Consider the following 72089-nt stretch of genomic DNA (forward strand, 5'->3'; position numbering starts at 1 on the left):
ATATAGAGTCTGTAATTCTCTGTTTTGTAAATGTTAAATTCTGTGTTGTTTTCCGTTTTCTAAAAATAACCATAAAAATTTACCCACCCTAGGGAAATCCGATTTTTTTTTCATATTAAAAATATATGTTTCTCTCTAGAAGAAAAACTGAATCATAAAGCGGTTAAATCATAGACTGTAAATACAGTCTATGGTTAAATGGTACATAAATGATAGGCAATGGAGGCAAATTTGTTTGATATTTTGATCAACTATGTCAGTCGGGTTGGCCGGTGTAGAACAGTGTCGGTGGGTTTTTTTTTGTCACTTTGGACATAAAGTTAAATTATCTTTGATTTTTGAAATATAGATGTTATATTCTCTTGCAAAAAAATTTGAAAATAATCATAGCAACATTATTAATTCAGCATTTTGAAATTATTATGTTGAAACACTATATTTTTTTTTATAAATGTCACAAAATGGTGGCTGTGTCATCATAGCATTTGGCTATTCTAGTTGAAATCCCTACACCCCCTGGAAGACATGATCATAATCTCACACAGAGAGTGAATTTCAAATACAGTTACCTGATGGGTAACTACATTTGAAATCTATCTACACCCCCTGTGTGAGATTAAGCTTGCAATATCTTCCATAGGGTGTATGACTTTCAACTGGAATAGCCCATTTAACTCATGTTGTCATAGAGATGCTTGATACACTCTTCTGTGCTTAAGCCACGCGCATGATGACACTATACGCCAACAGTGACGCACCTATATGTGACTGTGAGATAATCGCAATGCAGTGAATTATAATGTTAAAATTACATAATAGCTAATATGCTACCACTTTGCATTAACAGGTGCTTAAGCCTTTGGTAAGTGGGAAGCAGTGAGAGAGTTGCGGGTAACTAGCGAAGGCCAAAATATGAACTGCAACTTTGCTTTCTCACCTTCTCTCACTAATCAAAGACAGACACACCGCTTGATTCAATTTGGCAGCTTATTGACTGATGTAGTTTCAATGTGTTACAATATGCTCCAGATATTCTGAAGATGCTTTATAAGGTTCAATATCCTCATGAATACAATCATGGTAAAGGTAAGGCCTACAGGTTGTAATTTTGTAAATGTCAGAAATATACAAAATTAAAAAAAAACAATCTTGATCATAGGCTTGACTAAAGTATCATGATTTTGAAAAAAAAATAAATTGACATGATTTGATAAACTCACCTTTGAACTCTCAATTCCAATTTTTTTATAATGAGTATTTCATTGGAATGAAAACAGCAGTCACATATACGAGTATGTGATAGTATTTCAAAAGACAATGTATAATTGAGGAGGGAGGGGACGAGAACCAAAATATTAATTTTACACGGCCTAAGCTAAATCTTCCACAGGGGCAGTGTGTATTTTAAATGGAATAGCCAATTAGTTGGATTCACAAACCCCAGGGTGTATACGAGCAGATATCAGACAGTGTATGCAGGTGTTCGCCATGCTGTGTTCATTCACATGAAATTCTTACTACAGTTACCAAGGTATAGCCTAAGTACATAATCCCTCTATATTGACAAGAATACACATACATAGATGATGCCTAAGAGGTAAAAGTTTTGAGACACTTTCCTACAATGCATTAAAACTGACTCCCTGTCCCCTTCATACAATGTTGATTGATCATTATAGCCGTGTTGTTGGGCGTGTCAACATTGGTTGGAGGGGGTGGGGAGGAATATGGCTTCAACAAGGGTTCAAGCTACATGCACAACATTGTTTGAAAAACACCAAGTAAAAAATACATGATTAGTGATGAAAGCAATGATCATGATGCACAAGTGTCCCAACACATTGTTTCCATGATTGGCAAAAGTAGAGTGAAAATGTTATTCTATTAAACCATTGATACTGAATCGCTGTTTATACTTATATAATATAATAGCAGATCTAATATTGCTGATAAAGAGCATTTAAGAGCTGCAAGTAAAATACTATTTCTTTTCTTTGGTATATATCAAGGGATTATCAAAGTTGGAATATATTATAAACATTAAAAAAAAAATATGTGCCCATCCACCACAAACTAGTTGTAAAGTCGGCATATTCCATTTTGAGACACAATCAAAAACAGTAAATGGATTTCTATGTAAAATATATGAGGAATTTGACCTTTGATGAACCATAACTTCACTTCCAGGTGTCCGATAAAGCTGGTTGATGTGTCATTTTAAAGCTGAAAGTGCATGCTTTCAATATATGCAATAAACAGAAAATGATCTAGAGCCGACTTTACTACCACTTCGTGGTGGATGGTCACATATTGGTAACAATATGTTTTAAAAGCATGTGTTGGAAGAATTGTGTAATTAAAACTTAAATCAGGTGCAATGTTTTGGTCCTCATGTGACAATCCAATATGGAGGGTTACCCATCGTGTTACAAAATATAGTTTCAAGTCGTTTCAAGTTTAGAGTAACACCATGGATTTTGCAGTGGCAGGTTTGAATCGTGTCCGCTAACCTAAACCTGTGAGATGTATACACATGAGTAGAAGGGCAATTTGTCCGTACCTTAGCAACTCAGCCTTGTAAACGCTCTGATTCAAATCTGCCACAGCGAAATCCAACATGGCGTTACATTCAATTTCTCTAGTCATTAATCATGAAGAATTCAGATTCAAAATGCTATCTACATCATTGCTGCCCTGTGCTACTATTATTTTTTATTGTTACTAATAGTGTGATTTTATATTTTGGTGTACATGATTATTTTTTAAAATTGACACACACATTTAGGCTATTCCAGTTGAAATCCATACACCCCCTATGGAAGACATGACCTTAATCTCCCACACAGGGGGTGTAGATTTCAAATGGATTCACCAAGGTCATGGTTTCCATATGGGGTGTATGGATTTCAACTGGAATAGCCCAATACTGTATTCTTCTTGATTATAAGCCTCCCTAAATTGTGATTACAAAGGCATCTCATTACATAAAATAATAAATCAATATTAATACAAAATATACACAGGGCAGCATTTATAGTGGAAATTTCAATGAACATATATAGCCTGACATAGCGTGACGATTTTTTGTGTACACTCCGTGATGTACGCCAGCGTGTGACTGTGCGTACATAACGCGTAGGTGAATCCAACCATGCCAACGCACTTGTAATTGGTATTGTATCCTAAGTCGTCTGTTCGCATTGTAGTTTGATCGTGGTTGGATCGATTACAGCTGTTTAAAGCTGTGTTCATTCAATTGAAATTCCCAGTATAAATATAAGCCATTTTGCATCTGATTTCTTCATTATCCCTGAAAGGAATTCAAACAACTACATCATGGTCTTACGCCCTTCTCTACTTTATGTATAAAATTTCTTATATCCGTTGCCATTAGTGCTGGTTCTTCAAATACAGCAAAGTGTCCACAGCTTTGCATTGTGGTATACTGTACCAGATCTTGGTAGTGACTCTTAGCCCATGGTTCAGGTGTCCTGGCTAATTCACCTGGGCAATCAGTTATTCCAGAAGGTACTTTGATTGGAGGTCGGTTAGTTTCAGAGCTGGAAGAGAGATAAGAATTTTAAGGGTGTTGTAGTTATCAATCATACAGTTAGCATTATATCAACCATGCATAAATTTTAGACATTACCATTTATCAACTTTGCCATCAGCCTCTGCGTGTGACAGTTTTTACCATCACAGTGCTGGGCCGTAGTGCGCCTGCGCCAAGCCGTGCGCTGACTCTTAGACTCACCGATTTAGTTATGGGGTGGACCCCAAAATGTGAAGTAGGCCTATATCAGGGCAAAACATGGTGTTATGTCGATGAAAAAATGTATTTCCTACATTAAATAGTATTTTAGTAATAGAATTTATGTACGAGTGATATAAAACAAATATTAACTGTCTTAAATTCATGTAATGGTCGAAATATAATCACTCGGTGAAAGATGTATTGTTCCATTCCACTCGCCGTTCCGGCTTGTGGAATGGAACAATCCATCTTTCACCTTGTGATTATATTTCGACCATCACACTCATAGACAGTTAATATTTGTATACTATGGACTATTCTGTCAATTTTTGGAAATAAGGGCCAAACATGCTTTTTAGGGTGTTTTTTCGTATGCTGTGATGTGACGATCAAGCCCAAAGACTTGTACTAAGACTAATTTCAGTTTATGCATTTTTGGAAAAGACATTGTTTCATTCTTATAAATATAACAACCATTTAATTAAACTCAAAAAAGTGAAAATTAGAGCAAAACTTCAGCATATACTCAAGATTTTGAATGCTTACACTTATTCCAAGTATGTGATTTTTGTGACTCGATTGTCAGAAACATGCCAAAAGTACATGTTTTTGGCTCTTTTCTCAAGAAATTAGTAAAATAGGTAACTTTTTCTTTATCTCCAGTTAGGACTAAATGAATGATTAGGATTTGATAATATTTTTTTAACCCCCCAAAATAAGTGCTGTATTTTTCTGGAATGGGGAATAGTGAGCTAACTGGACAAACAAAATACAAAATGATACTTACAACATCGCTATATTTTCCTTGTAGAACCTCATAGATGATGTAATCGCCCCATTCATCCAATACAACATGACATTAGTCAACAATTCATCCGTCTTCCAGTTATCCAGACCACCATTATCCAGATCTATCCAGGCTGCGTTTGTCCATGTGGAGAACTTTTCCAAGATGTAGGCTGCTAAGCCAACAGGAGAATCATTCAGCCCATGACCTGCAGGAAAATGGAAACACCATGAGAACTACCTGCCTATTGGTCAAAAAGAAGTTTTCATTATCCATTGGACCAATCAGCAACGTTGTTAGAATAATTTCACCATGCAAAAAAAATGGGGTGAATTATTTGTAAAGCTCCATTCTGATTGGTGATTAAAATGAAGATATCATTTAATTGACCAATCAGAGGCAATGTTAGATCGGCAGGTAGCAAAATGTTGCTTTTGTTGCAATCGAAAGCCTGGTCATCCAGAATAAGTGATTTTTGCATATCATCTTACATTGGTTTGAGTAGCTTTAGTACAAGGTTTGAAACTGCATCTTTTTCTTTGAAAGGGTCACCCTAGCAACACATTATTTGGACATTGCCTTAAAATATTGTAGCAGAAAATACCTGTGAAAAAAACAAAACCATTGGTCATATTATATTCATCATCCTTCTTTTTTGTAAACAGTCAATAGCACCAAGCCTTATTGTGTTATTGACTAGTTAAAACAGGTGCAAGATTAACCCTAACGCTATGAAATCTTACAACATCTTACAAGGAAACCACCCTGTGTGCATGCATACATGCCAATGCCATGCGATATGCCATTGCACAATCACCCTATTCAGGAGTCAAAAATACCCACCAAATCACTGACCAGGCCAGCGAAACCCCTGTGGCATGAGGTCCGTGATGTGTGCATGGCACTCAAGGGGTCCACTCCAAAGGTCAATTCCCGGGGGTACCAAGTGATATCTTTGTTCATCTGCTCTCCTCTTTTGTTCCTTCTCTGCATTCCGATAGCAAAAAACTATGGTCCATATTAGGGTTATGTTGATGTAAGAATATACAGGTCTTTCTGCTTCAATTTGTTCAGGTACTGTCCACGTAATGAATATTTGCATGAGGTATCAAAATGTGCAAAAAACTGACTGGGCTTCTTTTTGCTATTTGGTTCAGATTTTGACATGTCTTCCAAAAAGGGGTAGTTACTTTTTTGATGTGTTTATATGTGTGCCGTAGTGATTTAAAATTGTATTATTAAGGCGAGTGGAATGGCAGGAGTCATTACGTTTCCACTTTCAGCCATTTTTAAACTGCAGTGCACTTTTTATTAATATTAAAGGTAGGTGGTCAGATTTTTTCATATTGTGTTTTGTACCTCACATTGCGGCCTGTGCCAAAATAATCTAACTGTCGAATTTTGAGGTAAATTGCACTATAGTAAGAATTCCAATTGAATGAACGCAGCTTTTAACAGCTGCGCTCGATCCAACCGCGATCATATATTGCGTATTTCAAACTACAACGCGAACGCACGACCTTGGATACAATGCTATCCAATCACGAGTGCGTTAGCATGGTTGGATTCACTTCGCGTTACTCACGCACAGTCGCTGCACGCTGGCGTACATCGCGCAGTGTACGCAAAAATTCGTCACGCTATTGAAAGCTGCGTTCATTCAATTGGAATTCCCACTATAGCCGTGTTGATATTGGAAGTAAAAATGTGTTTCACAGTGGCCCATAGAACGGAATGTGTGGTATCAAAATGAAAGTTTGTGGCATTTTCCCCCTCCCAAGAAAAATCATGCACATGAGGAAATGACACCCCTTTAATCAAGCCTTGGGATTTCCTTTATAGGACCCACACCATTCCTCTTGTGTGTCAGCTTTATTAGTCTCAATATGCTCCCCTCCAGCCCGCCTTAATAATAAGAAATACCGATTGTATCTGGCTTTGTTCCCTGCAGGTGAAAATATCCCATCTCTTCCAAAACATAGTAAAACCACGGCATGAAAGGCCATACTTTACTATGGTCACTCTCAGGTAGTATTAGCGACGGGAAGTAACTCCCGATAAAGATGCGTAATATGATCGGCGGTCCGAGTTGTCTCTGAGCAAAATTGACGTGAACGGCGAGCACATGTCTGAAGACAAATCAAACATGGTCAAATAAACGTAGCATATACTTTGATTCATCCACAGTAGTTTGGAAGTGACGTTTGTGAATCTTGGTGTTAACTTAATCCCACATAGCAAATAAATGTGCTATTCCAGTTAAAATCCATACACCCCCATGGAATATGTGACCTTAATCTTCAACACAGGGAGTGTGGATTTCAAATGGGGTAACCTGAATGGGTGACTCAGGCCCGTAGCCAGGGGGTGCAGGGGTGCGACGTCCCCCAATTTGAAAAAGTATACAAAATGTTCAAAAAATTTAAGAATTTGTGAGCATAGCAAGCCAAAAAATTTGATTTTTTAAAGCTTTTTTGGTCAAAAAAGATCTAAATTTGGGGAAGAAAGTCCACTTTTCACAGAATTGCCCATCCCCTAGGAAAAAAGTCCACTTTTACAAAATCAGCACCCCCCACAAAAAATCCTGCCTACGGGCCTGGGGTGACTCCATTTGACACAACACCATAAAAACGCTGACGTCACTACCACTACTCGAGATGAGCCTAGTATAGCTCCTAAATGTACACAAACATAATTATACTGGTTAAAACAATACTTGGACAATATTCACCAGACTGCATGAAAAGTACATTGTATCTTGAAAATTTAGCACACCCCAGGTAGACCTCAGTAAAGTTTTCTTGTTTGGGATCTGGTAAAACCAAAATTACCTTGATTATTGGCTAACAATTAGAGTAAAAACTAAAATTAGCTTAATTATTGGCTAAAAATTAGTGTATAAAAAACCCTACCTTGTTTGTTTATTGGCTTAATTATTGCTTAAAAATTAGTGTGAAAATAGTGAATTTCTATTTCCTCTACTACAAGGTGTCCCAAAATTGTATGCAAATAATTGCTTGTTTTAAATTGGAATAACAAACCTTTGAATATTGAATATTTAGAATATAATGAACCTTTTCATAACCGGGGAGGGGGAGGGTGTGGGGTGGGCATTCTTGGCAAACTTGTCCAATAATTGCTTGTTTCAAATTGGAATAACAAACCTTTGTTTAGATAAATGAACCTTTCATAAAAATGTTTGGAATGTTGACACTTGAACCTTCATCCAATGGAAGGGGTGGTCTTGATTTCGGTTTGGCAAACTTGCCCAGGAATTGTTTTGACCCTTTATTACCACAAAGAAATGCTTGCTTGTTTCCTTCCTCTATACCGTATGTACAAAGAAGACAGTGTTGGTTGGACGGATTAAAATGAAAATATCTAAACATCACAGCCAAAACATGATAGGCCTAATACGGTATGCATAATAAGAGACAGTATAATAGATGTGAATTGAGATATTTCTCTATCACACTTTATTGCTGCTTTAAAGGGGCATTTCGTGATACACAGCCTCATCCCCCACTTTTCCCAAAAAAAGTTGAGATTTTTACACTACTGGATACCTCTGGCTACATAATGTTTATGTACCAAATATTTCTTGCAGATTAAGTCGTTTACAAAAAATATAGCCAAATTTGAATTTCGTTCTGGTACACCAGAACGAAATTACAACACATTGTCTATGGAGCAGTGTAATACACATAATCATGCATAACTCGCAAACGCAAAATCGGAATCAACTGAAATTTTGGAAATAAGCTTTTTCGTGGATATCTACTGAAAATGTCATAAAAAGAGGATGCTAGGATCACGAAATCCTCCTTTAAGAAGAAAAAATAATTTGGGATGTCAAAATTCTGAAAGAATAAAAAACCTTCTAATAGTTGTGTGTTACTGTTTATGAGCTTTCTGTGTCACTTTTTAATATTTGAGTGACTATATGTGAGTTTTTGCCATTTTTGCCGGTTTAAACCAGGCAAAAACTGCCAAAAACAGTTTTTGCCAGGTTTTTGCCACTTTGCCAGGTTTAAACAGGTTTTTGCCGGCAAAACCCAAACCCCGGTGTTGTTAAGGGATTTCCCTAACGCAAAAGGGATTTGTTTGGACCCTTCACCTTTACTTTCCCTCGTTAATCCTACCTACCAAATTTTTAAAAATTTATCGTTGAATACATATAGGCATATTCTTGGTGTCCACATACAAACATGGCAATGGAGGATCAAGGCATGTTATACATGCTTAACATAATGATAGCCAGGGCCCAAAAATAATCTTTGCAGTTGTCCCAAGCAATTTGTCTGGCATAGGCATTATCCCCTTCAACCCTTGACTCTTCTTACCTTATCTCTGATTGGCTCAATCAATACATGGTACCCTCTTTGTAACCAATCAAAATTGTTCTACATTGTTTTTGGAGCTGCTGAAAAAAGGCATTGCAGCCTATATGGTGATGCTAATGTTTGAAGAATAAACAGTAACACACAACTTTTAACGAATCATTCAACATATTTTTTGTCTCATCAAGTCCTTAAAATGAAAAAGTTTTGAATTTGATACATGCCACATTTCTATTAAATGCACTCAAGCAATGAAAATGCATGCCTTTAATTTCTTAATATATTGCTTATAATTACAAAATTTGGCCTTGTTACACTCTGGAACTTATTTTTGTAACTTAATAATTTGTTTTGAGATGAAAAAACTGAACTATAAATCACTATTTCAATTTTTGCCATTTTGCTTGGCAAAACTGTTTTTGCCAAGTGGTTAAAACCGCGGTTAAAACCACGGTTTTTTCCACCTGCGGCAAAAACCTGTGAACCCTGCTTAACAAATCCTGAAAGAGAAATCTGTGATATTTTTAGAGGAATCCTGTGTTTGTTGATATGGGTATGGGTGGTGTCTGTAAGGCTTTGAATCCCTTAGCTTGTACGACATAGCCACTTTATGGTCAGATACACCATTTAGAGCTTTTGCTATCAAGTGGTTCAGCTCCCGGATGGGCCTATCTATGTATGCAATCGATAATGGGTTATTTTCACTGCATGTTATTGTATATGAAATTTTGCAGGTTTTTATTCTCATAATAGAAATCTACATTTTGAACTTTCATATTGAAGATATGGATTTTTTTCCCAAAAAGACCTAATTTTTTTTGGTATTATTAAAAAAAAAATCCATATCTTCAATACGAAAGGTCAAAATTTTCAATTGATCGTCGGCTTTTCAACCCACCTACATACACTTTAAGTATAAATCATCAGATTTATAAAGTTTACTTCAAGTACTGTTAAATATCAAAAATATCAATTTTAATGATTTGCCATAAAATGTGTATTAAATTGCGAATTTCAAAATTCAAAATTATTTGATATCAGAAGGCCATTCTTCGTATTCAGAATGCAATTCGATATGTCTGATGTGCTCTAATGTCCCAAAATAAATACTGTCCAAACGTTCATACCCCAGCCCTTAAGTTGAGTAAGGTTTTAAACTTTAATAACATAGATAACAAAAGCAAAATGTTACTAAAATTTAAGTGTTTCTAGATTTTATTCGACCTAAAATGAGAAAAACCTAAAATACTTGGTCAAACACTCAGGAATTTTAAAGTTTTTAAAGAACAGGTTGATTGAACAAACCGTTTATGAACAGATTCAAACAAAAGTAATAAATCAATAATTATTTGGTAAGCAGCACTCCCTTAGGATTTAAATCATGATCATACAACATTATTTAGCATTAACATATAAATATGAGTTATTATAGACCTAGCAATTCAGTTTTTTATTAGTGAATAATCATGATGACACTTTGCATCTTACCGTTCTTTTCGACGCCTAATTGTACTAGCTGAGGACAGGCAAGTGTCAAAATGATATTCAAGCTTACACATAAGAAATTGTATGGAACTGAAAGTGAATTTATGTTTACATTGCTTTGAGGAATCACTCCAATAAGATCCATGTTTTTTTCACACTGCTTTTGGAAATGTTGATAACGATCAGAGCCTTCTCAAATTGTCACAACGTATACCATGCCCTTATTTGCTTTGCTTTGAACGATTGTAATATACAATATAATTGTAATACAAAAAGTATTACCTCATTATACCTCATTCATTCTAGTGAACATTATAAACAAATAATAATTCAAGCAACCCCTATCATTTGTCCTCCCTCAGAACTTCTTTAAAATTTTCATTAAATTAATTCACAAGCATATAGAATATGCATCCAAATTTTGTTTTGTTTTCATCTTCCTCCAAATGAACCAACCTTAGGCTGTAGGCCTAGACTGTGGGAAACAAATCAGATTATCTTTGGACAGTGTTGCTTGGTTTAATTAGAAAATTCAGTGTTTCTATATGGTATTTTAGCAAGATCACGAAACTGAAAATCTCCGTTAAAGAAGCACATGTCTTTTAAGGCATTTCTTCATTATAAAGTTGACTAAAGTTACCTAGCTGATAATAAATGGAAAAATACTAAACCTTTAAAATGGAGATATTTCTATATCTTATTCCCTCCAAAGTGAGTAAAACAAAATTATCGTATTTTAATCAAATACTGAAGACTATTAAAGAACATTTGATTAAACCATCAAAAAGCTGAAATATATCGTGTGTAACAGTGCAGAATGTTGGTGCGGGGGTCTTGCTTTTTTGTAAGACATTCTTGTTGAAATTCACGAATTCGGATTCCGATTCCTTTCATAAACGGCTATTGCCGAATCATTCCGAGTCTTTCATTAGGAACAATAGAAATGCAATCTTGACCAATCACAGTTCAGGATTTGTGTGGGCGAACTTCCGATAAAATCTGTAGCGCGTGCTCACGGAGGCTCACTCTATCTCAGACCACAGACACATCAACATGGGGTTGTAATCACAGAGCTTTTGCTCTGGTTGTTTTATCATTTATGTTCTCCGGAGTTTAAATTACAAATTATCTTTATGTTATCAGCACCAGTGATATGAAATAAAAATCATCACCAAACCAATTCCTGTTGTTACCAGAACTTTTATTTAAACCAGTGGCCTACCGCATCTTTATTTATATATACACACCAAACAACTACGCTTACAATGGTAGCAGCGGTGTAGAACTTGACAGCGCCAGAGAATTATCAATGGTTTGATACCCTGTGCTTTACAATTCATCGCAGTTTCCACAGGGACAACGAGGCATGGTATATTCACTCTGTATTCGACAATTTATACCAAACTAGGCGAATTTGCAGCTTCATACAGAGGCGGCGGCTACGGGATGTCAGATGTGATGTGATGTTTTCAGATGGCTTTGTAACTGTGATGTCAGATGAACGGAAATTTTGTGTTTTATATTCACTCGCTGAGCTGAACTGAGCAGAATTGACGGACAACTGAAGAAAGAAGATTGGTGTGAAAGCTGAACCGAAGAAAAGTTTACGGAAAGCAGAAAAGGTTTTTATAATATGTAAACAAAAAATTATTTCTTCATTCAAAAATTCACTGAAGCTTCGGATATCGCAGAAATATCTTGTGAATTTTAATAATTCATATAGCGTGAAATAGAACATTTGCGAGGAAAATCACGCCATCAACATTTTGATATTCACAGCGTACGACTATCATTTACAGAACATTTGCGGAAAAATAAAAATCACGCATTCGCAGTTCGGTCGTCGCGGATTTTCAAACAAAATGTTAATAAAATGTGCCAAAAATCTTATGAAATGTAACCCATATTCTGATATGCATTGAAGTTTATGAAAATAACTCCGATATTTGTAATATTTATGATAATTGTGAATTATTATGCAATGTTTTTATACAGGTGCAAGATGTTTACGATACATGCATTGATATTTAAAAGAGTATTATTGTCATTTATTATGTGCATTGAAGTTTAAAGTACATGTTTGAATATTTGTACATGACATTTTTGTGATGTGAATATGATACGCATTTGATACATTTTTGTGATATTTTATGTGACATCAAAATAATTACTGTCATGAGTACAGACATATAAAATATTTTGTATAACAGGTAGAGTTCAATGTGATACGTCATTGATGTCGAGACATTTTTACGAATTCTATCAGATTTAATGTGATATATCGTTGGTATAGCATATTTTTGAAAATGTTATTTTTTGAGATTTAATGTGATACATTGTTGATGTGGCACGTTTAAAAAAAAATTGTCATATTCCAGGTGATACATGGTTGGTGTGACACATTTGTGAGAGATTTGTTGTATTTGTGTTTAATATGATGCATCGTTGATGTGAAATGTTTAATAATTGTTTGCATGTGAATTTATGTGATACATCTCTGATGTAGCACATTTTGATATTGTTAAATAATAGTTGAGTGCAGTTGCAATGTTTATTGCAAAGTTGGTTTAAAAACTGACACGGTTATTGACAAAATGAATAAATTGTGTTGAATCAGTGTTGATATTGCATTGTATACATGTAATAATTTGATTAATTTGATGAAGTGTATTGAAGTCTATGAAAAATTACTCCGATATTTGTGATATGCCATGATATTTTTGTGAAATAGATTCATTGTTTTAAAGTTCATTGTTAATGATACAAGTACATTGATATTTATTTAAAATACATGCATTGATAAGACGAGTATATTTTGTCATTAGATATTTGTTGTGAGTGAAGTTGGAAGTTTTGCTCATTTTTGAAGTACATTGAGGTTTTGAAAAATTGCTCTGATATTTGTGACGTGTTATGATATTTTGTTAAATGGATGCAGTGTTTTTAAGGTACACAAGTTTTGTTACATGTACATTGTTATTTATTTGAAATACATACATCGATAAGAAGAGTATTATTTTGTCATTTATCCAAAAATGTTATTTATTTTGATGAGTGGTTTTGAGATAGTATTTTACTAATTTTGGTGAGTGTTGTGTATGCAAGGTGTAGAGATGAAGTTCTATGGCATTATTTTCGTGGTTCACTGAATAATGTTTTTACTGATATAGGTTCTATATTATGAATAGACTTTGTATTTGTATACCTTGATACAATAAAATTATGTTTAGGCTTTCAAATAAATCATGTTGTAGAAGTTAAGTTGTATCCATGAGAATCAAATGTTTTAAAAATAAGTTTATGTATAAGAATAACTCAAGTTTATGTTTAAGAATAACTCAAGCTTATAAACAAGCATAACTCAAGCATATAGGGAAAACAAGGCAAATATATAGACGTTTTATTGTTCAATATTAATTATTCATGTCTTTGACATTAAATGTATGCAGTAAATATAAAGAAAAATTATTTCATGTCTTTAACATCAAATGTTTTGTGTAATAAAAATTATTCATGTCTTATTGACATAAAATGTTGTGTGCAATAAAAAAATAAATATTAATGAATTTAATTATTGCAATTAATGAATTTAATTATTGCAATTTTCAAATGCAATTCAATATTAATAATGAACAATAAATTGTAAAACTAGTAATGTATGTATGTGTTATAAAGTGCAATATAATTTATATGTAAATGTAACTGTGATATTGACTAACAAAAATATATGTAAAACAAAGGTTTAAAAGGAATTTAAAATGAACATTAATATTTAAATGAAGTTGCATTAATATTTCGATATGATAAAATGTCAATATTTTGTATATTTATTGAATTATCAAATTTTTTAAATTTATTATTTAATCAATTTTCGATATTAAATTTGTCAATTTTGCCTAGAAAAGTTGTACTTTTCTGATATTTCACATTTGTTTATAAAAACAAAATCACATCCAAATTCTTGTGGTTATTTTATGGACCGGTATAATTAGTAAACATAATTAATGTGATTTTAAATTAAAGATTTCAAAAAGTTTTTGACTTTTATTCTCGTATTTTATTGTCAATGTATTCAATTTATCAATATTGACAATATTGAAATCAATTTTTTTAAATATTGCAATAGTTTGAAATTATTATGTAATTGGACGAATTATTGGTATAGTACAACTCATTGTACATTGGTACAAATCATTGTAATAAAGAAACAAGTTATGAAAACTGTTTTAGATAAAGATTGTTAAAATTGAAAATGCTTTGTATAAGATTTAGACCTTATTATAAAAATAAATGTATTATTGTAACTAACTTTATTTTAATTGTATTTTAAATGTATTAAGTAGAAAAGCAAAATTTTTCACTTAATGAAATTAAAATCATTTAACAAAAATATAATTTTTAAAATATTTTACAGCATACTGCTTGTTACATACGACCCACTGGTATACGATGGATGAGGGCATCATCTTGAAGGAAGGGGAGTTATGTAACAGTGCAGAATGTTGGTGCGGGGGTCTTGCTTTTTTGTAAGACATTCTTGTTGAAATTCACGAATTTGGATTCCGATTCCTTTCATAAACGGCTATTGCCGAATCATTCCGAGTCTTTCATTAGGAACAATAGAAATGCAATCTTGACCAATCACAGTTCAGGATTTGTGTGGGCGAACTTCCGATAAAATCTGTAGCGCGTGCTCACGGAGGCTCACTCTATCTCAGACCACAGACACATCAACATGGGGTTGTAATCACAGAGCTTTTGCTCTGGTTGTTTTATCATTTATGTTCTCCGGAGTTTAAATTACAAATTATCTTTATGTTATCAGCACCAGTGATATGAAATAAAAATCATCACCAAACCAATTCCTGTTGTTACCAGAACTTTTATTTAAACCATGTGACCTACCGTAATCAGCCATGTTTACACGTGTGTCTTTCATGCATAATGCCATGTTGCACGTATACTAAAATCAAATGAGCATGTATGCCAGAATCTTATGTATGCAAGAATAGTATCATAAGAATAAATATTCTTATGTAGATTTTGAGGTTCATTTGCTTCAGCAACAAGTGTCAACATTATTTTCGAGTTGACTTGACATCTGAAGATCTTGTTTGGAGCTGAAAGTGTAAAGTTACATTCCTCTAAGCCATCTACAAATTGTCACAAAGTAGATTGGCTGTGCACTTATTTGCTTTGTTTTAAAATATCACAATCAGCCTATAGATAATATAGCAGGATAAAGCAGGATACTCGCAATATTTGGGTATCTCAAATGGAAATCTGTCACTTTTTCAAAAATCCGGACGTGAAACATGTTTTTTATTTTACTTGGCCTTACCTATGTAATGAACCCGACTATGTAAAGTACAGACAATAGTATGATAAGCAGAAATGCAGAGAATAACGGGCTTACAAACAAGAGATGTACCGTGTGTCTTCCCGGGTCCGCATTCATTGGTATCAATTAAAAATAACAACAATTGAATAAAAATCCTGGTTTGATTTAGTGAATACTTCAGTATTTATAAGGCAGTTGCAGTTCAAGCATGCAGTATAGCATGAAATTGAAGAACATAATTAAAGACCATATCTGCCCCAGCTATTAGCTAGGCCTACTGGCGCCACATCTTATGGCTAAGATTCTTGGGCACTTGCAGCATAGTGTTTCTAGAATAATTTATTTGTGAATGTAAACTGTGATCCAATTTATTTGTACTGATTAAGTTACTCCTTTATAAAACTCTTGTGATTTATGTTAGTAATTAGCTAGTAGCCAACTAATATCCTAGTTTATTACCAGTGGCGTGCGCAAGGGGGGGGGGGGGCTACGGCCCCCCACTTTTGTTGGTCATTCAGGGGAAATCAGTCATTGGGCTCGATTACACTACTAATCAGACTCCATTCGGGGAACTGAACAACCTTCCCCTCCATTTTCAAGGTGCAATTTCTTACTCATAACATTGAGGGCTTTTAGGCATAATTATTAAGAATATATAAAAACAATATATATGATATAATTTAAAAATGCAGACACAATAGGCCTACATAATGGACTTACATTTATATTGATATTTTGTTCATCATGGTTTATCACACTTTTACAAGGTAATCTTGTATTCAGTATTTCTGTTTTGCGTTTTACTCGGATAGCTAAATACAAATTATTTTGTGTTTAGAAACACTTCTGCAGACTTGACATGATTCTGTATAGAAAATTCTAAAACAATGTCACCATATGAAAACATTTTAGGCATTTTAAGACTAAAAATAGAATCGTCACATTCCTCCAATTTTTATACTCACAATATCATTTTCAAGAAATTTATTAGGCGAAACTACTGTCTAGAAACACCAATTTTATGCAAATTTATTACACCGCCCAAATCTACCATTTATTGTTTGGAGTAGACCAATATAGCCTCAAAATGTTGACATTAAAAAAAATCAATATTTAAGATGTATATTTTTATAAAAGGGCTTTAAAATTGCCCTTTTTTACATTTTAAAAATGCTAAAGAGGGTAACATTGATGACCCCTCCTGAAAACCCAAGACCCCAATCATTGCAATTTCAAGTTCTATATTACAAATAAACTATGCTCTTGACAAATATTTCAAAATAAAATCCAATCGAGAAGTTGCTGATAGAAAAATAACTTCATAAACTTTGCCATTTTTCAACTGTTTTCACAGCAATTTTCCTGTGTCAAAAGCCCCAAATTAGGGGGTACCCATATCTCCCTACCCAGGGGGGTCAGGTAGGTCTAGTCTGGCATGTGAAAATATGTCATCCAGTACATCAATCTTACAAAGTATGAACCGATTTGGCCAACCTTCATGTTCCCAGATTTTGTCATATTGCCTGCATCTCTCTGGCATGGACAATTAAGTCATACAGCAAAAACTTCTTCTCAAATCCCTTGCATTTTTTTTCATGTCTGTTTAAGGCCTAAGGGATATTCGACAAAGGGGTTTCCCTTACGCAAAAGGGATTTGTTTGGACGCTTCACCTAACCGCCTATCATTATTTGAAGTGTGGAAAAATGCAAGATTGACCATCAAAAATCAAACTCCAAAAGGTGGGTGCCTACCCCGGAGTCAGAAGGAAACACCATCCTCCTCCTCTAGAGTGGGGGTTAAGCGGTCTCTCATACATGTGATAAGCTAATCCTAACCCTAATCGTAATCCTAATCTTAAACTAACCCTAATCCTAACCTTAACCCTAATTTTGTGTAAAATTACATGAAGGAGTAACCACGCAGGATTTGTCTGTATGCAAAGATGCAAATAACCATAGGGGTAGATCCCAGGGGCATTAGTAAAATTGCCCGCTTTTAAAATTATTTTCTAAATCCACACAAAAATCCCATGTCTGATATCGCCAGATGTCAAATAGTCTAAATCATAAATCTCAATAAAATTATTCATCTTAACAACAGTGTAAACACCTTGTGAGATGAAAAGGTGGTCTATTCTGCTCAAAAAGCACCACAAATAAAAAAAAAAAGAAAATCTAAAAAAATGCATTCTGCATTAGGATTTTAATTGGGAAGGGCTTTGAGACGAACTATTAAATTAAGATGGCCTAATTTATAGCAGACTTTTAAATAAATGTCATTGTTACCCACTAGAGAATCAGAAAGGCTGTTCCACAATCTCATAGGCCCTCCTCAATTCTAGCCTCTACCCCCCTATTTGACAATCTTGGATCTGCCCCCTGAAGATTTATCCTAATGTTGTAAAATGAAAAAGACACTGAATGTAATGATGATTTTTGAAAGTGAAATGACATTTCTATACCGGCATTCAAGCATCACAAACATTTTTATGAATACATTGTAGTAGTAAGACCAGGCAATTTTTCTGCCGAAAGCAGTATGTATTCGAATTGGAACATGAAACACGACTATTGGGCGAAATAATGGCCGGATTGCCATGACAAATCATTCTGTCAAGTACATTTGGGCTACGTTTTCCATGTTGCCACGAAGTTCTTACAGTACAAAATGCTCAATAAGTCTGCATTTCGGGCTAATGAATTATGCATTAGAAAAAAAAAAAATGGCAGGGACGGTCATAAATTCTTTATACGGGGTTGTAGTAAAATGTTTGCCTTGAAGAGTGATTATAAAAATGTTTGACTTGATTCTGGACTTTGAAAAGAATATAAAGCTTTGAATGTGTGAAGTTTTTATTGTTTTAAAGAAGTTAATCTGAAATAAGGTATCTGTAAAGGATTTTACGGATATTTAGAGGGCCTGCACCCCCCGTCTTACAAAAATGTCGAATTATTTTGTGAACGGTACCTAAATAGTTCAGCCTGATACGAATATTTAGGGAGACCGGGCAAAGTGGAACACGGGCAAAGCGGAATCATCAGTCGGCGGCGGAGCAGGTGACTACAAGCTCCTATCGTTGGCTGCATCCTTTTGTGTACTTTGTGTACTTAACCCTCTATCTTTTTAACCAAATATCCCACAGAGTCGTGCGATATGTCAAACTTTTCCTCTGGTCATAAGGAACAAAAAAGGCAGTGGTCACATCTATGTAGGATCATTGGTTAATGAGATATAGTCACTTTTTGTACTTTGTGTACTTAACCCTCTATCTTTTTAACCAAATATCCCATAGAGTCGTGCGATATGTCAAACTTTTCCTCTGGTCATAAGGAACAAAAAAGTCAGTGGTCGCATCTCTGTAGGATCATTGGTTAATGAGATATAGTCACTTTTTTCTACTTTCTGTACTTAACTCTCTATCTTTTTAACCAAATATCCCACAGAGTCGTGCGATATGTCAAACTTTTCCTCTGGTCATAAGGAACAAAAAAGTCAGTGGTCACATCTCTGTAGGATCATTGGTTAATGAGATATAGTCACTTTTTTGTACTTTGTGTACTTAACCCTCTATCTTTTTAACCAAATATCCCACAGAGTCGTGCGATATGTCAAACTTTTCCTCTGGTCATAAGGAACAAAAAGTCAGTGGTCACATCTCTGTAGAACCATTGGTTAATGAGATATAGTCACTTTTTTCTACTTTCTGTACTTAACCCTCTATCTTTTTAACCAAATATTCCACAGAGTCGTGCGATATGTCAAACTTTTCCTCTGGTCATAAGGAACAAAAAGTCAGTGGTCACATCTCTGTAGGATCATTGGTTAATGAGATATAGTCACTTTTTTCTACTTTCTGTACTTAACTCTCTATCTTTTTAACCAAATATCCCACAGAGTCGTGCGATATGTCAAACTTTTCCTCTGGTCATAAGGAACAAAAAAGTCAGTGGTCACATCTCTGTAGGATCATTGGTTAATGAGATATAGTCACTTTTTTTGTACTTTGTGTACTTAACCCTCTATCTTTTGAACCAAATATCCCACAGAGTCGCATGCGATATGTCAAACTTTTCCTCTGGTCATAAGGAACAAAAAAGTCAGTGGTCACATCTCTGTAGGATCATTGGTTAATGAGATATAGTCACTTTTTTCTACTTTGTGTACTTAACCCTCTATCTTTTTAACCAAATATCCCACAGAGTCGTGCGATATGTCAAACTTTTCCTCTGGCCATAAGGAACAAAGAAGTCAGCGGTGGCATATCTGTAGGATCATTGGTTAATGAGATAGAGTTACTTTTCCAATTTTGTGCATTTAACCCTCTATCTTTTTAACCAAATATTCTAGAGAGTCGTGCGATATGTCAAACCTTTCGTCTGGTCATAAGGAACAAAAATTCAGTGGTCGCGATCTGTACGATCATTGGTTAATGAGATATAGTCACTTATTGTACTTTGTGCACTTAACTCTGTATCTTTTAATAAAATATCCTACAGAGTCGTGCGATATGTCGAACTTTTCCTCCGGTCATAAGGAACAAAAAGGTTGATTACGCGAGGTTCATATTGGTGCGTATGCACCAAATATGTATCTTGTAAACCTTACGCTTTTGCCTTGCTTGCTTCGTAATCCTGTTTGGGCTGGACAAAAATATGTTCCACTTTCCCCCGATCTCCCCTAGGTACGGTAATATTCGTCTTAAGCTTACTGATTTTCTTTATTTTATTACTAGTGTATTGTGAAAAACCATGTAGCTGTGGTGTTAGCTCAATATGCTAGGAAAATATTATAACCGATGACCCCATGTTGAATTTGGCTAAATCAGCTGTATTTTTGCTGATAAAATAGCACGCACTTTCGATCGACATCCGCCATCTTGTATTTAAAATGCCTAGCAACTGTCACTCAAACTTACGATGTGTCAACTGCCGTTCACTTTTATACAGGGATTGAATACGAGTGTCACGGCCGGGTTTAGTGTGCATTCAAATCCTTACTAGCCGTCGGAAATGATTGCAAATTACACATTTGTAATCATTTTGACCACAAAATATGATGTGAAACACAGGTAAGCAATGAGAACAAGTCCTACATTTGAAATTTGTAGCTTACTACAACCTGAGACTAGCATTGACTAGTCTCAGCTGCATGTACTCATCTGAATTCCTACTGACTGAAGACAGCCTGAAGACATAATCATAATTCATATACATGTCAGATGTATAATTGTATTGGCAAATATCCACAAAAGCGTTCATTATCAATTTATTTTGATAAATTGTCACATTTTATGCCATGTATTATATTCTTAAAACTAACCGGTGGATTTGCGAACAATTTGTCGCAATAAATGACGTTCGAGGTGAAACGGTAGGCCAAAATGGGTTATATTTGGTAATATGCACACGAATGGTCAAATTAATAGAAAAATACCTGTGATAAATTTATCTGTACACATTGTCGCACTCCGAAAGTGACGTATGGTATATTTGCAACCCTGTGGTGGATTTATAACAATTTGTCGACATAAATAACGTTCGGGAGAAACGGTCGCCCAAAATGCATTATTTTTGGTAATATGCAGACGAATGGCCAAATTAATAGAAAAATACCTGTGATAAATTTATCTGTACAAATTGTCGCACTCGAGTGACATATGGTATATTTGCAACCCTGCTGTGGATTTGCGAACAATTTGTTGACATAAATGACGATTGCGGAGAAATTATTAGATAAAAAGCTTTTATTTTGCCTAGGCCTGTCCTCCATGCTAGGCAGGGTCTTAGGCAGGATCAGAAGGTTTGGGTGTGTAAATTTAAAAAACTGGGTGTGTAAATTTAAAATTTATGTACAAAGTGGGCAAAAACTGGGTGTGTATATTCCTGCATTAAATACATCAGAATTATTACCATTGCAAGATGGCTTAAATAAAGCTAGTTCACCACGTAAACTTGTATGGCTCAAAATTGGACCGCTCGCCATTAAGTTTACTGTCATTATGTATTTTGAAATTGTTGACGTTTTAATGATCCCCAATTTCCGGTTGATTATTTTAGCTGTGTCACGTCACGCGCATGACGCTGGTGGTAACCAGCCTAGCCTAACTTCAGTAAAAAAATACGATCGCCGATATCGATGTGATGGATGTGATGTGGGACTTGCATAGGATTACACAGAGATATTTCGTGCCAAAATTTGACCATTTGTAGGCAAGTTGGCCTTACTTTGTCTGCGTTGTGTGAAAAAGGACAGTCTTAAGTAAGTATACGTAACGCTTTTGATGTTTTGGGAGACAGTGAGGGATCCGAAACAGCGGGTGGCGGAGCTTATTCTTGACTGTTTAATATTCATTCAATACGCTGCCTTACGGTAATAGTCTTATACGATGGACAGATAGTATCAGTTTGTGAATGAGGACATCGTATAAGTTCCTTGTACTAGGCTTAAAGCTAGCATTTCAAGTATCTCTTATGGCAAATAACAGATGGTGCCCGCTGGAATCTCTTGAGGCATTGTCTTTTTTAAAGACATTTCTTGTTTTAATGTCTGACAGGTCTCAAACTCACAAATGTTTGAGACTGAGACTTTAGAGGTCCGAGACCTTGATATCCAAGACCAAGACCTGGAACAAGAACTGCAAACCCAGGTCTGGAGATGGTCTCCTGGTCTTGAGACCTACAACACCACCAAGCTTTTATTATAAATGTTAAATGTTACTGTAATTATAGTACTTCAGGCCAAGTCTTTCACAGGGCATTTATGTACACCAATGGCCATTACAATGGTGCAAAAAGTAGTAATTCAAAAAAATTGAGGGCGTACGTTGCTGCGGACCAAATCACACATTATGGCTTTAACAAGCAACGGTTTGCTCAGTAGAAAAATGCTGAATGTAGAACAATTTTGATTGGTTTAGTACCATATTGAGCTAATCAAAGCTATGTTAATTATTAGAGAGTGTTAGAGGGATTATGGCTATGCCAGACAAATTGTCTGGGAAAACGTACTGCATAGATTATTTTGGTCCCCAGCACCATATCTTATTGTTAACAGTACTCATATTGCCAACACCAAATACAGTAAGCCAACAAATTAAGGTACCAGTTGTGTTCACCCCTGTATATTCTAAATAAAGAAAAATGTGTAAAAATTAAAACAAGTATCTAATACCTGTACTCTTTAGCTCTGATTTAAAACCTCATTTGTTGAAATTGGTTGAGAATTAAAGAAACAGACGAAAATCAAAAGTTGCACTTTTCTGTTCTAATCAGTGAAAGCATGACGCTAGTTTTTACGTGCTAATCAATGGAAGCGCGGCGCTAGTTCTCTTGTTCACGAACACTTTGTGTACAAATCAATAGGGCATGCAATGAAGGAAACTGCAACTTTTACATTGGTATCTTCCTTGGGTTTTGGGATCGCCGTGTCTTTATTTCTTGAACAATTTCAACGAATGAGGTCTTAAATTTGAGCTAAAAGATGCAGCTATTAGCTGCTGGTTCCAATTATGACATATCTGTCTTTGTTTAGAATATACAAGGGGTGAACATAACTGGTACCTTAATTTTTTGGCTTACTGTAGTGTCTTTTGCCAGTGGCGTAGCACGAGTCATCCTATTGGATGCACCGACTGATTGAGGATACAATCCATTTTTATGCAATTTTCCTGTGGGATTTTCTAAATTTTCAAATATTTGGGGGACATCGCCCTGGTCTTTTTTAAGTTGGCAAAAAGAAAGTTGACACAGTAGCAGTAACCAAACATATCGCCAAACATTGGGCCATTTCAAACATATCATAAGCTTATTATCCATGCATCCAATTATCTAATTTCATACCGACTGTATCAGGCTTTGTTGCTTGAATGTGAAAATACCCAGTCTCCTGGAGCAGATAGAATAATTTGTCCATGGCCGGCCAAACCTTGACATGATCCACAGCGGGTAGAATTAACGAGGGGAAGTAACTGCCTATCATTATTTGAAGTCTCTTTAACATGCCTTGTTCCGGTAATGCCCAGTTTGTATGAGCACCTAGAATATGCCTGTATACAAAACATAAAAATATGCAAGATTGACCATCTATATTAATACTATCAGCATACCAAGTTTGAAGTTGACCAGGTTATTGCATTTAAGCTGCAGAGTGGATTTAATGATAATGTAGGCAAAATATGCAACTAAGCTCATCAATATTCATATATGCAAATACCATGCCACAACACTATAAAGCACATCAGACTACCATACCATACCAAGTTTGAAATTGATTGGTCATTGCGTTTAAGCTGCAGAGTGGATTAATGAAAATGTAGGCAAAATATGCAAACAAGGTCATTAATATTCATAAATATGCAAATAACATGACACAAAACTATACTTAAGGAAACCATATCCTATCACCAGAAGTTGATCGGTCATTACGTTTAAGCTGCAGAGTGGATAAATGAAAATGTAGGCAAAATATGCAAATAAACTCATTTATATTCATAAATATGCAAATAACATGACACAAAACTATACATAACATCAGGAAACCATATCCTATCACCATACAAAGTTTGAAGTTGATTGGTCATTGCATTTAAACTGCAGAGTGGATTAATGGTTTTGCTTCTGCCTGGACAGCCAAACATCCAGGCAAACAGGCAGGCAGGCAAACAAACAAACAAACAAACAAAAAACAACCAACCATGCACTTGGATGATAAAATAAGCCCCAAATAATGTGTGTGGGCCAAAAACCAAACTCCTGAATGCCACCACAAAGAGCCAAAAGTAGCCTCCCCTAGAGTCAGGAGGAGATACACCATCTCCTCACCCTAGAGTGGGGGGCTTAGGTGGGAACATGTTTACATGGATGAGCACTAAGGATTTGCCTATAAAGACGTAAATAACCATATAGGCCTAGATCCCGGAAGGTTGGGGATAAATCCCCCAATATTTTGATAAGGCGGATGGTCCATGCAATTATCCCCAATGCTGATGCCTTCACTGACCACCTCCTCTACCATGAGTCTATTACCTTTTCCAACATTGAATAAAACAGGTACCCATTTGGGCACCGAGGCAATAGGGGTGAAGAGCCTTGTCTAATCGCACAACATGTTCATGCGGCTGGGATTCGAACCCATGACCTCAAACGTCCTTGCTATTATGAGTTGATGTCTTGGACCCTGAATCACTGTGCCACAAGGGAAATAATTGAAAGCAATTTAACTGAAAATTCAGCAAAAATTGATTTTTTTTTTAGCAGACAAAAATTCTGGATGTTGAAACTTTGCTACTAATTTTGGTTATGAAATAGTGGGTGATATGAAATGAGAATGTTTGTTTACTGTCAAACACTGATTGACTGTAGCAGTGGTGTCACTGCTTTAACAACAGTCTTTAAACTGATAAATTTGGGACACTAAATAAAATGTAGTGTGGTTTCAGATATTCTGTATCTACATTGTAGCTTAAAAAATACAGTGGAACACATGAAGTCATGTGGTTTAATGTTAATACATGTAATATAGTCTCGCGGAAGCTGTAACAATTTAAAGTCTTTATTATCAGTCTTTTTATTTGTTTAGTTTTTAAACTGGTTCTAAGTCAAAGATATACCGTGTTATTTTATTTTCCCAAACATTGGACCAATTCAAACATGTCATAAGCTTATTATCCATGCACCCCTTATTTAATTTCATACCGACTGTATCAGGCTTTGTTGCTTGAATGTGACAATACCCAGTCTCCTGGAGCAGATAGAATAATTTGTCCATCGCCGGCCAAACCTTGACATGATCCACAGCGGGTAGAATTAACGAGGGGAAGTAAGCGCCTATCATTATTTGAAGTGTGTTTAACATGCCTTGATCCACATTTGCCATGTTTGTATGAACACCTAGAATATGCCTGCATTCAAAGATAAATTAAAACTCTCAACTTTTTTGGAGTAAGTTGGACTCTCACATGATGTGTTTATTTGACGGAATAGACATATAATAAACACAACTTTCTCAAAATTGGACCAATTCAAACATGTCATAAGCTTATTAGCCACATATCCCTTATATAAATCATACCGACTGTATCAGGCTTTGTTGCTTGAATGTGAAAATACCCAGTCTCTTCCAAGCGGCGGTAAAATTTGTCCATGGCCGGCCAAACCTTGACATGATCCGCAGCGGGTAGGAATAGCGAGGGGAAGTAACCGCCTATCATTATTTTAAATGTGTTTATACTCAACACCATGTTTACATGAACACCCAGGATGTGCCTGTACATATATAAAAATAACCAAAATTAGGTCATTATTTCATAATCCTCTTGAATAAAAAACACAACATTGGAGAAGGGGAGTCCGAAATACCACCTTCAAGTATTTGCCCCATTGCCCCCCAGTTGACTGACTGTTTGAATTTATTTGTTTCCCAGTTGTTATGTAGGGTTTAGGGTCAAGAATATGAATGATTTAAGGTCAGGTAGGAAACTGAAGGAAATACTTGCGGTGAGACTTCATGATCATGGATGATACATACTCCTGTCAATGTCCATCAGGCCCATTCTGCTTTATTACACATACTTTGAGTGTGGTGATTATCATGGGACTGAAGCAAAACATGTGCTTGCAATGAAAATTTCAATGAAATGTGGTATGTTTGAAACACATGGTAATATTTATGAGGCATGCTTGCAATACATCCTTGTTTCATAGCCTAGAGGATTTTTTATATATTTTCACTTCTTAAAACATTTTCACTTTTAGTCTAAATCCAGAACTACTTTCGCAACCTCTTTTATACAAAACTTGTTTGCTTTATGAAAAATGATTTGCAGGGATAGTGCATGAGAGCTCTATCTGCTATACCTGCCCTGTAGACATTTGACAATTTATGCATTCAAATTGTACACATATAAAAACATGACATCTAGCAGCTATTAAAGATAGCATCACTGGGCGGGGAAAACCTCATATGTACTTTTGGCCCTTGAACATGGATAAAGCCTTGTAGGTGTAGACTTTATATTGAAGAGGTTGTTTCATCCATGTTCAAGGGCCAAAATTACATGACGGAAACACCTCATACATGTATTTACTTTTGGCCCTTGAAAATGGATTAAGCCTTGTAGGTGTAAACTTTATAAGGAATGGATTGCTTCATCCATGTTCAAGGGCAAAAAGTACATATGTGCCCATCCACCACAAACTGGTCGTAAAGTCGGCATTTTCCATTTTGAGATAAATCAAAAGCAGTATATGGATTTCTATGTAAAATATATTAGGAATTTGACCTTTGATGAACCATAACTTCACTTTCAGATGTCCGATGAAGCTGGTTGAGGTGTCATTTTAAAGCTGAAAGTGAATTCTTTCAAAATCTGCAATAAAAAGAAAATGACCTAGAGCCGACTTTACTACCACTTTGTGGTGGATGGTCACATATATGAGGTTTTTCCCACCCGCTGACAATAGGGTCTTCTTGTATATACCCCTCAACATCTGAAAACTTACTGAGGGAATACAACAGCCATGTGGTCAACGATGGCAGAACCCCAATCTCCTCCTTGAATGTAGTATTTGGTATGGCCTAGACGCAGCATCATCTTATGGAACACACGGGCTGCCTCTTTGGTAGTAAAACCTGTGAACAAAATGAAAAAGGTCAAAATTGAAGTTACTGATGACATATAACAGCCATGTGATCAGCTATAGAGGCTGTGAGCCTTTCGCCATCTTGTGGGTACAAATGATATGCGTGTTCATGCGCCATGATTTTGCTGTTCACGCATGGAGATCGAACGACCATCGCAGCGTGTCACACTGACGGCCTCTATATGTTAGATCCCCAGTCACATTCCTATATTTTCCCATCTGCAATAGCTGCCCTATGGTCATTTTACAATGTCTATATTATACAGCAAAATATGACACCTGGCAGCTATTGCAGATAGGACCTTCTTGCCATAAAAGAGATGATTTAAGCACTTCCCATAATCTCACTAGGATCCACAACATGCTCATCTATCAGGGCACAGTTCTTTAACCCCATTACATTTGCACACTCATTGAATGACCTTCGAACTATTTTCACAATGATTGTTTAATTGAGGTTATTGAACTGTGCCATTGGGATGAGGCCATTGTAGTCCATGGTGTTTGATGCAAAAGTATTGAGTGTTTTATCCAACTGTGGACACACAAAAAAAAATTTCACCTTACTGTGGACATGGTAAAGTGATAAAGTCATATCCATGTGCGGATTAACTGGCAAATGTGATCAATGGCTATAGTGTGTGATTGTATAAATGCAGTTATTTATAGTGCGCTATGCACAAGGTATGAACCCACAAGCCTCGGCACACTTTACAAGAATTTGTGATGAAAACACACCATAATAAACCATTTGTAACCCATCACATCAAAACTGACCACTTCACGGCTGGCTTCATTAGCAGATAACAATGAAGAAAAAAAAGAGAAAATATACAGAAAATAAAAAGAAATTTGAGCTTGTTTTGCTGTTTTTTATACATACCACAATAAATCATCACAGCCAGGATCAGCTTTCCCAAGTTCTCACACAGGTAATCAAGGCAACAAGTATTTACTCCCCATTCCAGAAAAATACAGCACTAATTTTGTTTGGATTAAAAAAATTTTATCCTGTTTTGCCAAATGAAACATAGCTCAATCCTAATTCCTAATCAAATTTTAATATTTTTGCAATTTGAGGGGAAATTGTCCAAAAAAACATGCAATTTTGCATGTTTTCTTACAATTGTAGTCACAAAATTAAGTTAAGTTAACTCAATAAAATTTAAAGAGATCAAACAGGGATTGTGCCAGACTGAATGCAGCCAGGTCAAATACCTTGCTGATGAGCTAACCTGACCAGGAACCATGGACGTCCGCAGTTCTTATGCGTCCACAGCTTCATAGAGATTATGTGTGGTCCTAGTTTGGCGGTGTTTACAAAAGTCCCCCATACCCAGAGAAGATATCTTACCCTTCCCAGAATCCTTTGCAACATGACACATCACCTCATTTCATCAAATGACACTCCTATTACTTTGTACAGGTTCCCTTTGTTTTCATGTTGAGAATAGACTGGCTAAACATGGGTTGATAGTCAAGAAATATTCATATTTTGCAAGATCTGGATGTGCTCTGTTCACTGATGTACTCTTTGTCACTATCAACCCAAGTTGCACGTACTAGACATCAAATGAGTACAACAAATTGAAATGGAAGTATTGCATTGTGGGAGGTGTAAGATATCTACTCTGTCCTAAACCTACCTGTTTTATGAGGAGCTTCTGAGAATGCATAGCCAGGGATAGATGGGACGATAATTTCATAAAATTCATCTGCAGCACCTCCATGCTTGCCGTCATTCAACATGGGAATCATCTGCAGTATTAAGATAAACATAAAAGGAATGTCACTTCTCTTATCTTCATAACAAGAGAATACAATTAATCAAAAATGTCACCTTTCAATTGAGATATAATGCGTATTGCAGTATCCTTTACACTCAAATAATGGGCCTGAGGCAGTAAAAACGTAAACCAATTATTCTAATTAATATAAATTATTTTACTGGTATGTGGTGAAATGTACCAACAATCGCAATGCTCTGATGGTCCCCAGGACTCCCCCCCCCCTCACCTCCTCCCCGCCTATGCCACTGCTGTAGCATGCACAGTTAGTAGCTACCATGTGTGTGACAATGGCAAACAATGTTCAAAACACTGAACTATATATTTACTGGCCTTTCCTCCAGAAGTATTTAATTATCTGTCTTAGTTGCAATTTAATCTTCTCTTGGAATCAAGTATTAGTGCCATTGGCACACTTGCACCAGTGTCTTAGATACCTGTTCTCCCTTGTTTTGGATTGAAAATGGTGCAATCAAAATTATGGCAAATCTATGACAAATAGCCCAGTATGATGTGCCTTAGAGTTGGGGGAAATCTTTCATTAGCAAACTATGTTACTTTGAAAAGCTAAAAAGTTGACCCAAACAAAGGCTCATAGTCCAAGTTCAAAAAGATAAAAAATCTTGCACTAGAAGATCAAATTTCATGCATACGCTTAACATCAGGATCAGAACAAAAATATCAAACAATATGTTTGTTTTTTTCTGAAATTTACTGAAAAAATATGAAAATTGCTTTTTATTTGGACGAGAAAATTAATTTTAAAGTCAAAAAGTGTAGCTTATAATTTTGCTCATTTCAGCACTGTATTTGATCAGTTCCAACTTCCAATGCATAATTAAATGACTGAGTGAGCCATTATATTGGGAGGGCGAGTTAGCGCAGCGGTAGTTCCCTCGCTTTGCACCACTGAGGTCCCGGGTTCAAGCCCGGCGCGCCCAAGGACTCATGTGCACTTGGTTTATCCCGATTCCATGCTCGCTCTCGCAGGTTTTCTCCGGGATCTCCGGTTTCCTCCTGCTTTCAAAAAATCGATGATTAGTTGTTTGGTTATCAAAAACTTCCTTCACCCAATGGAATTTGGGGAGCTGCACAGATAATTGGTGGATGTTACAATCTAAGTGCGGATAGGTCTGCACCTGAGGTTCGGCTGCAACTGGCCTAGATGATGCGATCTGATTGTAATGATTCACCATGGCAGCGAAATTACAGCGCTTTGAATCCTTCAAGATCTAGCTGGAAAAAGGCGCTATATAAATCCGAAATTTATTATTATTATTATTATTTATATAACAATAGCCAGCAAGTGACTAGCGTTCTGAGTGAATTTATATGCCTACCTTATAAAATTCATAGAATGAGCCTGGCCAACCATGCACCAATAGTAATGGCTTAGACGTCTGTCCTGGTTTCAATTTTGGTTTCACATGTACAAAATGAACATCAATTCCCTCAATGCTGGTCTTAAAATGGTCATATTTATTCAGCTCTTTCTCTTGTGTTCTCCAGCTGCAAAATAATAATAATTGTAAAATTGTTATAACACTGTATAACATATATAATACAAACACTCTGAGATATATTGCTTCATCTGTTTGGATATCAGAGGAATAACAAGTCATTCGGGTGCGTCTATTCTTCCGTTATTCGCCTCCAAAGGGGAGGGAATAGAGAATTTTATGTTTTGTAAAATACGAGAGGAAAAAAAGGGGAGGTGTTGAAAAAGAAAAGCTTTCAACAGGATTCAAGGATGTTGCAATGGTTCAGTGTGCAGTCTGTACCATCTAGGGAAGAATTTGAGGTTTATAGGGAAACCAGAAGAACAACTCGCAATTAGCATGATTAGCTAACAGAAAAGTTTGCGGGTGTGATAAATAGGGCACAAGAAACAATAATGAAAAGTATGGGGAAATGTGTAGTACCAAAGTAGATAGCAACCAGCATACTATTTTTTTCTCTTTTGTGTCTATTTCTGTGGGATCCTGGTTGGGAAGAATCTGTGAAAGAATCTGGCCACAGCGTGTTAGCATGAGGGAATAATTTCGATTTTCTGGAAGAATAGATGCCTCTGAAGTCATGCCCCACAGAGCAGTCCATACATGTACTTCCAGTATTTAACATGGTTTTTTTTCACACCATCTAAACTCTAAACAAAATATATTTCCACAGAGGTTATGAGGAAAATATGAACTGTCAGCTCATACGAAAACCTGCATTTTGATGGAAGGAGGATGATGCCAATATGTGGTCACACACCTCTAAGCACTGCAGCCTATAGATGAGTTGACCTCAATGTTTATCAACAAAAGCAAGGGACTGGTATATCGATATGCTTGAGTGAACCGCATGCCTGTTCAATAGCCTTATTGTGATGTGGCAAGAGTTTAAAACCACGGACCCTGAACAAAATATGATGCGCGCGCATACTGCCAAGCAAAAAACAATGGAAATTGTGATGATGCGTGCGCATACTGCCAGGCATTGACGTCAGAAGTCAACTCATTTATATACACAAGTTTACGGTACTTACTCATACTGCTCCAGCCAGTATTTGGCAATAGTCTGCATGTAGTCTGGTCTGAAGCCATAGCGGAACTTGGTGCCTTCAAGGCCCTCAAAGTAGCGAGTGTTCTTGATGCGACTTTTAAGGTCCTTTAAATCATCATTACTGAAATTGATCTCAAATTTTCGCACCGACGCATCCACCTGTTATAAGTATAAAGTTGAAAATTAATATGATATCAATTCTATGATTTATTTGAACAATTAGGAGGAGATGCTGCTGGCATCATTTTACCAGGGGGCATGGAGGGTCTTTTCACACCCGTAAAAGTAGCCCTACATCAGGGCCTTTTAAACACACTATACTCCGAGAACTGCTAAAACACAGTGACCACTCCACATGGAAAAAAAGGCTCTATGAATCTTGGCTATAACCCCTGCAGTGCCTTGAAAAGAGCCACTGCAAATTTGTTTTTTTGGGGGGGTTGGTCACTGTGTAACAGTTCTCTGGATATTAGCCAGGGTCTGTGATATAGCTGGGTTTTGAATTGCCATGGTCTATAAAAGGCTACTTTTAAGGACCATTCCATGATTTGGGGACAAAAGGTACAAAATGTATGTAATATGATGAGTAACGAACATTTTTTTTCTCTTTCTTACGTAAGAATTTAAATAATTTTTACGTCACCGTTACAACTTACTTTAATAATACTTTCGGTTGATTTCATTACCTTTTCACTCCATTTCTACCTACCTTGCTATCAGTCTTTTCCCCTCTTCCCCACCATCCATCTCCAACAGGAGGAGGAGGTGCCTCGTTAGGATATACGATGTAGACACCAATACCAATGCTGAGAGACAAGAAGATTAGTGGCATCAACCAGCCCATTGCGAAGAGAAAATTGATCTGTTAGGAAATACAATATGCAATAAAGATGTTACGTTTTCCAAACATAAAACCCTCTCCACACGGGTGTCTTATGCAGACAATAATTTCCAAATTATATTTAAAAATTCCAGAATTTCAGAATTGTATATTGTCATGATCACATTTGGAGTCAGCATGAAAAATGCATTAAAATGGTTGAGTGGTTCCCGTTCTTCAGATTCCTTGATACCGGTATCTTGAGGAAATATCACAAATTTTTTGTGTTGAAGCCTATGGCCAGCACACAAAGCTCGCATCCAGAGCCAAAAAGTTGGTTCAATGTACATGTATGTATACCCTAGCCTGAGATAAATTACTGGTTTACAACATAATTTACAAACAGAGCACGGCAAGTTGACTTTCACAGAGCGGTGACTAACAAAAAATATTACATTGATAACCAGGGCCCAGGGGGTACATAATACTACATTGTACTCGGTACAAATGACCATATGGGGATGTAAGATGGGAAATAAGAAGTACCGGAGCAGGGGCTACTTTGTAAAAAAATAGCCCCTGGTTCACGGGGTTTTATACAGGGAACCAGGGCTATTTTCAATGAACCAGGGGCTATTCAATGGATGGAAAAATTTGTTGTGTACATTTTGATACCTTACTCAATCAGGCTGGGGAATAAGAAGCGCCGGACCAGGGGCTACTTTGTAAAAATAGCCCCTGGTTCACGGGTTTTATACAGGGAACCAGGGGCTATTTTCAATGAACCAGGGGCTATTCAATGGATGGAAAAATTTGTTGTGTACATTTTGATACCTTACTCAATCAGGCTGGGGAATAAGAAGCGCCGGACCAGGGGCTACTTTGTAAAAAATAGCCCCTGGTTCACAGGTTTTACAAGGAACCAAGGGCTATTTTCAATGAACCAGGGGCTAAACGGCCCCTGGCCCCCACTTATTTCCCAGCCTGGTTCAAGGGGTAGCGATTGTCTGTCGTGATCAGCCGTATTTTACTTCCGCACTTCCATTCCTTCCTTCCAATACTGTACAGCTCTCAGTTGGTTGTGAATCAATGCACAGCATTGCTTTACACAGCGTCATACTTCATCAATTTCTACCAGATATTCCTTCCTTCCTAAATCGTGCTTACCTCAACTGATTGAGTATCAATGCACAATTAATGTTGATGATTTCATATGCTCTGGCAAACTGTTCCAAATCTCATGGTATGGGGAATGAATGAATATTTGTAGACATTGGTCTTGGTGATTCATTTTGGTTTAGCCATGGCTTTTGAATGAGTAGTTCCCCCCCCCCTCCCCGGTGGATGCGGGTTGTCGATTGTATGCGGAATGGCGATCTCTTGCTCAACCATCTATTTGAAAAGATGTAATCTGGTGACTTTCATTATGTCTGCTAGTGAATCCCATTGAAGTTCTCCCAACAATTTAGTGACAGTTTCTCTCCAGTTAAATATAATTATTTGATACAAAACGGGTGGCTCTTCATTGAACACTGTCGATCCTGTGTACCGTACATGTATGTTTTTTATTGTGCATAGTTCACCACGTAAACTTGTATGGCTCAAAATTTGGACCGCTCGCCATTAAGTTTACTGTCATCCGTGTTTCGAAATCTGCAGACATTTTAATGATACCTGATTCCTGGTCATTACTTCAACTTGTGTCTGATGCTTGTGATTTGTGGGAACCAGTTAAACTTCAGAATAAAAAAAAACAATCGCCGATATCGATGTGATGTGGGACTTGCATAGGATTGCACAGAGATTAAATTTGGCAAAATTTGACCTTTCTAGGCAAGTTGACAAAACTTTGTGTGCGTAATATGATAAAAGACAGTCTTAAGTAAGTACGGTACATGTGTGCAACTCATTTGGTGTTTGGGGAGACTGTGAGGGATCCTAAAGTAAACAATAGGTGACGGATCATATTCCTTCAACAATTCCCTGTACGGTAACGGTCTATTACGTTGTCCAGAGACAACGTATATAACTAGTCTATAGGTATCCCAGGCAAACCTTAGTTAACACATATATGCTAGTCAGCAAAATTCGCAGAGACCGGGGCCCAAACACAATGCATATTTACATAGAAATAGCTTCAGTCTTCAGTAGTTTCCTCCTTATAGCAGCCATTCTGGCTAAACTAGGGTTGGTGGCGTCCGCATCTCCCTGATGGCTGGAAGAGCTGCCATCTTGAACATCTCAGCTGATGGAACACTCACTGCTGAGATGGGTAGCTTGTTCCAAATGCGGACTGCTCTTGGGTATTAGAAATTTAAATTTTTTTCGAGAACAGGTCGGTGAAGGAAACCTACATACCGGGTAAATATGTTTCTATACTTCACTTGACCCAAATATGATTTTTTATGGTGATGAGCCACTCGCACATGGAATTTTTGAGGGATTTTGATAGCAGTCCCAATAAAAAAAAGCTGCTATCGCCATGAGACTAAGATCTAGAATCACCAGGGCCGTGACACTCGTATTCAATCCCTGTACAAAAAGTGAAGTCACTTTACGGCAGTTTGATTGACATATCGGCAGTTTGAGTGACGGTTGTTAAGGACTTTGGTACCAAGTTTGGTATCGTAGTAATTGATTGACAGTTTTGGTAGTTTGGTACCCTAAATTTTTCCAAGATGGCGCACATCGACTGCCAATTATTTGGACCCTTTCAAGCAAAAATACAGCTTATTTAGCCAGTCTCGTAATGGGGTCATCGAAGAGAATATTTTCCTAGCATATTGAGCTAACTCTTCAGCTATTTGGTTTTTCACGATATGATAGTACCGTAATGGAAAGATTCGACCAAATGTTCGCCGTTTTTCGCCATTTTTTTTTTTGGAAACGATGACGTAAATATGCATCATCTCTTCCACAGGTGATACACTCAGGGGTAGCGTTAACCCCCGATCGGGGGTGAATGACCCCCTAAATTAAAAAAATATTAATTTTTCACCCTCCATATATTGGGAATGTGCAAGCTCGGGGGTGAACTCTGACCCTCTACTTTTGGACCTTACTCCTACCCCTGACTACACTGCAAAATATTTTTCACCCCCGAGATTTAATTTTCACCCCATGTATTTGGATTTTCTGCAAGCTCGAGAGTGAAAAACACGGGAAAACAACCCCCGACTTTCTGGCCTTAATGCTACCCCTGGATACACTCCTACACAGCTATGCCATCACATGCATGAAGGCGCATAGGCTGAATGACTGACTTCATTTGCGCAAACGAGTGGCTTATCCTATAGTATATTAGTACTCGAGAATCCTTGGAAACACCCCTAAAATATTGTTTTGGGGAATTTTGCTAGCAGAATCTTTTTGATGAAAGTCAATCTTTGACAAGATGTAACTTTGTTACGGAAAGCGCTATAACAAAAATGTTTTCAGTTTTGGCTTTCTTTACTCAAGGGCTAATTTAATTTGATATGTAAAATGATGCAGTTTGATGACAAATTTGAATTCACCTAGCATACCTAATCATGCTAATAACTATAACTTAAGTTCCTTGTACTACATTGTGTTTGGGTCACAAACACCTGCAGCGTATTAATAGGGGCGTCAAATAACTCAAATTACTTTGAAGCAGCTAGCAGCTCCCCAAAAAGAACTTTATATAGGTATGCTAGGTGAATTCAAATTTGCCATCAAACTGCATCATTTTATAAAGCTCTTGAGTAAACAAAGCCAAAACTGAAAACCTTTTTTTCATAGCACTTTCCGTAGCAAAGTTACATCTTGTCAAAGATTGACTTTCATCAAAAAGATTCAGCTAGCAAAATTCCCCAAAACAGCATTTCGGGGGTGTTTCTAGATCTTAGTCTCATTATGATAGCAGCTTTTTTTAATGGAACTGCTATCAAAATCCACACCACCTCAATGCCTTCGGCAAAATATTTCCCTAAGTTCAGGTGTGCCATTTGCGCATGCGCGAAAGTAGTTTGATTGACAGATTTCACCTCTGACCTCGATCAGCTGTTTTTGCGACAGTCATAACACTGACAGAAGTATCCAGTTGCGAAAATCGAATTATTTGCCTCATTTTAGCGACGTGCTTGGACTAGTTTGCAATAGTAATATTAGTATTCAATTCACTGAATATTTAGAGAAGCAAATGACATGATGGATAAGGACAGTTTAAGGCCACGGACATCGAATATACCACGAAAACTAGCTCGTTCACGTAGCGTTTTCGTTGTCCCACTGGCCTACTACACCTACACGTAGATTGCCTGGCGATCGGAGTGTTATCGTCAGAGCACCTCGGACTACACGAAAACATGACGAGATTTGTCCCATTCACCACTGCATCACACAGATCTATGCACTGTCATGACTGTACATTCATGATCATTGCAATACAGTGTATGTCGTGTATGAATCTGAATCTGAATCTGAATATATACTGCATAACACTCCTGGTGGAGTCATACACGCAGGATGAGGTGTGCGCATGAAATTAACTAGTCTTGTTGGTTGAGGTGGCTTATGACGGCTGTTATAAATTGCTTGGTGTCTTCTATGGTGGTTACTGAGTAGGGAAGTGAGTTCCAATCTTTGACTGTTTGGGGGAAAAAACTGTATTTGTGACAGTTCTTGTTAGATGTGATGAGTTGATAGCAGTTGGGATGTTGGTGCCGTGACAGACGTCGGACCGGCAGAAGGAGGTCATTCACCGGCAGGGCGAGGAGGTTTTGTCTTGACTTCTGGAGAACTGATAATCTGCTTACTGTCCTTCTGTTCTTGAGTGAGTTCCATTGAAGGTTGGTGAGAATTTCAGTAACACTGCTGTGTCTGGAGTAGTCATTGACGACAAACCTTGCGGCTCTGCGTTGAATTTTTTCTAATTTGTTAATAAGATCCTGTGTATGGGGGTCCCAAACTGAAGATGAGTACTCCAAGAGTGGGCGAACTAAGGTGAAATATGCATTTTCTTTGATGGATTTGTTGCAAGAGTAAAGGTTCCTTTTTATAAAGCCAAGAGATCTATTTGCAGGTATGTGTATACCGTTCTCCTGGCTGAGTATGTTGGGTGTGTTGTTTGTACCTCGACTCTGCAAGGTGAGTTTCTTTTTATAACTCATTAATTTTTTTAATGCACAAGTAAAACTAAACGACACAACATTAATTTTAACTGGCAGTGAGGATTCGCTATAGTATAGACGAATCCAACGAGCCAAGTCATGGTCAGGATTTGGTCGGCCATTAGGCCAAGTAAAATAAAAAACATGTTTCACGTCCGGGTTTTCGAAAAAAAGGAGGAAGAGGGGTCTTTTATTTTCTATTTTTTATCACAAAATTGGTGTAAATAGCCATACTTAGAGCTCAGTGTTTTAGCGTATACAATAATGCCTGGAAAAAGGAGGAGAGTTACACCCCCTCAAATGATCACAAAACCTTCCTAACGTGTTTCTTGTATCTTAACAAGGCTATAGAAAGCATCCTAACTTCCTAGACATATATTTTGAAAAGTTATAACCGAATTTCAAAAAATAAAAATATATTTGAAGAAACCTCAAAAAAGGAAGCAGGAGGGGACGTGAAACATGTTTATTTTTTTATTTGGCCTTATTAGGGTCCCTGCATGCACCAAACAGGTGTTGTGAGTGCCCAATTGGGTGGATTAAACCCGCTTAAAATTTGATGTGAGATTCTTTTGTGTTGTAAACTGTCATCATTCTTTTGTCTGCGTGTAACACGGGTGGTAGAATGCAGTTTAAAATATCCTTCAAGGGCGCATCATTTCACATTTTAGGTGAGATAGTTTGTCCCCGTCACGGCTATGGCCGCCATTGAGGTTGGGGAATGCGTGAAATTTGATTCGTCTATAGGAAAATATGATTTTGACTTCATCTTAAGTCTCAATCCCAACCCACAGCAAGTGAGCAAACATAAAGTCTTGATTTTTGCAGAGTATGTAGGCCTACTATATGTTTACAAAGCAATCGTGTAAAAACAGAATTTTGAAAAATATTCAGGGCTTTCCCCTTAGCAAATGTTACAATGGCTTTAATTACAATGTCATACTGTATTGTCTTTCCAGAAACTGGCACACGAAAGGTCCATTCAGCAAGGCATATCTTCAAAAAATCTGAACTATAAACACACGCTGAAGCAAAGCACCTGCAACCGAACAGCACAGCTTTCCTTATTGAGGAGGATGTAAGTAATTTCATTTACAAAGTTGTAGCCAAGGGGGTGCAGCACACCACACAAAATGCCAATACCTTATTCCTATGTGTTCCTATATTTAATTCTCAGGCACGACAGGTATATGTGTACATCCATATCATTTCTTTTTTCTTGTCGGGTGCTACATCGGTATCATCTCTCTTAATAGCTAGGAATAAACCAGACTCATCTCCGGGACTCATCTCAGAAGTGGAGGTCACTTCAATTCATCCCCAAGTCACATGGTTAAGGAATGTTCTTTGTATTCCTAAACCATGTGACTTGGGATGGTTGGAAGTGACCTCTACTTCAGACATGAGTCTGGTATTTATTCTTTGCTATTATGTGAAATGAGACACATGTAGCAGCCGACAAGTGCATCGCTTTGATATGGATGTACATATATGAAATGAAAGTGCCCTCTGACAAAAAATAAAAGAGAAAATCAGAAGGGCAAAAGAAAAGAAAAGGGACAAGGAACCCTTTTCTACCGAAATTAACCTGATCATGACCGAAAATAGTGTAAAATACGAAATTTTTGCGTGCTACGCCCCAATAAAGCCTTTTTTAGAAGCTCAAAGACATACAACCTCTCTATGTATAATTGTATGATGCAACTTGTTTTGCAATGCAGAGTTTTTTTGTGTACCACCTAAGTTTTATTTTGCCCTCCTTACTAAAAAAAAAGATGGCTATGCCCATGAAACTATGCACGACTAGTAGACTTAGTAAATTACAGATTAGTGCTTTAAATCTGTCTCCGCTCTCACAGTTCATAAAAAAAATTAAAATTGCAAAATGATTGCAAGTGACTACTTTTGACTTTATGACCTTTGACCTCACACCTATTGAAATAGCATATCATGACTCTGCTACAATAATTTATCATTTTGAAAGGAAAATCTAAAAATTTAAAAAGATAGTACATTAAGGCTTTAAGGGAGTACTATACCCCTGGCCAATTTTGTGCTTATTTTTTGCATTTTTACATAAAAATTATAGCACATTGGTGACAAGTAAGATATGTATAGGGGGACTCCCAACTACTGTACTGAAAATTCAGCAACTCAAAGCAAGTAGTTATTGATTTTTTGATCAAATATTGGTTTTCCTCATTTTTGACTGTAACTCCACAACTGTTGTCTGTGCTGATATAAAATTTCCAGTGCAGTAGTTGTAGTCCTTGCCCCTATAATATACATATCTTACTTGTCCCCAATGCCCTATAATTTTGAGAAAAATGCACAAATAGGCACAAAATTGGGCAGGGGTGTAGTACCCCCTTAAGGCACACAAATAGCCTAGATACCATAATCCTGATAATAATGTGTAATAATTAATCATTGGCTATTATTTTATTTTATTCCAATTTCCAGGTGCAGCAGTACTACTGAGGATACTGGTTTCGTGAAAGACAAAGAGGATGATGGTTTGAAGTCAACAGCTGGCATCTGTTATCTGTCGCATCACTCGCTAGCCGCATTTATAGGGCTTTTTAAACACACTATATCCGAGAACTGCTAAAACCCACTAACCGCTCCACCCAAAAGGGGAATTAGCAGTCTGGGTTTAGCAGTTCTCTGGATATAGCCAGGTTTTACGATATAGCATGGTTTTGGACCACCACAGTCAAAAGGCCGTAGTAGGGCTATCACTGCATGCATTGAAAACTTTCCCAACATTATGTCAACAATTAAATTTTTGAAGAAAATCTTTTCTGGAGGGTGAACATTTGATGAGAACTTAAATACTTGCATAGTAATTTATGTGGTGCATAAACTAACTAGTAAATGTTTGCTCCAATTATTAAAATAATAAGGACCTCAACAAATGACTCTGACATCATGTGATGTAATCGTAATGCATAGTTCCTTACAGGCTGTAAAAGTTGCATGGAATTATTGGAAATGTTCTAGGCACTTTTCTTTGGTTTGCCTCAAATTCAGCAGTGACGTCAATGTCTTTTCATGGCTGCGCCACACGAACCACCCTTTTTTGCTACACAATTAACTATACGCATACGATTCAATACGGCGCCCACTAAAATATGCACCTACGTCACTACTGAACTTGAGGGGAACCAATGTATAGCCAAGGTTCCCTAGTCCAAAAATACGGATCGCTAGTCCGAAAAAATAGGAAATGGTTCACAAGTCCAAAAATAAATAAGGTTTACAAGACCTTAGCAATGGAAAATCTGCAGCCATTAGGACTAGCGACCATTTTTTTCTTGGACTAGTGACATTTATGCAGGACCTTAGGATTAGCGGATGCAGGATAGAGTAATTGTAGACCAAATTGTTTAGTAGCTGCTACTGGTTTACCTTCATCCCCGTAAATATGATGAGTATCCAGTCCACTAATCAAGGGTTTAGGACCAGAAGGCCTAACTGCAATAGCTGCCCCATAGACATTTTGATAATTTATCTAAAATATGACACTTGGCAGCTATTGCAGATAAGGCCTCGTTAATGTCTGTTATTTATTAAATAAATAAAAGAAGACCCTACATGTAAACCCTTAACATAAAACTAAAATAAAAGAAGGTCCTACATGTAAACCCTTGACTTATAAATGCTTTTAAAGGAGTGTAAGTGTTCATAGTTTATTATTGGCAGACACTGTTTCTTTCATGAAAGCTGTGACTGTGCATCAATGCATTCACACCCAAAGCCTTCAGGAAAGACTAGCCGATGTCAGTCAATGCTACAATGTAGTCTTTGTGAAGGCACCATATTAACACACAAGCTGGACTCGAATTTCAGTCAGGGCCATTGCCTGCAGTTTTTCAGTTTTGGCCTTTGTGCCCCTGATCTTTGTTAACTTCAAGGTGTTCTTCATTCCTCTTGACAAGTGGTGCCAAATGGCCTTGACAAAGGGTCCCCCCCCCCCCAATGAAGGTCTGAACAAAAGCCTTCTCAAAAGACTAGTGGCTGCCAATAGACTGTAAATAAATGGTCTTTTTGCACTCATTATCTCATACTTCATTACTAAATGTATTTTTACACCTATTTCTCTGGTACATTATTAGAAAGACAAGAGTTCATGAAATAAACAAAAATGCATGGTGAATATGTAGCTTTGATCATTGTTTTAATTTATTTTGAGATCTGTAAGGAAGTGAAAAATAAAAGCACTATTTTTTTCATTAAAAAGTATGAAGAAGGAAGTCAAACAAACCAAAACAGTTGAACACACCTACTTAATAGATAATAAATGATGGGGATTTTTTTACTACATGTATCCTCTATTGTGTGATGGAAGATATCCAATAAAAAGTCTGCACAAAAAGTAACACAGCTGAAATATGCCTGTAAGTTCAGAACTAGTAATCGTTTCCACAATATTTCTACATAGAAAGAAGGATGATTTATTTACGCTCATTTTGATACCCCATTTGTGAAATGTCGTTCAATACTGATAACACAGTACATAGTGCTTTTAAAGAAAAACCACAAATTTAAAAGTTGCCATTTACAGCAATCAATGGTTTCAATCAATGACTTCATATCAATACAAATAACCGCAACTTTCAATTCGGGTATTTTTCTTTAAAAACACTGCTGTGTTGTTATTATTGAACGAGATTGGACTAATGGGGTATCAAAATGCGCGTAAATAAATCATCCTTCTTTCTATGTTGAAATATTGTGAACACAATTATTAGTTCAAACGCTACAGGCATGTTTATAACAGCTGCGTTACTTTTTGTGCAGTCTTTATTTTTATAATACAATTCAGCATATTCCTCTAAGTGATTGTGATCTGGGACAAATCCAAAATTGGATCTAATCTATTAGAAATATTCAATCTAGAATTCAATCTTATTTGATTTTTAATCTAAAAACATTTGGATGGATTTTTAAAAATCTAATTTGAATACATCTAATTTGATTTTAATCTAAGGGTTAAAATCAATCTAAGCAATTTTAATCCCATATATTAAAATTGAATTAGATTGAATTCTAATCTATTGGATTGAATATTTCTAATAGATCTTAATAAATTTTCACACATTCTGTTACACCTAATTTATGAGTCCCGACTTTCAACACAAGTATTGTTCTTCAATTAGTGAGATTGAAGTGCGTTTCTGAATCCGGTCATTATTTCAGTCCTTTTTAATATTTCATTTGTTCCATGACTTCCATCTGCCTCCGCTGCAAAATGTGACATGAAATGGCTCACAGTGGCATTGGTTAATGGTGTCTGGCAGTTGGTTGTTACTTGTACAGTGTAGCTCTGACCTTTTAGTAGGCCTGAAAAAGAAAAAGAGGATTTTAGAAAATTTGTCAGGGTAAAGCTGGGACAGTGGCACAATCCCCCAGCATGGGGCTGTTACAGCGGCTTGGTTTGAAATCCTTGCCCACCCACTTCCCCCAAATGAGCACATGCATCTGTTTTCCCCAGCCCCCCCTTGGCGGTGGTGGCAGATTTACCCCCAGCTAGCTGTTCCCTTGATTGCAATGAAAGTGTAGTTTTGCCACTGGTGCCCCCAATCCCCCTCCACCAACGGAAGAACAAAACAGGGTTCATTTATGTGCCATATTAGGGGCTGTGCAATAATTATCGGGGGTAATAAAATGTCCGAACGACCCACCAAAATAGCTTGCCCCCCCTCTCAGCCTGCAAAATAATCGCTTTCCTCCCTCTTTTGGCCTGCCAAAAATCTTTGCCCCCAACACATGCCAAATTTTTTGGGATCCCAATTTGCAAACCTTAAAAGGTCTAGATATGTCGCGAGCACAGCGAGCATGAAGATTTGCATATTTCAGCGTTTCCATACTGTTTTCCTAAGCCTTTTTAGAGCATTTTATTTAAAAGTCACCCCATGAATGTGTGCCAAAAATTGCTTGCCCCCCCCCCCCCCCTCGGATCGCTTGCTTGCCCCCCCAATTTTACCCTCCTTCCAGGGCTCATAATTATTGCACAGCTGAGCCCCTTATAGGTATAAGGGGGCTATCATTTTCTTCAGAAGGGGGGGTCATGAATATACTGGGGGTCATAGAATTTTAAGACCAAAAATAGGGGGGTTATAATTTTGTAGCAATCAAAATAGGGGGTTATAGAATTATTAAGGGCTGGCGACTGGTGTAACTTTTCTTACACTTTTTTGAACAAAATGTGCACACAATCTTTATACAATGCAAGATTTTTTGCGCACTCGTCGCCTTCTTTACGCTTATGGTCAAAAAATTTTAACGCGTTTAGTGTACTCCGCTCTAAAATTTTGACAGAAGGGGGTCCTAAAATTTTTGACCCACGATAGGGGGTCGTAAAATTTTAGCCCGCGATCCGCGATGGAGGGGAGTAATAAAAAATTGACTTCAGTCACCGACATATTCATGACCCCCTGCGAAGAAAATTACATCCCCTGAAAGGTGAATTCAGTCAAATTTTGCCATCAAACACTGCATCATTTTATATCAAATTAAACTCCTTGATTATAAAGAAAGCCAAAACTGAAAATCGTTTTGTCATAGCACTTTCCGTAGCAAAATTACATCTTGTCACAGATTGACTTTCATGATATCATCAAAAACATTCAGCCAACATTAGAAGCTTCAATTGGCAAAACAAATCAGGATCTAGGCTCATGATGGAATTTCCGGCTCATGACAGAGCAGCTTTTCTACGGTGCGGAACTGCTATCAAAATCCTCTAAAATTCCATGTGCGATTCTCTCATTACAAAAATAAATCATATATTTGGGTCAAGTGAAGTATTGACAACATATTCATATAGGTTTCCTTGACCGATCTTTTCTTTACGAGGAAAATTTACAAAATATTGTTGTATTTTAGCCTAGTCGTAAGAGATTCCCATTGAGTTTACATGTACGAACCTGTTATTCCCACCTAGACCATGCCAAAAACATGCCCACATTTCAACTCGATTATCTACCAAACTGGTCATAGATCTCCAACAATTTTTGATATGACATAAATGAAAGTGTTACTTACCTAATGTATCCATTTTCAGTCGAGATCTATGACTGGAATTCCTGTAATTCGTTGCCAAATATTGGTATTTTCCTCATTTTGCACCACACAAACCAATGGAAAAAGTTACTTCCGGGTTGCCGAGAAGGCAGGGAAAGTAGGCGGGGCTTGTGAGAACAACTTCTAGAATCGTTTGAGTCGGGACGGTAGAAACACCGAGTGCATTAAAAGTAACGAACCCAATAAGCCCTTTCGCAAATTCAGATCATTGCAACTGCGCATGCTCAGACATCGTCACACAATCTTCCACGAGAGATAAACACGAGGAGGCTGCAGTGCATTTTCAATGGTGGCGAACTTTGCACTTCCTTCAAAAACATATTTCTGTAAAACATTTTTTATTCATTCCTACATATGTTAATATTTCCTGTGAAATACAAATACTGTGAAGGAATGAAGACCGAACTGTCAGCGAAATTCCAGTACAAAACATTTTTATGCAAACGTCAAAGTTCACCCCATTGAAAATGTACAGTAGCCTCATCATGTTTATCTCCAATTTTATCGGCAAATATTACCCATGATGCACCATGATCTGAATTTGCGAAAGGGCTTATGTGGTGGTGTGATCAAAATCCCTCTAAAATTCCATGTGCGATTGTCTTTAATATCACCATAAAAAATCATATATTTGGGTCAAGTGAAGTATAGAAAACATATTTATGTAGGTTTCCTTCTTCGGCCATTTGTTTGAAATTTCTATGTAAATATGCATTGACATTGTCGGCGAATTTGGCTGACTAGCAAATGTGTTAACTAAGGTCATGAAGGTTTGGCTGGGACCTACTTAAAGCTTTCTTGACTGGTCTATATGTCAATGAATGATTGATTGATTACTTCAGAAGCTCGGGTTTATCTGCATAACAATAATCAGTATGTACTCCCCGATGTACTTGCAACTATTAGATACTTTCTTTTGTTTTTCTTACCTGATACAACAGAAGAATCTGAAACTTTCGTCTGGCTGGTCTGGTATAGATTAGGTTGTGGAATTCGGCACCGCCCCCTGTTCCAGGTATCAGCAGCCCGTGGTACAGAGGTTGGGGCGATCTGATTGGTTCGCATCAAAACTATATTCCGAAGTCTTCAAACTTTCTGGACAAAGTTTGGTTTGGCCGTGGGTTTGGGTAAGTGTGCCACGGAGAATTTGAAAGTGGACCCATCATTGTATCAATTTTTCAAGAAATTTCGACCAATCGACGCGACACTACAAAATAAAAAATTTTCCTCCACATTTAGGCCTAACACAAATTGTCTTAATTTTTACTAGCCCGAAACATCATGGCCCTGTTGAAGGACAGTGGAAATCGTAGTGACGGAGGTGTGAGTACCTCGGGCTAAATTTTTACAAGTTGTCCCCAATTTGGGGGGGGCAATTAAAAAAATTGGCTACGGTGAGGCAAAATTGGACCATATTCCTAAAAAAAATTAAAATGGACCCATCCATAATCATACCAAAAGCTACCAAAATTGGCCTAGAAAAAGTGGTAATTCATATACCACAAGGTTCATTTCCGGGTTCATTTGTACTGAGTACCCCTCCGCTCCCTCCAGACCAAAGCGCGCAGACAGAAAAATGTTGATCGGTCAATGTGTAATTAATTAAATATCTTCTAGTTCTAGTAGGGCCGTATGCGTTTGTTTATTTGTTTGTTTTGATATTATATCGTGGCCCGGGGGCAGGGTGCGTTACCCCCGGGCCCGGAGTCCAAGGGGGCCGGGACCGTAAAGGAATGAAAATTGTGACGGGTTTGTTAAAAACAAAAAAATATATACCTTAAAGGCAGTGGCATAGCGTCATAGGTGCACAGTGGCACGTGCCCCCCCCTATCGATATGAAATTCAGTTAAAAAATCCCACAGGAAAATTGTCGAAAAACCGCTTGTGCCCCCAATCAGACGCGGTGCTCCCCTCTCAATCATGGTCGGTGCCCCCCCAATGTGATGACCCACGCTACGCCACTGCTTAAAGGTTCGTTGAGGTTCCTGAAGATTTTAAATATTGGTGGGGCCCAACGGCTCCTGGCTCAAGTTATTAGGGTGATGGGGGATATGGTCTCTCTTTCGGCTTGGCTTCGCTAACGAAGATCTAAAGGCTGCTGTCCACGTTTGCCGCTACAGGCTCGCTGGTGACTAACGAGGCCGATGCGGGATATGCAGGTCCGACTGCAATAGTTGCAGTTACACACTCATAGAAATGACTTGTTCGCCTTGTTGGCGCAATTCAAAAGGAGTAAGTTTGGACAAGTCAAAAATAGTGTAAAAGTTGCCAAAACAAAATTCATTTTAGTTATCCGAACTTTAAAAATGCTGAAAAAGCTCAAAAAGTTCCGTCAACTAATCAACTTTGTTGGCATTACTTAAAAAGTTGATGTAAGTCGTTGCGTCAACTTTTTAAGTAATGCCAACTTCTGAATTCAAGTTCAGGGAACTTTAGAAAAATAAACAAGGTTCAAAGAACCAATTAGTTGAGTTATTGTAACTCAACATGTAAGTTGATGTAACCCGTTCATATTAAAAGGGCATTTCGTGATCCACAGCCTCATCCCCCACTTTTCTCCAAAAAAAGTTGAGATTTTTATATCACTGGAAACCTCTGGCTACATAATGTTTATGTACAAACTATTTCTTGCAGATTAATTCGTTTAGCAAAGATATCGTGAAATTTGAATTTCGTTCTGGTGCACCAGAACGAAATTACAACGCATTGTCTAAGGAGCAGTGTAATACACATAATCATGCATAACTCGCGAACGCAAAATCGGAATCAACTGAAATTTTGGGAATAGGTTTTTTTTGTGGATATCTAATGAAAAATTACATAAATAGAGGATGCTAGGATCACGAAATACTCCTTTAAGTTACTGGTACTTATTGTTTTGAGTTATTCCAATTTGGTACTTTGTTATTTAATTCACGTAATTGGATCATTTTCTGCACAATTAGCAGTATTCAAATATTAATTTTTGTAATCAGTGCAAAATTTTGTATACTATAGCACACCTCTAGAAAATTATGCTAACCTAGTTTCATTTTCTGAGTTGTAACAACTCAATAAAGTAAGTGCAAATGAGTGCGACCAACATAATGATATCGAGTCAGCGTTACTCAAAATTGTATAACGCGTTGGCATTACTCGGAAAGTTGACGCAACGACTTACATCAACTAAGCTGAGTAATGCCAACGAACAATTTCTATGAGAGAGTGAGGTTGCAGTAAAGTCTGATCAGTGGTGGAGGTCCTGTTGCTGCTCTCTTTCCGTCTCTTTCTCTTTTGTCTTCCAGCTGGGTACTTCAAAGGCAGTAACTTCGTAACTTCAAAGGCAGTACAGTGACAGCTTGCTTGGATGGTATGTCTCCAAACATTACGGTCAGCAGCCAGGGTAGACAAGTGTCTGGGGTCTATGTTGCAGGCTTTCATAGTAGGCCTATGCTACCCATGACTCGGAGCCGTACTGGATCGAGGGTGGTCAGAACCACAGCTTTGTACACACTGATTTTGGTGGCTTTCTTCAGGTGCTTGTTGCTCCACACTCGTTTGTACAGTCTGCAAAAGGCACTATTTGCTTTGACCAATCTGCTGTCAATCTCTTTATCCAGCTTGGCATCTGGGGAAATAGTAGATGCAAGGTAGGTGAATTGGTGCACTGATTTCAGTTCTGTCTAGTCGATGAAGATGCGGGGAGGTTGGTACACATCATGGGGTGCTGGCTGGTAAAGCACTTTGGTCTGCTTCAGGCTGACTTCAAGTCCAAAGAGTTTTGTGGCCTCTGCAAAACACGATGTGATGCGCTGCATGGCATGACATGCACTCTCTGGGCAACAAGAGCGGCATCATCGGCAAACAACAACTCCCGAACTAGTAGATCCATATTGTCTTCGTACAGGCCTGCAGGCGCCTCAGATTAAACAAGCTACCATCAGTTCGGTAACGAATGTAGATGCCGTCGTCGCCATCAAGATCGGCAGTGGCCTGATGGAGCATGCATCATGCTGAAGAAAATGCTGAATAGAGTTGGCACAAGAACAAAATCCTGCTTCACCCCATTGGTAATGGGAAAGGGCTCCGTGAGGTCGTTATTCAGTTTAACCTGACCAAAGCTGGTTTCATGGAGCTGGATGATCATGTTGAGGAACTTTGAGGGACAGCCTATAGCGTTCCATGATTAGCCAAAGTCCTTTCCTGCTCGCAGTGTCAAACGCCTTGGTCAGATCCACAAAAGTGACATAAAGTCCTTTGTTTTGTTCGCGACACTTTTCCTGGAACTGGCGAAGAGCAAACACCATATCTGTAGTGCCTCTTTTGGATCTAAAACCACATTGGCTTTCTGGGAGTTGTTCCTCTGCAATGGTGGTTACCAGTCTATTCAAGAGGATCCGTGCTAGAACTTTCCAGCGATGGAGAGCAGGGTAATCCCCCTATAATTGGAGCAGTCAGACTTTCCCCCTTTGTTCTTGTACAATTCCCAAGGTGATAATAACTGCATCTCTTAAGTCTTGGGGAAGCTTGCCTTGATTCCAGCAGCAGGAGAAGAGTTCATGTTGTTTGGCATGCAGTGTCGGTCCTCCATGCTTCTCCCAACTCCTCCCGCCTTTCCTATCTTAATCTGCTCAATTGCTTTACAAGTCTCTTGCAGTGTAGGAACCTCATCAAGCTCTGCTGAGGAGTGCAGTGTCTTCTACTATGCGGTTGGCACTGAAGAGGGATTGGAAGTGTTCTGACCACCGGTTCGAAATAGAGATCTTATCAGTGAAGATTGTGTCTCCATCAGTACTGCGCAATGGGCTCTGAACTTGATAGGTTGGGCCATAGACCGCAAAATAATAGTCAAGCACTGAAAACATCATTCCATAACACATGTAGCGAAATGTACAGTCTAAAAAGTTGAAACTGTCGTATCAACCAGATCCAGAACCAAATACCATTCTTAATTTCTGTTTCACAGAGTACACCACTATATATTATTTGTATTTAACCATCATTCCATCACACGTGTAGTCATGTGTAGTTAGCGAATTGCGTTGACCATCATTTCATCACACGTGTAGTTAGAGAATGTACAGTCCGAAGTTCTCCAACTCAACCATATTTAGACCAGATCCTAAATACCTCTAGCATTCTGTTTACCGAGTACACCACTGTTATTATTTCTATTTACCGACTACACTGGCCACTAAGAAATCTGTGAGTAAGTAGAAGAGTGTAGACTAGAACAAGACCTGTTTCTTGAAGAAAGTGCGTGAAAAGCATTAATCGGCCCCGTTTCACACTATTCCACTTACTCTTTGGAAATTGTCATCTGTGTAAGGATCTTATACGCATTCTCACAGATTTCTTGTGCTGGGTGGCAATTATTGGGCTGCGAACAGGAGCGTAGCCAGCTTTCTTGGTCAGGGGGGGGCAAAATAAAATTTTGGGGGCACAGACGAAAAAAATTGCAGTTGCATCATACAATACATAGAGACTGTATGTCTTCGAGCTTCCCGAAAGGGCCTTATTGGGATGATGTGCGCGCGTAGCGCCAAAAAATGGTATTTTACACTATTTTCGCCCATTATCCGGCTAAAAAGGGCTTTATCGTTACAATGTGCGCGCGTAGCGCGGAAATTTTTTTTATTTTACACTATTTTGGCCCTGAAATTTGCTAGAAAAGGGACTCCTTGCCCTTTTTCTTTTCCTTTGCCCTCCTGATTTTCTCTTTCATTTTTTGTCAGAGGGGCACTTTTTCTTTCATTTTTTTGTCAGGGGGGGCACTCTGCCCCCCCCTGCCTCCCCGCTGGCTACGCTACTGGCTGCGAATATTGTCCAGGAAGCTGTTCAATTTCAGTGCATTTAGCTGTTGTGTCTGTTGCACAACTGCTTGGTTACTGACATGTGTTTAGAGTAGACAGTAGAGTATTGTAGTATAGTCCTGTGTGTAATTTTGATTCATGTTGATGCACATGATTTTAAGATATGACCTTGTGAAAAATTATAAGTTTCTTTTTTGACTTAGTGTATTAAATATCAGTAGCAATCAAACTCAATTCAGATCTTGCCTTCCGCGCCCTTTTTACAATGGATTGGCAAAATGTATTAAAGGTGTGATAGAAATCTTTTGCCTTACTAATATTACCAAATATTTTACATCTAAGTTAACAGAGATGAATAAATAACAGAGATGAATAATTCTCAATATCAATGATAACACCTCAAATAATATTCCACTTAATATAAATATTTCATTGAAAGTTCATATTGATAACATCTCAAATAATATTTATAAGGGTCATAGGCGGCGGAAGAGTGGGGAGGGGACAGGTCCCCTTAAATTTAGCAAGGGGAACGTCCGACTAAAAGTTGTAATAGAAGAAAAAATAAAGCCTTGTACATTTGCCTGTTTAGTACGAAAAACATCGTGTTTTGGGCCCAAATAGGGTAAAATTGCACAATTTTACGCGCTTCGCGCACACTGGCTCACAAACATCTCGAAAAATATTTACAAGAATAAAAGTAATAAACCAACATCTTTCCCCGAGAAAGTTTTGTATTCACTACATATATTGTACATTTTAACGTACATAATAGAGGATTATTAAATACTTCACTACTTGGTACTAATGATAAAACATTGCACATATCAAATAGTAAGAAAATATCATAATTGAATGTTGGAACCGGTAAACAAAACAAAATTCCTTGGAGAGACAATTGATGTAAATCTTATTTGGAAAATTCATATTGATAACATCTCCAAGAATATTTATAAGGGTAAAGAGTAAGACCAAGTTAAACACTTTGTTCACGAGCAAGTTTTGTATTTGCTATAAACAATGTACTATATTATACTGCATATTTGAATATACAAAATAATGGCAATATTAAAATACTTCACTATGTTCACTGCATACAATCATTATGGTATAATTTCATGGGAAAATAATGAACCAACTTAAACACTGTCTTCGTTCCCAAGCAAGTTTTGTATTCACTATATTGTACATTGTATATTTGTTTCATTCTTAAGAACTCGAAATCTTTAAGTTATTTCAAATTAGCTCGATCTGTGGATAACTTTTGAAAAATCATTATAATCTTTTCCGTGTAGTGTTATGTAGTTTTCCATCCACTCCAATCCATCACAAGACAATCTTCACCAGGATCCCTGAATCGAATGAAATAGGAATGAAAAAAGAAATATAATTGAAGACCGAATTAAAAAGACCAGATTGCGTCTGACGTCAGGGCAAAGGCGCGGCGTGATTGGTTGCTAACCTGCGCAGTACGGCATTTTTGGTCTGGTTGACAGGACGTCATACGCAAACTAGTCTTTTTAATTCGGTCTTCAATTTGTAGGAATTTTGTTATTAAGTCCTTGCACTAGCTTGTCTGTCATGATTTTACTTCAATCACGCTTCTCGTTTCGTTCATCCCGATGAAAAACCAATTTATTACAATAGACTGGGACATAATACGCAGCTAACATAAAGGTGAGAGATTTCATATATTTTATCGGTAAAATACCTCCATCATTTTACGTCATCTGTGGAAAAGTCAGTTTTCGCCCAAATTGTTAGTTGTGCCCTTGTGTTGTGACATGATAGGGTGGTGACAGCATGGTCTTTGAGTGGAATTTGGTAACAATTCCGTTTTTATAATTTGGGTGCTTAATGAAAACATATTTCCAACTAGGTTTTATGTCATGACCACATGACAAAGTTTTAAATGACTTCATAAGGTCATTTTAGGAGTCAAGATTTATAATGTCCTGAATTTTGCTAAAGCTGGTCCTTGGGATTTTACGTGTTAACGTACATACGTTATATTTATGGTTAAAGATTTATATGGTAATAAAGGTTACTGCGATCAAGAAACAACCTTTATGACTTTTGTTTAGGTCTTTTGGGAAACTTCATGTATTATCTTCAATACGAAAGTTCAAAATTTGCATATGATGGTGGCTTTTCCTCCCTGGTACTTTCCTCCCTGGTACTTTAAGTACATACTCATTAGATTTATGTTTAATTCGAAGACTGTTAAATGTCGAAATGTCAACTTTTAATAATTTGCCCTAACATTTGTATCATATCGTGAATGTCAAAAATTGGAAATTATTTGATATGAGACGGATATTCCTCGTATTCAAAATGCAATTTGGTGTAAAGGTAGGTGACCGAGCCCTTGAATTAAATTAAATTATGCAGTTTTAATAGTGATCTGAATATGAGCTATACATTTTACCTTCAAATTACGGAATCTTCCGCTACCCCTCGACCTCTTCGTCCTTTGCCACTGCGTTGATAGTGCAGCTTTTCTTTTCTGTGTATAATAGTAAAATGAAAGATTCTTGTCGAGTTTGTGGAATATATCTGGAAAAAGTAATCTTTAACAAAAACGCCGATAATGAGCAGGATGAGGACGACAATGATGATGATGATAATAATAATGATGAAGCTGATGATGATGATGATGATGATGATAATAATAATGATGAAGATGATGATGATCAGGATGATGATGATGATAATGATGATGATGATGATGATGGTGATGATGATGATGATGATAGTGATGATGGTGATGATGATGGTGATGATGATGATGATGATGATGGCGATGATGATGATAGTAATAATGATGATGATGATCAGGATGATGCTGATTATGGTGATGATGATGGCGATGATGATGATGATAGTAATGATGGTGATGATCAGGATGATGATGATGGTGATGATGGTGATGATGATGATGGTGGTAATGATTGTGATGATGATGATGATGATGGTGGTGATGATGATGATGACCATGATGATGATAGTAATAATGATGATGATGATCAGGATGATGATGATTATGGTGATGATGATGGTGGCGATGATGGTGGTGATGATGATCGTGGTGGTGGTGATGATGATGATGATGATGATGATGATGATGATGATGATGATGATGATGAGGATGATTATGATGATTATGATGATGATGGCAGTGGTGGTGATAATGATGATAATGATGATAATGATGATGACAACGACAAACATTTCGTAATTACCTGTAATGCTTCTGCTATTATGTCTGCAACAGCCTTCGTATTCGCCACAGTCAATTCATCTTTCACAACACATTTGATGTGGTTCTGGATATCTTCTGTCATGTCACCCATCACTTTGAAATCCTCATCCACCAGGACATGAAACAGTTTCTCTGAAGGATCAACTTTGGAAGATCGGAGATAGCGGCACATGAATCTTTTCAAAATAGTTGAAATTTGTTTCAGAGCTGCATCATTCAAGGAGGCTTTCATGCACCGATCTGCGAGTGCATTTCTAGCCGACTTGTCCAGTGGGTCTTTATATTGCATAGGTATATTGTTTTACTCTTATCATCAGCAACTATATCTTCAACCTTTTCATATAGATCTACAATGTGTTCTAGACGTATACTCCTCGCGTTGTGGCCAAGAATGGTATTGATTTTTGAAACTTCAAAATTGGAATATGAGCTCTCTATGTACTGACTTAGCAGCTCATTCGGGGCGCCACCGGTTCGTTTCAAAAACACCAACGCAATTTCCAATAGTTCTAGCAAATCTGGTGCAGAATGGCGATCGAGTGACTCGCTTAATTCGATGTCTAGATTACTTTGTTTAACAACTGCCCCAACATCGAATAAAATACCAGTGCATGTGTGAAAAAAATCGTCTGTAAATTCAAAATTTCCGAACAGGTTTTCACTTGTAAGAAAAGCGCTGTGAATTATGACATCTTCTACTACTTACCAAAGTCATACTGATTACGTAACACTGCGCCGCAGTCTAGATCGTGGTATAATATACACAAACTGTCCTCGCTAAAGCGAATGATTCCGTTTCTTCTTGTCATTTCGAGATCTACCCACGGTATGCAAACAGTGTTGTCGTCTTTTGTGATAATATCTAAGCACAGTTCATGGTGGTTGAGTTCGAGGGCGGCCACTTCATTCAAAAAACGGTTTTGAACTTCTTGAAGCGTTTCAATTATGCGTTTCAAGGTATTCCGCGGATTTCGTCTTGGACTGTGACTGGAGTATCCCAACTCATTAACTGCAGCGCTTCATCTTCCCCGGTTAGAGTTTTCCATCCCTTGCAGACTTCATTCCACGCATTCTCGAATCCTTTGAATTTATCCTCGTAGTAATGCTTGTCGCCTTGCAAACCTTGATAAATATCACGATGTGTCTTTGCTGATGAACTGCCAATCCGGTAACACAGAAGATTGCTTATGTAAGCATTCCACTCAAGTAAAGCTGGTAAATACTTTAAATAAGACAACGTTTCGCACTGGCGGAAAACAAGGTACAAAACTGGATATGATTGAAAACTTCGTGGTCCTTGAGAAAGAAATGAGGCTCTGCAATCTTCAAAGGATGCCGGGGGTATGTCCAATAAGAGTCTATCTACGTCCTTACAAGACTCGTTAGAACTCTTTGCTTTGAAAGAATCAATCTCCTGATGCACACCTCTTACAGTCTCCTCAATAATAAATAGTAAATACCGCGGGTATATATTTGGTTTCGATCTGGGTTCGAACCCCGCTTGCACCTCTCTTTGATTTTTGATTTTATTTTAAGGGATCTAAAATGAGCGTTTATTGCGTTTCGACAGTATTTTTTGTGGGACATGAGAGCACCTCAGACCTATCGAATTGCATTCTGAATACGAAGCATGTCTTTCTGATATCAAATAATTTTCATTTTTGAAAATCACGATATAATACAAATTTTATGACAAATTATAAAAATTTGATATAGTCCTCGAAGTAAATTATATAAATCTAATGACATATTCTTAAAGTGTATGTAGCAGGGAGGAAAAAGCCGACGGTCAATTGAAAATTTTGACCTTTCATATTGAAGATATGGATTTTTTCCCAAAAAGACCTGATTTGTTTTAGTGCTTTGGGAAAAAAAATCAATATCTTCAATACGAAAGGTCAAAATTTTCACTTGATCGTCGGCTTTTCATCCCACCTACATACACTTTAAGTATAAATCATCAGATTTATAAAGTTTACTTCAAGTACTGTTAAATATCAAAAATATCAATTGTTAATGATTTGCCATAAAATGTGTATTAAATTGCGAATTTCAAACAATCAAAATTATTTGATATCAGAATGACATTCATCGTATTCAGAATGCAATTCGATATGTCTGATGTGCTCTAATGTCCCACAATAAATACTGTCCAAACGTTCATACCCCAGCCCTTAACTCATTTTTTTAAATCCTAGTTTTCTATTAAAGCCATAATATACGAGTTCGGGCAAATTTGAAGTTTTGTTATTCCAAAAATTATAACAATATTTATAATATTAATAAATAACTGTCAGGAAGGTTTACACATTACATTTGAAGCAGAAGTAGTGAGATAAAAGAAAGAAAAAATATCTTGACCGATTAACTGTGGTGTTCTATGGGGGATTAAACAAAATATCAAAGTTAGTTGCTCTATCTAGAAAAGTTGGACATTGTGTAAAAATGACAAATATGCCAACATATTAGGTTTGAAATTCGTGCATCTCGTAATTTAATATGTATGCATAAAAGCTCATAAAATATGTTGCCGATAGGGGAGGGGTCTAGTCCAATTAAAAAGTCGTGAGAATCTGTGTTGACGTTCCTTTATTTGATAGGCCTTTATATAATCTTGAACTTTTAAAAATTACTTAAGTTTGACATGCTTTATTTGAAATTATTTCATATTGAAAGCTACGGAACTTAAATGCAATTTTTAAAAAAGATATCAAATCGAATGTAGGATTAGGCCTAATAAATATGAAATACTTAGCAACAAGAAATTAATCATGAAAAGAAGTGGGCCTTCAAGCTGACATTCATCAGGCCTATATTATTAAAATTATTATTTATTCTCCCAGGTTAAATATAGCTGTTCAACAGCTGTAACTTTTTTGTTAAATTTAGAAGGACACTAATTAATGTAAAAAATATCTGGACTGACGGTTATCATTGTGGTTTTTAATACAACAAATTAGTTAATAAGTATGATACAAGACAACACGTAAACATGCATATATATAGGGACATGGCAATAAAGTAAAAGGAAATTAGCAAGAATATAGAAGACATATGTGTTTCTAGGGAAATATCAGTAGGGGCAGGAAGTGGGATGTCATGAATGGAAGTAAGAGGGACAAGGTCATAAGGATATGAACGAAGACAATGGGCTAACTGGAACGACCTCCAAAATTATAGACCTGTTTCCAGTGTCAATTTCATTGGCAAGGTTATCGAGAATGCTGTGATTAAGCAGGTTAGGAACCACTTGGAAGAGAATAATCTTGATGAAACTCTTCAGTCAGCGTACAAAAACAAACGGTCATTGGTCCAAAAGCATTTATTATGTATGCTCAACCTGTCTCCTCAATAATCCGAAATCATGGTATTAGATATCATCTCTACGCAGATGATATTCAATTGGACTTCATATTCAACCCCAGTATTCCAGGTGTAGCAGCTAGTGCTCTGTTCAAGCTGTCATCCTGTGTGGAAGAAATACGTTACTGGATGACACAAAACAAACTCAAACTCAATGATTCCAAATTTTCCAAATGATTTTTTCATAGCTGCATCCCCAAATAACATTCATCGCCTTCTCAACACTACAATTTGCATTTGTAATAACACCTTCAGCTACAATCAAAAATCTGGGCGTAATCTTTGATTCAGCATGAACATGTCATCTCACATAACCTCCTTGTGTAAATCTTTGAATGTCTTCCTCTGGAATATATCCAGAATTCGTCGTTATATCGATTAAGATACTGGTAGCAATGCAATGTTCTCTCCAAATTAGACTACGCTAATGCTCTTCTATCTGGTTGCAGGTCTACCGATATTTCTCGTCTCCAGCGCTTACAGAACAGAGCTGCTCGCATTGTATTCCAAGTCCCTCGCCGCCACTCGTCATCCGAGCTTCTTGACTCCCTCCACTGGCTACCCATCGAAAAACGCATCATGTTCAAAATCCTCTTATACATCAACAAGTCACTGAATGATCTGTCACCAATCTACCTGTCTGATTGTTTGACGATCTATATCCCAACCAGAGAGGGTTTACGCTCGGCGTTAGACACAACTCGTCTAGTTGTCCCCAGGAGCAACAGATTAATTGGTGATAGGTCTTTCAGTGTACAGGGACCCAAACTGTGGAACAACATCCCTTTAAACATCAGAGTTTCCCCCACTGTAGATAGTTTCAAGAGTAACCTAAAAACTCACTTGTACTGATTGTTGCTGTTTTAAGCCTTTTTTCAGGTATTATATTTTGTGTATATATATATTTTATATCTTTGTAAAGTGCTTTGTTCAGGTTGGAAAAGCGCTATATTAAGTGCTGTTATTATTATTTTGCAATGTTGGGGATGGCAACTGGAAGAGTGTAAATACTGATGACTGTCTGTGGGCTTGGTGTAGAGATCTGTGACAAGGGAGTCATTCTCCTTTCTGATGGTGACATCCAAGAAGTAGACCTGGTGGTGAGAAAGTTCAGACGTGAATTTAATTGTTCTGTGGAAAGAATTGACATGATCAAGGAAGGTGTGAAGACTGTCTTCTTTTCTGGTCCAGCTGGAAAACACATCGTCAATGTACCTCCACCAAATCCATTGACGACAAAGGGCAGCATCCAACATCTGCTCTTCAAGCCTAGACATGAAGAGGCAGGCGAACGACGGAGCCATGCGGGTCCCCATCGATGTCCCAAATACTTGTAAATAGTGATCTCCCATAAAGGTGAAATTGTTCTTAGTTAGTACATGATTCATGAGAGTCCTCAGATCATCAATGGGGGGACTGGTGTGGCCACTTATAGACAGCGCTTCACAGGTAGCTGAAATTCCTTCACTAAATGGGATGTTAGTATACAGGGATAACACATCACAAGTGCCAATGATGGCAGTGCTGGGGATCTGGTCCTTGATAGCTTCAAGCTTCCTGAGAAAGTCCGGGGTGTCGTGTATGTATGACGGAGTATGATAAACAAGGGGTTTAAGGGGACTCGATCTTTTGTGCGTAATTATAGAGGGTCAGGGGATTCACTCTATCAAATTATTTGAAGAAGTCAAAGAGCCCTAAGAATAAAAAACTGTAGTGTAATTCACGCCAGAAATCGATCAAAAACAAACGTTTTATATCAATTTACAATTTAGCCTGAATCCGTAAATATGGTACCTCTCGCCCTTTTTTAGGACAAGGCTGTTTTTACCATTATGCAGCGAACCATTGTTGAAGTTATTTCACATACATGTACAAAACATTCTAGAGAAAGAATGAGGCCATATACTGTTGAAACATGATGCAGTCATGTCTACAGTAGAATTCATCTCGACCTTTGCAGGACTTAAACCCCATTAAAAGCTATTAAATCAAGATAACACTCATTGAAACAGCTCAACTGATTAAATCGGATCTTCTCTGGTTGTGCACATGTGTCTGTTTTATATGTGCGGTATCGCTATGAGGTGCTATAATACAGCTTCAGTTGGGTAACTGATTATAAAGGAAACGCAAGGAAACAATGGTATGTGTACCTTTGTTCACGAAATGAGACAATGGCCTGCTTTTTGTTAACCAGCATTCTTGAAAATGAGCAACATAATGATTGTTGACTTAACACGGTTTGGAAATAATTTCTTCATATTTTTGGTGTTATCTGTCGTTTACATATCCTTCCTAAAACACAAAAGTGCGACTATTTCCAAACACCTAAATTAGCTAAAAATTTAGGACATGTTACAAAACTATATTTTCTAGAATTTCATAGAATAGTTTAAATGTAGCTTGTACCGTTTTTTTTGTGGCATCCTTCAGAACGGAGCGGTCCGTTACCAATATAGCTCAATATTTTCGGTCAAATCTCCATTCAATTAACACGGGGAGTTGGCTAGCTATGAGCTAGCTATGCTTTGCCCTCACTCATATTCTACGAAAGTGCGACTATTTCTGAACATCTAACCTAGCTGTAATTTTAGGTCATGTTAAAGAAATATATTTGCTAGAAGTTTGGAGAATAGTTTAAATATTGGCCGGTTATTTTTCACACAGTGATGTTAACTAGGCAAATGCAATATACTTCTAACATACACTATTTGTAAAGGTCGCGCGTCAATGGTGAGATTGTGTATAGGAAAACGGACAGTAACTGCAGTATGATATCTTTTGTTGATTTCGAATGATAATGTCATGAAGTCGTAAATTTTAAGGTCAAATTCCTAAAACCAAAACAAAACATTGCGACGCAGATATTTCACGACTTGCGCAATTTCATCATCACATCGGTGTCTTTATTATTTGTTTGAAACCTTTCCCAAACGTTCGTGCTCTTTATGCATAAAACGGCTAATCTATCTGTACAAAACGCGTCTTTTTCTAGTAAACAAAAGGCTAAAGATGGCATTATGAGATTTATCATTTATCATTAAATGTTAAAAATCTTAAATTTTTAACATTTTTAACGCCTTTTTGGCTTTTTATCGACGCTGTGACGTCTTTTAAACATTTGGTGTTCATTTTGGTGTGAATTTCGGTTATTTTTGGTGTTTCGAGCTGTGTTAAATTAGTGATTTAGTGCAATACCCCACTTTCCTTTGTGTGAACATTTGCCGGCGGCCATTTTGCCTGAGGATATTTTTGCTTGGTTGTGGAATTTTGCTACCGCTGAAAGGATGTATACAGAGCGGAAATCTTTGCTGGATACCTTCAGACGGACGGTGTTTGTGTTGGCTACATTTCACCTGACAAGACGGGCTTTGTATTTCCCAACTATCCATCAAGTTAACAGGGTAAATGATGAATCTCAAGACAACAACACGTGGATTCCGGTAAGGTTTCTAGGATTCGAACAAATAACGAGGGTGAACATTCCAGAACTGTTTTGTGTTAGAGAGGGCAATTATTCAATCTCCTGCAGACTTCAGACGGGTGTTGATACAGATTTATTGCCTGAAAACATCTCCAAGTGTACATTGTATTGGAGAAGCCCTATTTGGAAAACTTAAAAAAATTCGCTTTGGACATGGTTAAAACTCATAAAGAAATCAGAGGCTCAGAGAAGTATATCACTAGACCAACATCTTTTGTGTGCATCATTTTGTGTGGGGACATAGAAGTAAACCCAGGGCCTACTAAGCCTCAGTCTCAGACCTGCCAAGTTACCTGTGGTAAATGTGGCTATGTCATGCGCAGAAATGCCAGAAAGTTAAATTGTAATGATTGCAGTGAATGGTTTCATCTGAAATGTACTGATGTTAGTGACAATTGTTATAAGAAACTTGTTAAAGACAAATCAATTTGGTACTGTGGCGGCTGCAGCGCCCCATGTGCTGCGTGTTTAAATCCTGTCTTAAATCACCACCAAGGATTGCAGTGTGACACCTGTGATTACTGGTTCCACACACATTGTGTGGATGTTGATGAGCACAGTTACCAGGTTCTTCAAGATTCCGATACACAATGGTTTTGTCCAGGTTGCCCGACTGGGGGATCATCGGACTCGGTTCTGCTCGACTCCGAGGATTCTGAGGTCGAAGAACAGACACCCGTAAGTACGATGCATGTAAAACCGAACAGAGACTCTACCAATACATCATCATTGCCCAAGAGAAGACAGCCATCTAGACCTACAGTGAGCAAAGGGAGTCATGGTAAACTTCGTGTTCTTTTAGTAAATTTCCGGAGTGTATGCGCCAAGGCTGCCGATGTTGAGGCCTTGATTGAACTTCACCAGCCTGATGTAATTTGTGGCACAGAAACATGGTTAGACTCTGACATTAGCAGTAGTGAAATCTTTCCAGACAGCTATGTGGTGTACAGAAGAGACCGCAAGACAGTGACAAATGGTGGTGGGGTGCTACAAGCAGCTAAAAAGAACTTATTTCATCCCAAATCCAGGATAACTCGGGTGATTGTGAAGTGATTTGGACAGAGATCCAAGTGAAAGGCAGGAAATCTTTGATAATTGGTACTGCATATCGTACGCAGGAGGATACGCAAGGAGATCATGTTGATCATCTCTCGGCTGCATTGTCCAGACTGGGTGATAAGCTTATTACTCACCATGTCATGCTCAACGGGGACTTTAATCTTCCGAACATTAATTGGTCTAATCTATCTGTCACCAATAAAAGTGGTTACAGCAGGATAGCAGCTAGAAAACTCATCGAGCTGGGTGAGGATCATGGACTGAGTCAAATGGTGCATGAACCAACTCGGGTGCAAGATGAAGCGAGAAACATATTGGACTTGGTATTTACAAACAATCATCAATCAATTTTCAAGACAGCGGTGGTTGATGGAGTTGCGGATCATTTTATTGTGATTGTGGACATCAACATTACACCGACTAGAAAAAGGAAAGTTAAAAGGAAGGTCTACCTCAGAGACAAGGCTGATTGGGAACAGATACAGAACTGTCTTCAAGACTTTTTACCAGAGTATAGTGGTGAAACGGCTGGTTTTGGTGTGGAAGAAAAGTGGACAAAATTCCACGAGAAAGTCCTTCAGATCATGGACGACTATGTCCCTCATAAGCAGTCATCGACCCGCTATAACTTACCTTGGTTTAGTAGAACGCTGAGACGTCAGTGCAGAAGAAAACAGAGACTTTATAACATTGCAAAGACTTCCGGCAGGAAATCAGATTGGGACAAATATAACTCCATGAGAAAGGAGGTTCACCACAGTCTTAGAGTTTCCAAGATGAACTACATTAGGGACACACTGGGTGAAGCGCTTAAGGAAAATCCCAAGGTTTTCTGGAACTACGTGAAAAATCTCAGGCGCGAGGATCTGGGTGTAGCTGACTTGGAAAAAGATGGTGTCATTATTAGCGACAGTAGAACCAAGGCGGACATCTTGAACAACCAGTTTGCTAGCGTGTTTACCTCGGAAAATTCTGATGAACTACCTGATCTTGGAGAAAGTCCTTATGAAGAGATCTCGCCTCTGGTCATCGACAACAATGGGGTGGTAAAGCAACTCAAAAATCTGAATGCATCTAAGGCCCAAGGCCCCGATGAGATACCGCCGTGGTTTTTGAAAATGACGGCTGACAGCATTTCACCGTTTCTCACGGACATTTATCAGACTTCTATTAACACCGGGCAAATTCCAACTATGTGGAAAGAAGCAAATGTCACGCCAGTTTTTAAAAAAGGGAAGAAAACTGATGCTTCCAACTACAGGCCAGTGTCTTTGACGGTTGTGATCTGCAAAGTTTTGGAGCACATTGTCGCCAGTCATGTGATGAAGCACGCTGAGATCAACTCCATCTTGAATAATAATCAGCATGGTTTCAGACAGAGACGATCCACTGAGACGCAGCTTGTCTTAACCGTGAATGGTATCGCAAAGGAGCTGGACCAGGGTAATGTCGTCGATGCAGCGGTGCTTGACTTCACCAAAGCGTTTGACAGGGTACCACACCGAAGACTTGTCCATAAACTCCGCTTCTATGGGATGTCAGGGCAGATAGCTGACTGGGTGAAAGACTTCTTGACAGGAAGAACACAGCGGGTCATCATTGATGGAGTGGCATCTGATCCAGCCAAGGTGATGTCCGGAGTACCCCAGGGTACAGTGTTTGGGCCAATAGGTTTCTTATTCTACATTAACGATCTGCCAGCAAAGCTGTCTGCGGAAGTTCGATTGTTTGCAGATGATTGTTTGTTGTATGCTCCGGTTAAGAATGGTAATAAATCCTCCATCCTTCAAGAAGATCTTCATACACTGGAAGAGTGGCAGAACACCTGGTTAATGTCTTTTAACCCAAAGAAATGTGTTACCATGACCATTGGGATGAGAAACCCCCCACAACACAGCTACAACTTCTGTGGACAGACACTTGAGAGCGTAACTACACATCCATACCTCGGTGTTACCTTCAACAACACTTTGACCTGGGGAGATCACATCTTGGAAACCTGTAAGAAAGCGCAACGTGTCTTGGGGCTAGTGAGACGCAACCTATGGGGGTGTACAGAAGACGTTAAAACAACTGCTTATTCAACGCTCGTGCGGCCATTGTTAGAATACGCCGCCTCTGCATGGGATACAAAGATTCAAACAAACTCCAACAGATTAGAAAGAGTGCAAAAGCAAGCTGCCAGATTTTGCAAGAGGGAATACAGCAGGGAAGAGGGGACAATGACCAGAATTCTCACAGAACTGGAATGGAAGTCTTTGCAGACTAGGCGTCAAATCCAACGTAACATCATGTTCTACAAGATCAAAAATGGCCTGGTAGATATAGATTCATCATACCACATCAAGCACCAGACTAGGGCAACAAGAGAGCACAAACAAAAATTCACCCAGATTAGATACAAAACCAGACGATACGGGGACACCTTTTTTCCAACAACCATACCTGAATGGAACAGTTTACCAGAAAAAGTTGTTGAGGCACCAACCCTGGCCAGCTTCAAGAAAGCGATTCAGAAATTAAATTAAATTAGTTGCCGCGTCCATCCACTTAGCAGCAAGAAGTTGGTGATGTTGCCTTTTTTAGGAGGTGTTCTACCGACACAAATATCCAGATCCAGATCCAGATTACACTCCTCCAGTCAACTGCCACCGTGGCCGAGCGGTAAAGCGCTAGACGCGTAATCAAAGGAAGTTTCGAATCGCTGGTTCGAATCCCAACGAAGCCTGTGAAAACTTTTTTTTTCTTCAAAATTCATGATCGCATTCCGAAATGAGTCACTTGTCGGTAAATCATGTATCGTATCCTTAATGAAGTGATCAACATAGAGGGATATGTATAAAATAATTATATAATGTTTTATAAAGCTTTCTTTATGTCTGTAAATGATATTAAACTGGTAAGAAGTCAGTATAAACTACATGAGGAAATTGTTTTTTTTTTAATATTTATTCTATGGTTTTCTAGCCACTTATACAGTAATGATAATGTAATACCGTTACAGTTTGTTAAAAAGACCTGACTCACTATCTACGTGCGTGCTTTTTGACAATAACACACAATAGATGTTGACCATTAGTGTTGTCTAAATGATGCTGCACCTGTATTCTAGCCATTAAAGATCATTTTATACAACTGTTACGTATAGAAATATATAGAAATACCGAGTACAAAATATGATTCACATAAATGATCAATTAAATACTTTGATAATGTCTATTTTATGGATTATATTTGTTAACTAAAGTAAGATCAGTGTTGTTGAGTTTGTATTATCGACTATGCTTACAAACGTCATTCGGACCAGCTGTGTACAAAGAGTTTTGCAATGATGTGATCGTGTAGATCTGAATCGTGGCAATATGGCGTGTTTATATTATAGTAAATTTGTTGAATTGTAAGTGCATCTATGACGATTATCTTTAATTTATCGCTACGGCTGCTGTTTATAGCGAATCAAATTTACCAAATTTAAAATAAATATTCCTCCCTCAAATGACCTGGGCTATACCGAGATAATAACTGCAAACATGGGCATCAATCCCGGGAGACAGGGGGACATAAATCCCGGAGAACAGGGGAGTGAACATCCCTCATATTTTTAGATATAGGACACAATATCAAATCCCTCCATATTTTTGTCAAAATGCAAATTTCATGTCAGTACGTAATAAGTTGATACAGAATTACAGTAGATCGACCGATAAGCGAACATTTGGAAATTATTTGTTAGTAATGACAAAAATTCACAAGCAGATTCACATTTACAAAACAGAAACATACAAAAATCGAGTTTATGTAAATTATGGAAAACAGGTGCATGTGGCATGATAGAGGCAATGCTCTTGTATTAACAAACTGTCTGCAGTCAAAACCATAATTACAACTAGAGCTGCTGTGACTCATGAGCCACGAAGGTTAGGCGGTGGCTTCTGACTTCTGATAACATCTGCATGACATTGACCTCACATTGACCGTCCCTGGGACCCTAATCCCATCTTTGGTACATGCAACGCCACATCCTGTTTACCCTTAACCAGTACCCGGCACCCCTTACTTTGTTCCTGGTACCCATTACCCCAACCCTAGGACCCCTAACTTTATCCCCATTACACCTTACCCTATTCCCTGGGACCTCTAACACCAACTATGTGACTTTTAACTCTATTCTTGGAACCCCTAACTCCGTCCCCGAGACCCATGACACATCCCTGGGACCCTAATCCCATCTTTGATACTTGTAACCCCACATCTGGTTCCCCATATCCAATGCCTGCCCTTACCCCGTTCCTGGTACTCATATCCCTAACCCTGGGCCTCCATCCCCATTACCCTATTCCCTGGGACCTCTAACACCAACTATGTGACCTTTAACTCAATTCATGGAACACCAAACTCAGCCCCTGAGACCCATGAAACATCCATGGGACCCTAATCCCATCTTAGGAACCTGTTAACCCACATCCGATTCACCTTACTCAATGCCCAATACCCCTAACCCCGTTCTTGGTACCCATTACCCCAACCCTGGGACTCGTAACTCAACCCCCAGTACCCCATATCCTATCCTTAGGACCTCAAACACGATCATGTGACCTCTGTCCCCATTCCTGGAACCCATGACCGCTCATCCCTGAAACCCCCTAGCCCCTTCACTGGGAACCATAACCCGTTGTACCCTTTACCCGCAGTACCCCTAGCCACCTAACTCTGTCCCCAGTACCCATTATCCAAACCCTGGGACCCTTAACTCCTTCCCCAGTACCCCTCACCCTATCCAATATTTTTCAAACTAGCCCTTCCCATTGTGAATTTATTGGTACAGTGGGTAGGAATTGTTTTAGGTGCCCTAACACCGACCATGGGACTCTCCCCATTCCTGGAACCCCTAACCCCGTCCCCTGAACCCTGTCCTTGGTACCCCAAACCCCATTGCTGATACCCCTAATCTCATATCTGGAACCCTAGCACCTTCACCTGGATCCATAAACTGTTGTCCCTGGGACTTTCGGTACCCTTCATCCTGTCATTGGTACAACTTCTTTCTTGGTCACCCCAAACATATCCTTGGTATTCCTAACCCCATCCTCGATATACCTAATGTTATCTCCAGTATTCTTTACTCCATCCCTGGTATCCGCAACTCCATCCCTAGAAAACCTTTCAGTCTATCCCCCGGGATCCATAACCCATTTCTGGGACCGGGACCACTCAGTACCTTTTACCCTGTTCTCAATACCCCTCAATACTTCTCAATTTCTGGCCAATACCATGTCCGGGGGGTCTTCCTGTTTGAAGGTGTACATATTATATAGAGGAATGTGCCACGGTTTGGGGGTACCCTTTTCAGCTATTTTGGTAAATCGACGGGTGAGTTTCACTCAGTGGAGACCAATGCAACCAACTGGGCACATTTGGGCAAAAGTGCCCTTTTAAGGGTGATACTACATTTGACTGTTTTTACATTTTTCTCAAAAACTAATAACACACTGGTAACAAGAGTTATGTATATTATAGGGGCAAGGAATCCAGTTACTACACTGGAATTTCAGTGACTCAAGACAAGTAGTTATTGATTTATTGATCAATTAATATTGGTTTTCCATCACTTTTGACTGCATATCTCCACAACTGTTGTCTGTGCTGAAATAAAATTTCCAGTGTAGTAATTGTAGTCCTTGCCCCTATTATAAACATATCTTACTTGTCACCAATGCGCTATAATTTTTGAGAAAAACGCAAAAATATAGGCACAAAATTGGCCAGGGGTGTAGTACCACCTTAAACATGTTAAATTATCGATTTAGAAGCAATGAAGTTGATAATAAAACTAATTTGACTTGTAACATACTTTCTATCCGTGTCATTTTGTTTGACATAATGTACAATTGTTAAATATAATCCATGGCAATTTTTGAGCAATTATACTGTTCAAGAATTATTGTCATCGATAGCATTGATATCGATCATGTTTTTTGATATCAAAATATAAGCTGCTAATGATCAATAATTAGAATTGAATTATGGGCTTCTATTCATGCCATTTTAATAGAATGATGTACGTGCTATATTAAACACACTGACTGTTTGACCTATATATGTATGAACAAGGCGTAACAGGTACAAATATATATAAAGCTTACAAATAAAAACTTCGCTTTGCTTGCTTCTCGATTTAAATAAACCAGGTTCTGAATTCGATTCGAAAGAAAACGTTTTGGATAACCCAAAATAAAAAGGTTTTAAAATAAAACTAGACTTTTCAAATTCGATAATGAAACCTGCTTTCTTGATTAGAAAAAAACACGTTTTTCACTTAGGTTTTTCACTTGGAAAGTAATTTTTTCCAAACATATTAAGTGCTTACTGTGATCAACAAGATAATATCAGAAGGGCTGTAGCATTATCTGTATAATAAATTGTAATTAAAAACCTCGCGTCGAGGTTTTCCAAAGTTTAAAAAATAACGGTTAGTTAATGAAAAAAGAAGAAGTGAAATTTAGCAACGCGACAAGGTTTATTTGCCCGTAAGAGAGTTCTATTGTATTCGCTATTGTATCCGCTGTTGTATTCTATTCATAAAAACTACTGCAAGAATCGCGGCATACACAGTTATTGCTGGTCTCTACCGCCGGCGTTTCGCATTTATTAAAATTCAAAATGATCGGATACTCTTACAATAGACTTATACCCGCTTTTTATATAATATTAACAAATTGCAATTATGAAAACTTTTACTTTTAAAGTGAAATATATTTACCATCGAAAATATATCATACTTAATTGTATATAATCTATATTGAACCCTGAAGTGCCCAATTATATCATGGAAGTAGTATTAGGGTCGGTTCATAGTGAATATTCGAAGGCGAATATTCGGCTTCGAATACTTTTTGTGACGTCAAAATATATACGGCAACGAATAAAATATGAGTTGGATCGGATTAAATATCGCTCAACTGATAGCGAGATACTATTGATTTATATGAAAGGCTCGAGGTCACCTGAATATCGTTCGACGAACGATGATTTCAAAAATCCCCAATGATTTTGACATGCTCTCAAGACTACAAACCCGATTCTGCCATTTTATTTAATTCGCGGACCTATTTTCTCAATAATTATAAAAATGCGACCTTTTTTTTGTAAAAATGCGACGAACTTATGTAGGCCTATAGGCTTTCCACTTTTATTTGAGCTATAATTCGCCACTCTTTCTGATTAATAAGTCTACGGGCCACGAATTGGCAATAAAAATAATATCAATCAATCTAAGATTGCATGATATTCAATAAATTTGCAATACACAAATTTCTATCGAAATTGCGGCCAAGAATACTATTCCAATTCAAGATTACTAAGACTTGAATAGCGAGGTCACCGCCGGGGGTCAGATACCAGGCTCGAAGTTACACTTACATTGATACGCATTGGTCACGTGTCCAGAAAATTTTCCCGTGAAAATATACCCATAGTGTTGACTGTATAAACGATGTTATTTTGGGCGGAATAAAGATGTAATGCGTTCAGTCAAATTCATAATTATAATTAATAATTAAGAGGGCAAAATAAGTAACATGTAGGAATGGATATATAGCGCTTTGCAATGAATATCTTCATAAACTATGCAGAACAACCAAAACCACGAGCGTTGGTACCCTATCATTGCGTGTTCTTTAAAAAAATCTTGTTTATTTCTATAATTTGTGAATCAGGCATTAAAACACACTTAGGCCCTAGCAATGTAGGCCTACACAAGTTCGGAACGAGACTTTTTATCTTTTGACGCGTATTTCGGTCGAATGCCAAAATTGATTGCTCAATGAATCATGAAATGAGAGCAATCTACTTTGATGATACCGATCTCAAGTGGATATCAGCCAATGAAAAAAGTATTCACCGGAAATATATTTGTGGGAGTTGAATTTTGTTGAACTCGACAGATATATATTTGGTGGGTCACCGTTGGTGGTCTCATATATAACACTTGTGAGGCTGTCATATTTGTCGTCGCTTAAATCATATCTTATGATATTTATTTATTTATTTATTTATTTATTTATTTATTTATTTATTTATTTATTTATTTATTTATTTATTCATTCATTCATTCATTCATTCATTCATTCATTCATTTATTTATTTATTTATTTATTTATTTATTTATTTATTTATTTATTTAATTATTTATGTATTTATCGACTTATTTATTGACTTATTTATTTATTTTTTATTTATTTATTTATCTATTGACTCATTCATTTCTTGATTTGCTTTGCAGTTGAAACCTGCAAGAAGGTATGGGTCAACCTCCGCGCTGGTTACAGGCAGGTCGTAAATGCCCCGAAAAGCAAATCTTTTTGACTCTCAGGGGCGTAACCAGACCTGACCTTGGGGGGGGGGGGGCAAGATTGAAAAATTTCCCAATTTCTGATCAAAGGTTTCAGTATTTATGTTCGAGAGAAAGCTCGCTTGCCGCGAAGCGTTAAACGGGTGGAGTCGGTGGGGTCCAGGGGGCAAAGCCCAGGCGGGGTCAAGGGGGCTGAGCGCCATGAAGCTCCTGGTTTTTGGCATATTAGAAAATATCAGTGTTTCAGAGTACAAATTTCACAATGAAAGTAGTAGGCCTATAGATCTTCTCTCTTTCTTTCCCTTTTCTCTTCTCCCTTGAGTCCCTTCCCCTTTTCTCTTCTCCCTTCCCCCTTTTCTTACCTCTTTTTTCTTTTTTCTTCTTTCCTTCTCTTTCTTTCCCTTTTTTCTCTTCTCCTTCCACTTTTTTCTCTTCTTTCCCTTTCTCTTCCCTCTTTTTTCTTCCCTCTTTTTCTCTCTTTCCCCTTTTCCGCTTCCCAATTTTTTATTCTTCTTCCAGGTTTTTTGTGTCCGGGGCAGCTTGCACCCCCGGCCCCCACTGGTTACGCCACTGCTCCTATTTAGACCCATTTATACAGACATTAAATCATGACAATAGTTCAATGGAGTTTACCTATTATGATTTTATTAACTTCGTTAAAGAAATTCTCTAAATTTTGCTTACCTTGGTCAACGGGCAATACTTGTTAACAGTCGGGCAACGCTGTGAATTGTAGAAATATATCTTTCTCCGGTTCATAGTTTTATATTCGAAGCCGCATATATTTTGACGCCCAAAACGTATTCGAAGCCGAATATTCGCCTTCGAATATTCACTTTGAACCAGCCTTTACTTCCATGATTATATCAAATGGAAATTCATACTAGCACCTATGGGCATCTGTCGACGTATAACAATGTTAATCTTTCGTTCATGCTTCACACCTAACTCGTTTATTTACACACTGCACGCAAGAAGCATATTGGAAAGGTTAGCATCGAGCGATGGCAATAGCGGCGGTAGATGCAAGTATGAACAACATCATTCAAGCGTTTAATCCCTTACAATCTTTAGGTCCGAGAAGTGTGAAAGTTTGTGAATGATGTTCTCTATACGTCAGTGTAGAATCATCGTATGCAATTTCAACCGCAGTAGGCATATTATGACACAATAATCCATTAATTACAGCTAATTACTCGGACTAGAATCCAGAACCCACAGTCTTTTGATAGTTGGTGGTTGTGTAAATATTTTCTAAACACTATAAAAAGACAGCTTTATACTATACATCTTCTCTTGCAAACTGGAATGTGTATGTGGAGAATTGTAATTTTAATATCCGATGCTAAGGAAACAAGCAGGTATGACTATAATATTAATCAAAATCAAGAATAATATCAAACAAATCCTCCTACTCTCTCAGTACACTTGATTTAGCCCTGCATTATGATTATAGGCCTACGGTAAAAAAATACTTAAAGAAATAAGTTGAGCTAAACAAGAAACCTTTCGTGCTTGGCTGATCCTTACTGGATGAAGTTCATATAGAGGCCCTGCATGCCTTTATCGATTGGCTCCAAAAAAAGGATTTGAAACGGTATCCTTCACTAAATCATAGTGCAGTGCAGTCATTTCAATCAAATGTTGTCATCAACCTATTTGATCGTAGTGCATTTGTTATGTGTACGAGCGTGTTTATAGTGGGAGCAGATGTGCGGTACATTACGGTATAATTTCTATCCGGTCAGAAATTATCCGGATACTTGGCCACTATAAACACTAGCAGTATTATATATGTAGGGTAGATCGATATCCTTCTCAACCGAAGGATATTGTATTTGCACTATAAACACACCATTTTGATTTAAGAAAAAGTAGCAAATACTCGCTTTCTTACATTTTTCATCGTCATGTTGGATTCTGCGCCTTATGTTATATGTAGAGATGTAGGACCTATATGCAGCAGGTTGACAGACAGTCGATTTGCTAAGTATAATACTCCACTACTCTTTATACAAACACACAATATAATAAAATATAAACCTTCTATAATGTTT

General features: G+C 37.6%; 2 protein-coding genes across 4 annotated transcripts; one reads left to right on the top strand and one right to left on the bottom strand.

Moving 5' to 3' along the window:
- Positions 1-1377: 1377 nt before the first annotated feature.
- On the bottom strand, positions 1378-45739 carry LOC140144777 (epoxide hydrolase 1-like). 2 transcript variants are annotated; one of them, XM_072166582.1, is made up of 9 exons: positions 45652-45739; positions 32391-32543; positions 31665-31840; positions 30475-30643; positions 28994-29105; positions 27207-27336; positions 6465-6670; positions 4542-4749; positions 1378-3560 (listed from the first exon to the last, which is right to left on the bottom strand). In XM_072166582.1, exons 2-9 carry the CDS (start codon positions 32523-32525, stop codon positions 3335-3337), a joined length of 1362 nt encoding a protein of 453 aa, XP_072022683.1. In that variant the 5' UTR covers positions 32526-32543; positions 45652-45739; the 3' UTR covers positions 1378-3334. The 2 variants fall into 2 exon arrangements, with proteins under 2 accessions (XP_072022683.1, XP_072022682.1); XM_072166581.1 differs by lacking the exon at positions 6465-6670 and adding an exon at positions 23547-23752.
- Positions 36416-40251, top strand: LOC140144779 (uncharacterized). Of its 2 annotated transcripts, none has more exons than XM_072166584.1 (4): positions 36416-36923; positions 37546-37610; positions 38593-38711; positions 40097-40251. In XM_072166584.1, exons 1-4 carry the CDS (start codon positions 36830-36832, stop codon positions 40242-40244), a joined length of 426 nt encoding a protein of 141 aa, XP_072022685.1. In that variant the 5' UTR covers positions 36416-36829; the 3' UTR covers positions 40245-40251. The 2 variants fall into 2 exon arrangements, with proteins under 2 accessions (XP_072022685.1, XP_072022686.1); XM_072166585.1 differs by having other exon boundaries at positions 36878-36914.
- Positions 45740-72089: the final 26350 nt, after the last annotated feature.

Source organism: Amphiura filiformis, unplaced genomic scaffold (genome assembly GCF_039555335.1).
Source record: "Amphiura filiformis unplaced genomic scaffold, Afil_fr2py scaffold_80, whole genome shotgun sequence".
In the NCBI taxonomy this organism is placed as follows: Eukaryota; Metazoa; Echinodermata; class Ophiuroidea; order Amphilepidida; family Amphiuridae; genus Amphiura; species Amphiura filiformis.

Coding starts and splice junctions, on each gene's coding strand:
- LOC140144777 (XM_072166582.1), bottom strand. CDS start 32,525: ATGGGCTGGTTGATGCCACTAATCTTCTTGTCTCTCAGCATTGGTATT. Junction 30,644..31,664: donor TACTGGCTGGAGCAGTATGA/GTAAGTACCGTA, acceptor ATTATTTTGCAG/CTGGAGAACACAAGAGAAAG. Junction 27,337..28,993: donor AGAAGCTCCTCATAAAACAG/GTAGGTTTAGGA, acceptor TTTTGTTCACAG/GTTTTACTACCAAAGAGGCA.
- LOC140144779 (XM_072166584.1), top strand. CDS start 36,830: ATGACGAGATTTGTCCCATTCACCACTGCATCACACAGATCTATGCAC. Junction 36,924..37,545: donor TGCAATACAGTGTATGTCGT/GTATGAATCTGA, acceptor ATCTATTTGCAG/GTATGTGTATACCGTTCTCC. Junction 38,712..40,096: donor CTTTCCTTATTGAGGAGGAT/GTAAGTAATTTC, acceptor TCCAATTTCCAG/GTGCAGCAGTACTACTGAGG.